General features: G+C 43.1%; 1 protein-coding gene across 1 annotated transcript; it reads left to right on the top strand.

Annotated features, from left to right (window-relative positions):
* The first annotated feature begins 12139 nt into the window (after positions 1-12139).
* On the top strand, positions 12140-45313 carry CREBL2 (cAMP responsive element binding protein like 2). Its single transcript, XM_065403082.1, has 4 exons — positions 12140-12243; positions 33937-34134; positions 35098-35245; positions 43751-45313. Exons 1-4 carry the CDS (start codon positions 12229-12231, stop codon positions 43753-43755), a joined length of 366 nt encoding a protein of 121 aa, XP_065259154.1. The 5' UTR covers positions 12140-12228; the 3' UTR covers positions 43756-45313.
* Positions 45314-72089: the final 26776 nt, after the last annotated feature.

Consider the following 72089-nt stretch of genomic DNA (forward strand, 5'->3'; position numbering starts at 1 on the left):
GTTGGTTGGACAGTTGCATGCTACTGACCCACCTCAACACAACACACCCTGCCAGGTGAGAAGCCTGCAGTGCAACTAAACTCTTTTGAGGACCCCTTTATGCCGTTCATAATAATTATTGATTTGCCTGTATTTTCCATATTGAGTTGGGTTGGCAGGGTATACTCCTCTGGGCACCAAACTAATATTTCTAGGCCTTGGGGTTTATTAATTATTAATATTGTTTATTATTTATTTTATTATAGTAGCACCTAGGAGCCTCAGTCATGAAGTAGGTGCTTTACAAACACATAAGATGGCCCTGGTCTCGAATTGCTTACTTTCTAAGTAGAAACCCTTATTGACAGTACCGACTTGGCACCCAATCACATCACACTCTTCCCCCCCACACTGCTCCCTTCAGTATGGACTATACATGTGTTTATTTAGACTGTTAGCTCATTGGGCCAGGGACCTTGTCTTCTTACTGTTGCTAAAGAGCCTGGTACCCTTTTAGCCTACTTGTATGAATAAAAAAAAGTGTGTGTGAATATTTTTGTGCCACTCCCGAGTGACTAGCAATATGAACTTTGAACCTTCTAAACCACAGAAATCACAGTAAATGCAAAGATTCCTCCATCTTCTCACTGTCAATAGATTCTGAAAAGTGAAAAAGGTAGAATTTTTTTATGTTCAAAAATGAAACCAGCATAGGGTATCAGATTTAAAGATATACAAAATTTCAACTTCTCTTCTCAGTCCCCTGAAAAACAATGGCCTTGATTTTCCATTGCCTTTCAAGGAAAAGAAAGAGAAAGGCCGCAAGGATTGCCTGTGTATAGTTTGTTACCACCTCTGTTCAAGGAATTAGGATCTGTGTACTTTTCGTAAAGGCCTCAAAATCTGTTTCTGCTCAACAATGGGGCATCATGAACAAGCGATTTCCATCAAGTTCAGGATGTTAACATGAATAGGTTAAAAGAATTATGCTTATTTCAGTTTCTGAGGTGAGGGACATGTGGCCTTCCATTTGCTCAAATAAAAAAAAAAAAGATTGATTGAATAGTAATAATAATAAAAAAAGATGAAAAATGTCTCTATAGTGTCAGGGCAATGCAAGCACACAGTGGCAAAGCTCCCAATGAGTTATATCTCATTTCAGTCATGCTGACACAGGTAATGATTTTAAACAGTTGTACCACTGCTGAACCCAACTCAATTATATACCTCAAAGTCTCTTTAGAGCTGCAGTCCTAAGTGAAAAGCAGAACTCTGAGCTCAGGAAATGTAATTTACTTGAACAGGGAGCTGCAGTAGCTTGACAATAATTATTGCTTATGACATTTGTGTCATTGGGATTAATGCAAAGCAATGTTTGTTTGGTATGAATCACTCCGGCTAGCTTATAACCACCACGTGCAATCCATATATAAGAGTAATAATTCATACATAAAAATCTTTGTTAACTTGGAGCTAACGTTGCTCAAAATAAATTCTTATCAGTGCAATTGTAACCTATTGATTAGTGGGTTTTATGTGTCCAATCCACACACTATGTGAGTCTGGCTGTTTAGCTCAAGCTGTAGAAACTTGTGCTTTTAGCTCTACAGTCCCTATTGAGTCCCTGGTGCACTGACCAAAATGGCATAAGTTAAGGCAAAATTACATCCCAACACACACCAACCTCAATTCACATTCCATAGTACCTAAACATCATAATATCCAAACCCACCTGCAAACTTCTCAGCTCCACGACAAACTCCTTTTCAATTTTAATATACATGCACATCCACAGCCATGCTACACACATCCAGGTCTGTAAAAATCACATTGAAAAAACATCCTTACCTTTTCAACGCTGAAAAGTTTACTCATTTGAAGTTTAGTCACTCAGGGCGTCTCTGCTTAGCCTGGCCTAAGGCTGGGGGCCGTGCTTCTGAGTTCTGAAGGGGGCGGTTCGTTGGCAGGGAGCAGTGTAAGGAGCATGGGGGAGCCTGTTGAAGGCAACTGAACCGAGGCTGCTTTAATTTAAACCTAGTGGCATTTATGCATCAGCACTCAATCTATGGTCCTTTCCCTGGCCGTGCTTCAACAGAGGCTGTGTCTACCCTGCACACCGAAAGAAGTGTGCAGTGCAGATGTAGGGTGGACTAGAGCTGGGTATGTTGGCTCTCTGCCACCCAGTAATTCCCCCTCCCCCATTAGGAGAATCCCCATCTGGCTTGTTACACCAGCCTTCATGGTACTTATAGAGTGGGGTAAAATGGCCAGAACAGGGCCAAGGATCTGGCTTACTATATGTACACACAATCACAAAGAATCAGCAAATGTATAGTCCAACTACTTTCTCCAAGTGTGGTCAAGTGCTTGACCTGGTGCCCCCTCAGCTGATACTCTTTTTGTTTGTCACATTGACCATCTGTTCCCTTTGAATTTCCTTAGAGTTGGGATGGCATAAGCAGAATTTCTGGAGAGGCAAACATTGAGCGTTGTACAAAGCACTTGGCCTCTCACATCAGAAAAAAAGTATATATGCCTCCCCTTCATGAAATAGGACTGCAATTCAGGGGAAAATCCCCTGTTCTTAAGCCCTAACGAAGTGACATGAAGAATTAAATTATGGGATGTTATTGTGAATAGAGTTGTGTGAAAAGTTCATAAATAAAAAGCCATCCAGCTAAATGCAACACGCCTACAGTCTGTTTCGTTGCCAACTTGAAACACAGGCTACGTTTGTGGAATGTGTCAGCCAAAACACGTGCACCTTTCAAGCAAGCAGAGGCCTAGTTTCTAGTGAGTCTGGGCCAATGTATGGTTTTGGATCAAAATCACACAAAATTCACCTTCTTGTGATGTTTGTACCTGAGAGGAGATGAAACTCAATATTTTCAAATTATTATTATTACTACCACCGCTACTTCAACTACAGTTCCCAAAGGCCCCACTCAGGATTTGAGTATCAGAGGGGTAGCCATGTTAGTCTGTATCCACAAAAACAACGAGAAGTCCGGTGGCGCCTTAAAGACAACAGATTAACAGATTAATCTGTTAGTCTTTAAAGTGCCACCTGACTCCTCATACTAAGGATTTGGGCTCCAGTGTGCTAAGTGTTTTACAAATACACCCAAGAAATGGCTTAGGTTCCTAACCTCCTGGACTCCAGAAGAGGGGTTCCCACCTGTGGATTTCAAGCAGAGACAGGTGCCTCCCTCCAGTGTGGATTTAGGCACCTAAAGCTAAGTCTTGGGGGGCAGGGGAGGGAAGACTTAGAATACACCCCTCTCGTCAGCATCTCCCATTGGCTAGCTCAGGATGCTCCCTGCCCAGTGTGCTGGTTTATATGGATCCCATTCTTAAGTACATATAGGGTATGTCTACACTGCAATGTAAGTCCAGGGTTCGAACTGAGGTTCATGCCTAACCCCCCTTCTATCCACACACATAACATACTAACCTAGGGCTCAGACCCAGGCTCTCAGGACCCAAGGGGGTGGAGGGGCTGAGCTTGAGGTCTGGTCTACACTACAGAGTTAGGCGATGCAAGGCAGCCTCCATCGATGTAACTGCCTCGCTACGCAGGCTTTATAACTCCACCTCCATGAGCAGTGTAGAGTCAAGGACAATGTAGTTAGTTTGATGGAGTATCAATGTAGACACTGCATTGCTTATGTCGACTGTTATTGGCTTTCAGGAGCCATCCCACAATGCCCCACACCGACAGTACAATTCATACAAGTGCTCCTGGTGAGGACATGCACAACCAATACAAGGAGCAAAGTGTAGACACGCACAAGAGATGTAATTACTGCGGTGGCTGTATGCCGACATACATTTGGTTGACTTAATTTTGTAGAGTAGATATGGCCTGAGTCAAGCTGGGATCCAGGATTCAAGCCCTATTGCTTGACAATGCAGACACAGCCCCACTGGACTTGTGCTCTGGGAATCTGCCAAAACTATTCCACAATCCCACAGTCTGACTTTCTTTGACGTCTGGACAGTCAAGTTTTCCCACACTGCACGACAAAGGGCTAGAGAGGCCACATTTTGGGAGGGCGTTAGGAAGTCTGAATCTAGGCACGTTTTCAGTTTATTATAACTTTGTATAACTTTAACCATTTGCGCTGAAATTTTCCATGGCAGGTATCTGCCTCCAGATGATTTTTTTTTAAAGATTTGGCTAAAAAGATTCAGTCATTTCCAAGAATGAGAGGAGAGAAAAATATGTTGTTTTGCCCATGTTAAAAATTTTTTATAGTCATTTTGTTGAGAAGCTCTAATGGCTCCATGTTTTGGAGCAAGGACTTGAAAGTTGGCAGGGGAAATTCACCCGAATTTGATCAAGTCTTTGAAAATCTCATTTCACACGTGCTTGGAGTCTGGCAGCTAAATTCTCCAAAGATTCTGTCTTCACTGGGCATGCTCCAACTCCTCACAGCTCCTACATGCTGACCAGATTGTGCATGTTCCAGCCATACATAGTGACTGAGCATGCTCCATCCTGGGAATGAGCAGGACTTCCTCTGTAATTGCTCCTCACACCTGCTGCAGGCTGCTGTGATGCCAGGCATCAGAACTGGGAGCAGGAAGAGTCTCTGCTGATGCATAGGCAGCCTGGAGGATAAGGAAGAAACTGAATATAATGCAGAGGGGTGAGGAGCAATGGGGGGACAAGGAAAGGAGCTCAGGGTGAGTATGGGCAGGGGTCAGGGCCAAGAACTGGGGAGGGGGATGGGAATGGATAGGACCAGAAGAAGGGAGCAGGGATAGGACTCAGGGAGGAGGAAGAATAGGAGCATAGGAGTGGGGAGGACAGATACAAGAGCTGGGGAAAACTGCAGCACTGGGGTCCCAATGTACCATGTTAATTTGTTAAAACCACGGAAAGATCGAAAGGCTTATTTTGTTCATCCCCTCACAAAAGAACTGGACTTAGGATCCCAAATGGTGGTCCCAGAGCCACACACCAATGTACCCCTTGGGGAAAATCTATCTCTGGCACAACAGTAGGAAGCCAGAGAGCTGGTTAGGGACTTTGCTGGTGTTTTTTCTACCAGGCCCGGGAGAACCCATTTGATTGAATATCATATTCATCTTAAACCTGGGAGCTCAGTCCAGAACAGCCACTTCCAGATGCCAGGGTGCTTAAGGGACACTGTAAAAAAGGGAACTGCAGAGTATGCTCCATCTGGGGGTAACTGAAGAATCCCGTTGTGAATGGTGTAGTCCAGTTGTGCTGGTCCTAAAACCAGATTACAGTATTCAGTTTTGTATTGACTTCAGTAAAATGAATGTAAATGTAAATCTAAATTTGACACATATCCTATGCCTCGGATTGATGTTGGATGGATTGAGGGAGCCCAATACTAAAGTATATTGTCAAATTCCATTAGCCCCAGAATCCAAGGAATCAATTGCAATTGCCACACCTTATGTCTTCTCCCAATTTCAAACCCTTCCGTTTAGTCTCCATGGGGTCCCAGCAACATAGAATCATAGAAATGTAGGACTGGAAGGGACCTCGATAGGTGGTCTAGCCCAGTCCCCTGTATTGAAGCAAGACTAAGTATTATCTCGACTGTCCCTGACGGGTATTAGTTTAACCTGTTCTTGAAAACCTCCAATGATGGAGATTCCACAACCTCCCTAGGTAATTTGTTCCAGGGCTTAACTACCCTGACAGTTAGGAAGTTTTTCCTAATGTCTAGCCTAAATCTCCCTTGCTGCAATTTAAGCCTATTACTTCTTGTCCGGTCCTTGGTGGTTAAGGAGAACAATTTATTACCCTCTTCTTTATAACAACTTTTTACGTATGTGAAGACTACAGCTATGTCCCCCTCAATCTTCTCTTCTCCAGACTAACCAAACCCATTTCCCCCCCCAATCTTTCCTCATAGGTCATGTTTTCTAGACCATTTATCGTTTTTGTTGCTCTCCTCTGGACTTTCTCCAATTTGTCCACATCTTTCCCAAAGTGTGATGCCCAGAACTGGTTCCAGTTGAGGCCTTATCAGTGCTGAGTTCACAGGCTAATGGATAAAGATACTGCTATCCTACCAAGCATATGCTGGAGCCTATCTGGGTAATATAGTGGTATACAAATACCTGGGCAGAGCATCTCCAACGAGTCAGAGCAGTACTCCAATCCCTCAGGGCAGCAGGCCTCACCACAAAGCCCACTAAATGGCCGATTGGCTGAGCATAAACAAAATACCTGGGATACACCCTGGGGAATGGGAGAATCAAACTGATGCTAGACAAGGTAAAGGCCATTGCAGAATCTCTAGTCCTCACCACTAAGTGACAAGTGAAATCCTTTTGGGGGCTGGCTGAATACTATTAGTAATTTATACCCCAGTTCTCAACAATCACAGCTCCTTATAATGGATCTTCTGCTCAACAAGATACCTCAGAAGGTATATTGGACTCCCATGTGTGGAGATGCATTTGGAGAAATAAAGTGAATCCTTTGCAGCACACAGTTTTTACATAGGACCAGACTTTTCTAGTGATTTCATCCTGTAGGTTGGATGCCTCTGAATGGGGGGTTGGGAGCTGTTGACTCTCAGGTGTCTGAGGATGGGGAGCACCCCATATTATATGTGAGCCGAAAATTTCTAACCCATGAACAAAACTATGTGGTGATTGAAAAGGAGTGCCTGGCAATAAAGTGGGCCAATGAGGCCCTGAAGTATTATTTACTTGGAGCACCCTTCATCCTCATCACCAACCATGCCCCACTGCAGTGACTGCATGCCATGTGGGAAACGAATTGCAGGCTGACACAATGGTACCTAGCCCTGCAGCTAAATATGTTTACAGTTCACCACCAGCCTGGAACCACCCATGGGAATGTGGACTTTTTTTCACAGGATGGGGCGGAGGGGAAGAGATTTGGTATACCTGATGCCATGCTTGGGGTGGAGGTGTGTAACATGGCAATCTGCCCCTTTAATAGTCCAGTGGGGGGAACAGGGAGCAGCCAACCCAGTGAAGCCCAGCAGACAGGTACTGGGAATCAGCTGACAGCGATAGCTGATCAGGACCTCACGGACTGGCTCAGAATCTCAGTTGGACAATATAACAAAGATCTCAGCTTCACAAAAAGGTGGAGGGAAGACTCAGCTTGATTCTCCATCCTGGTAACCAGGGCTGTCCCACCTGCACTTGGGTCAGAGACGCCCTTACCTGGTAACTAATGGAGGTCAGATGGCTCCAGTCTGAACTCCTAACCAGACTGTTGTTTGCGTTGCTTTTTGCACTCTTTTCTTTCTTTGGTTGTGAAGACAATAAACATAGCCCCGAAGAAAGGGACAGAAACCTAACCTAGGCATCACTGACTGACTATCTCCAGTTTTCCCCAATATCTAACCTAACCAAATAGAAAGGAGCACAAACACTGCCAACTTAAGTGCAAGAGTGTAATAAGAAAAGCCAAAGAGGAGTTTGAAGAACGGCTAGCCAAAAACTCCAAAGGTAATAACAAAATGTTTTTTAAGTACATCAGAAGCAGGAAGCCTGCTAAACAACCAGTGGGGCCCGTTGACGATGAAAATACAAAAGGAGCGCTTAAAGATGATAAAGTCATTGCGGAGAAACTAATTGGATTCTTTGCTTCAGTCTTCACGGCTGAGGATGTTAGGGAGATTCCCAAACCTGAGCTGGCTTTTGTAGGTGACAAATCTGAGGAACTGTCACAGATTGAAGTATCACTAGAGGAGGTTTTGGAATTAATTGATAAACTCAACATTAACAAGTCACCGGGACCAGATGGCATTCACCCAAGAGTTCTGAAAGAACTCAAATGTGAAGTTGCGGAACTATTAACTAAGGTTTGTAACCTGTCCTTTAAATCGGCTTCGGTACCCAATGACTGGAAGTTAGCTAATGTAACGCCAATATTTAAAAAGGGCTCTAGGGGTGATCCCGGCAATTACAGACCGGTAAGTCTAACGTCGGTACCGGGCAAATTAGTTGAAACAATAGTAAAGAACAAAATTGTCAGACACATAGAAAAACATAAACTCTTGAGCAATAGTCAACATGGTTTCTGTAAAGGGAAATCGTGTCTTACTAATCTATTAGAGTTCTTTGAAGGGGTCAACAAACATGTGGACAAGGGGGATCCGGTGGACATAGTGTACTTAGATTTCCAGAAAGCCTTTGACAAGGTCCCTCACCAAAGGCTCTTACGTAAATTAAGCTGTCATGGGATAAAAGGGAAGGTCCTTTCATGGATTGAGAACTGGTTAAAGGACAGGGAACAAAGGGTAGGAATTAATGGTAAATTCTCAGAATGGAGAGGGGTAACTAGTGGTGTTCCCCAAGGGTCAGTCCAAGGACCTATCCTATTCAATTTATTCATAAATGATCTGGAGAAAGGGGTAAACAGTGAGGTGGCAAAGTTTGCAGATGATACTAAACTACTCAAGATAGTTAAGACCAAAGCAGATTGTGAAGAACTTCAAAAAGATCTCACAAAACTAAGTGATTGGGCAACAAAATGGCAAATGAAATTTAATGTGGATAAATGTAAAGTAATGCACATTGGAAAAAATAACCCCAACTATACATACAACATGATGGGGGCTAATTTAGCTACAACGAGTCAGGAAAAAGATCTTGGCGTCATCGTGGATAGTTCTCTAAAGATGTCCACGCAGTGTGCAGAGGCGGTCAAAAAAGCAAACAGGATGTTAGGAATCATTAAAAAGGGGATAGAGAATAAGACTGAGAATATATTATTGCCCTTATATAAATCCATGGTTCGCCCACATCTCGAATACTGTGTACAGATGTGGTCTCCTCACCTCAAAAAAGATATTCTAGCACTAGAAAAGGTTCAGAAAAGAGCAACTAAAATGATTAAGGGTTTAGAGAGGGTCCCATATGAGGAAAGATTAAAGAGGCTAGGACTCTTCAGTTTGGAAAAGAGAAGACTAAGGGGGGACATGATAGAGGTATATAAAATCATGAGTGATGTTGAGAAAGTGGATAAGGAAAAGTTATTTACTTATTCCCATAATACAAGAACTAGGGGTCACCAAAAGAAATTAATAGGCAGCAGGTTTAAAACAAACAAAAGGAAGTTCTTCTTCACGCAGCGCACAGTCAACTTGTGGAACTCCTTACCTGAGGAGGTTGTGAAGGCTAGGACTATAACAATGTTTAAAAGGGGACTGGATAAATTCATGGTGGCTAAGTCCATAAATGGCTATTAGCCAGGATGGGTAAGAATGGTGTCCCTAGCCTCTGTTCGTCAGAGGATGGAGATGGATGGCAGGAGAGAGATCACTTGATCATTGCCTGTTAGGTTCACTCCCTCTGGGGCACCTGGCATTGGCCACTGTCGGTAGACAGATACTGGGCTAGATGGACCTTTGGTCTGACCCAGTACGGCCTTTCTTATGTTCTTATGTTCTTATCTCCGTTGCTGCAGATTAAGCCCATTATGACTGGTCACTATCCTCTTTATAACAGCCCTTAATATATTTGAAGACTGTTATCAGGTCCCCAGTCAAGGTATATCCACACTTAAAATGCGATAGCAGTGCAGCTGCACCACTGTAGTGCTTCAGTGTAGACTCTTGCTGTTCTTGCTGTAGTTAATCCACCTCCCCAAGAGGTGGTAGCTAGGTCATCAGAAAAGTTATTCCATTGATCTAGCACTGTCTACACTGGGAGTTAGGTCAGCATAGCTACGTTTCTCAGGGGGGTGGATTTTTCACACCCCTGTGAGACCTATGCTGATGTAAGTTTTCAGTGTATAAGAGCCCTCAGTGTTCTCTTCTCAAGACTAAACATGCCCAGTTTTTTTTAACCTTGCCGCTTAGCTCAGGTTTTCTAAACTTTTTGTCACTCTCCTCTGGACTCTCTCCAATTTATTCATGGTGGGAAGGGATAGCTCAGTGGTTTGAGCATTGGCCTGTTAAACCCAGGGTTGTAAATTTAATCCTTGAGGGGGCCATTTAAGGAACTGGGGTAAAAATCTCTCTACTGATTGGTCCTGGTTTGAGCTGGGGGATTGGACTAGATGACCTCCTGAGGTCCCTTCCAACCCTGATATTCTATGATTCATATCTCTAATGAAGTGTGGTGCATCAGCTGAGGCCTCACAATTGCCAAGTAGAGCAGGACAATTACCTCCTGTGTCTTACATATAACACACCACATGAATGATATTAGCTCCTTTTGCAACTGCATTACACTATTGGCTCATGTTCAATTTGTGATCCACTATAAATTCCAGATCCTTTTCAGATGTCATTTCCCATTTTGTAGTTCCCATTTTGTACTTGTTGTAGTACTTTGCACTTGGCTTTATTGAATTTCATCTGGTTGTTTTCAATTCTCTAATTTGTCAAGGTTATTTTGAATTCTAATCCTGTCTTCCAAAGTGCTTGCAACCCCTCCCAGTTTGGTGTCATCCGCCAATTTTATAAACCCTCCTGTAATCCTTTATCTCTTAGATTTTCTTCCCATAGGACCTTACCTATCAGTTTTCTGAATTTGTTAAGTCTGCTTTTTTGAAGTCCATTGTACTTATTCTTCTGCTCTCACTTCTTCCTTTCCCTAGAATCATGAAATTTCACCCAAATTGCTGTCCACCTTCAGAGTCACAGTCAATTCCTCCCAGCTGGTCAGAATAAAGTCTAAATGGCTATGCCTCTGGTTACTTCCTGCACCTTCTGAAACAAGATTGTCCCCAATACCTTTCAAGAACTTATTGGAAATTTTGTGATTTGCTATATTACTTTTCCAACGGATGTCTGGGGAATGAAAGTTCCCCGTTACTACCAGGTCTTGTTTTTGGGGTATTTTTGTTATTTGTTTTAGAAATGCCTCATCCACTTCCTCTTCCTGATTTGTTGGTCTATCATAGACCTCTACCATGACATCACTCCTAATTTTTCTCCTTTTATCTTTACCCGGAGACTTTCAACTGGTCTGCCTCTTACCTGCTTCTGGACCCCAGAACAAATATACATCAAGAATATATATAAGGAAACACTTCCTCCCTTCCCCCCCCCCCCGCCTGTCCTTGTTAATAAGTTATACTCCTCTAGACCAATACTCCAGTCATGAGATTTATCCAGGTGTCTAGGATACCAGTTATAGGTCATAATTTAGTTTACGTACTAATACATAATCCATACATTCAGTGAGAATAGAAAGAAATATTTCTCTAAACTTTATACTGATGTGAATTGTGATTAGTTTAAATTATTTAAATCACCCATTATTATTACTGTTTTATTACATTTACATTTCATTGCACCGCCACGAGCCAGTCTCCTAGCATAATAGTTCTGTGTATGGCACTATAGCAGTCTAGTTGACCATTGTTTTGTTCTTCCCAAGGAGTCAAAGCTCGGTGTGACTGCCAGTGTTGCTCTAGCATCGCAAGTGATTTTTGGTTTTCTGTGGGGATGTTTGTTCTGCCCTGGCCAGGAGGTTAGTGTCAGAGAGAGATAGAGAGAGAGAGAGTGTGTGTGAGAGAGAGAGATTGCTGGATAGGAAGGGATGTGGTTTGCAGTGTCATAGCTTCACTTGGATTTAATGTTTGATTCCCAGCTGCTTTGTGGTGCAGGTAGTGTTTGCTGCCTTGGCAGAGGTGGCGCCAGGAGATGCCACCCATTAGCTCATCCCGGGGTGCTCTGCAGCCATTCCTGCTGGAGGCCCCCCCGCTCTTCACCAGCCATGAGCCAGGATAGCTGCTGCAGACATACAGCTAACTGGTATCTGCCCGATTCAGACCCGAAAGCCCTATACGGGCCGGTCCCTTTCACTGCCTCCTGGGAAACGTAGTTTTCATTTGGGCGGTTCCTCCTCCTAACCTATCAGCTTCCCAATGCTACAAAACTACCACTACCAGGGTGCACCGCGCCACGCAGCGTCCCGCGCCGCGCCTGGCTCCATGGGAGCTGTAGTTCTCTGGCCTAGAGGCCTGCACAGACTGTGGAGGCTGCCGACGGAAAACAAAACTCCAATTCCCAGGATGCACCCGCCCAGCGCTCACCCCGCCCGCCGCTGAGGGGAGAAGGGGGGGCTGTAAACAAACCGCGCAGCGCGCTATGGAGCGGGCCGGGGCCTGTTCCTGGGCGGGGCGAGTAGCTGTGTCGGGTGCCCTGGCGCCGCTGTGACCCGCCAGCCCGGGGGGACTTTGCTGGCGCGGGCCTCGGCTGCTCGTGCGGCGTTTGCCTGGGCCGCGGGCGGGCGGCTGTTCCGGGGCCAGGCCTGGCGGCTCCCATGGATGACAGCAAGGTGGGCCGGGCGCGGCTGACGCGTGGCGGTGTGAGCCTGGGACCCCCCCGCCCTAAGCCCTCTGCCCGCCCCCTCCCGCCAGCCTGGGGCGGCCGCTGGGGCCCGGCAGCGGCCCTGCCTCGTGCGCGGTTCGCGTGACTGTTCAGTGGGTTTGGCCAAACGTAGGTGTCACAGTGATGTGCCCCCCCCCCCCACTGGGCCCTGAATCTGTGCCCCCCCTTCGGGCCCGAGGGGGAACAAGCTGTGGGGGTGTGACGCAGCATCACGCGGGAATTGCGGGTGGGATTAACCTGGTTTGCTGTTTTACAGTCGTTTCTAGCCATTTCCGGTGGGCATTTGTAGCTGTGAATATTGGGAAAAGGGGGCTGATCTCTCCTGCTTGGCGTGCTCACCCTCACTCTAGGTGTGAGGAAGGCCTCCCCCTTTCTCCACCCCACCCACCATGTGCTGCATTGCACAATTCTTGCTTTCTAATCTACCTGTAAAGCTTCGGATATGGGCCACTGGTTCCAGACCAATGGCCTGATGTGGTGTGGTTAATTCTGTGTTCCTGTGATGATCTGTCTTTTCAGTGTAAATAAATTATAATAAAGGCAAGGTACTGTAGTAGCAAATTAAAGAAGATAGAGGTGTCAAAAAGTAGGGAGAACTGTTATTCCCTTCCCTTTCTGTGTGGCACACTCATAAAAACATGATGATGACTCTGGAGGGTGAGATCCTTCAGTCACACACAGCAAATATCACAGAAACAGTGGCACAAATTTGTCCTTCACTTGCTAGTACCACTGTGCCTCAGACCTGAGCTAGAGAGCCATTGCTGGGATGAGAGACTAGTTTAGTCTCTGTTCCCATTCAATCCTTAGCTTTTCACCTGAGATGGCCAGCAGAATGTTGGTATTTTGATTCATTTATGTGCTGGCTGTAATAGTTTTGAGCCATGGACACTTGTTCTCTAGGAACTGGACTGAGATCAGCAACACAGTTGCTGTTAGGCTACCAAAATGCTGTCAGGCACTTGCTAAACTCTGACCTGGGTTGGGTTAAAACCAGCAATGGAGAAATGAAAGGCACATATCCCATTACGAATTCTGAGACCATCCAGTTCTCTTTCGTTTCTTTTATTACTACCTGTGCTAATCTGTCTTAATTGCATAAGAAAACACCATAGCATCACTTCTTTTAAAAACACATATTTATATTATAAGATACAACGGTGATGTTCTGATCAGGACAGCCAGAACTGTAAGCCACTGCGTTACCAGGTGAGAGCTTTGCTAGAGATTAGACTGTGTGTTCGCTGCCACACCATTCTGTCTGCTTCACCACCAAACTCCTGCCAGTCTAAACCTTGCCTTGCAGATAACATACAGTGAACCCAAATTCCCCCAGAGATGTATCTCTGGAGTGTCTAGTCCCTCTCATTGAACACACAAAAATTACTAAATTTGCTCCCCCCAGAGAGACAGAGCTAGCTGTGGAGTCACATGTCACTTTAATACCCAGCATGGAGGCGGTTTGTAACAAAACAAGAATAAATGTATTAACAAAGAGCAGAGACTTAAGTGATATTAAGCACAAGAAAAAGAGACAAGTATAGTTACAAACAAAACAAAACGCTGTCTCATGACTAAAATTTAATTGTAGCAAGTTACGATCTTTGCCTCAGCAATTTTCTTTCTTACATCAAGTCACCAGCATCTCTAGCCCTACGGGCAGGGGGGTCCAAGTTTCACAGGTTCAGAGGTTGCTGTACCCAATGTCCCCTGAGTGATGGATAACTAAAATGTCTTTTTGCTCCTCTTATAGTACCCAAAGACCATTGTCTCTGCCTCAAGTGCCAGGGACAATTCCTGGGTGCAAATTCTGGGCCCCCCTTGAACTTGCTAAGCTGCTGCTTGTCAACTTGAATGCTTTGTTTACTTTGTAGGTGAATGTACTTTCACTGTCCCCTGCCTGTAATGAAGCTGGTTACACAGATGAATCCACGTTCCTTTGTCTAGGACAGACTGGATTTATGTACTGCCTCCAGCCCGCATTTTAAGAACATATTCCCAGCAAATACACATCATTTTTTATTAGAGCTGTCGATTAATCGCAGTTAACTCATGCGATTAACTAAAAAAAGTAATCATGATTAATAAAATTATTTGTGATTTATCGCAGTTTTAATTGCACTGTTAAACAATAGAATCCCAGTTGAAATTTATTGAATGTTTTTGGATATTTTTCTACATTTTCAAATATATTGACTTCAATTACAACACAGAATAGAAAGTGTACAGTGCTCACTTTATATTATTATTTTTATTACAAATATTTGCACTGTAAAAATGATGAGATAATATTTTTCAATTATCCTCATACAAGTACTATAGTGTCTCTTTATTGTGAAAGTGCAACTTACAAATGTAGATTTTTGTTTGTTTTGTTTTTGAGTGCAGTTATGCAACAATGTAAAACGTTATAGCCTACAAGTCCACTCAGTCCTACTTCTTGTTCAGCCAATCGCTAAGACAAACAAGTTTTTTTACGTTTACGGGAGATAATGCTGCCCGCTTCTCGTTTACAATGTCACCTGAAAATGTACATGGCACGTTTGTAGCTGGCATTGCAAGGTATTTACGTGCCAGATATGCTAAACATTCGTATGCCCCTTCATGCTTCAGCCACTATTCCAGAAGACTTGCTTCCATGCAAATGATGCTCGTTAAAAAAATGATGCGTTAATTAAATTTGTGAATGAACTCCTTGGGGGAGAATCGTATGCCTCCTGCTCTGTTTTACCCGCATTCTTCTCCATATATTTCATGTTATAGCAATGTCGGGTGATGACCCAACACATGTTGTTCCATTTTAAGAACACTTTCACTGCAGATTTGACAAAACGCAAAGAAGGTACCATGTGAGATTTCTAAGGATAGATACAGCAGTCAACCCCAGGTTTAAGAATCTGAAGTGCCTTCCAAAATCTGAGAGGGACGAGGTGTGGAGCATGCTTTCAGATGTCTTAAAAGAGCAACACTCTGAAGCAGAAACTACAGAACTCGAACCACCAAAAAAGGAAATCCATCTTCTGCTGGTGGCATCTGACTCAGATGATGAAAATCAACATGCATTGGTCCGCACTGTTTTGAATCGTTATCGAGCAGAATCCGTCATCAGCATGGACGCATGTCCTCTGGAATGGTGATTGAAGCATGAAGGGACATATGAATCTTTAGTGTATCTGGCATGTAAATATCGTGCAACGCCAGCTACGACAGTGCCATGTGAATACCTGTTTTCACTTTCAGGTGACGTAAACAAGAAGCGGACAGCATTATTTCCTGCAAATATAAACAAACTTGTTTGTCTGAGTGATTGGCTGAATAAGAAATAGGACTGAGTGGACTTGTAGACTCTAACGTTTTACATTGTTTTATTTTTTAATGCAGTTTTTGGAAGTTCAACTTTCATGTTAAAGAGATTGCACTACAGTACTGGTAATGGGGGGATTGGAAAAATACTATTTCTTTTGGTTTTTTACAGTGCAAATATTTGTAATAAAAAATAAATATAAAGTGAGCACTGTACATTTTGTATTCTGTGTTGTAATTAAAATCAACATATTTGAAAATGTAGAAAACATCAAAAATATTTAAATGGTATTCTATTATTGTTTAAGCACGATTAAGCACGATTAATTTTTTTAATCGCTTGACAGCCCTATTTTTATACATAACCAGTACATATATCAAGCGATGGTTTTCGGAACCAGCGTGTCACCGGTTTACATATGAATTCCTTACAAGATGCCTTTTAGGTTCATATAACAACAGCGTGTTAGGGGAAATGAGTGTGTCAGGCCTTGAGAGTTACAGTATGGTAGGCCCTGTGCCAGTGGGCATTCAGGGACTCCTAGGGTCACAACTACAGCTAAGTTATTGTAGAAGTTGATAAATATGTTGTTTCAGTAAGGGTTTCATGTTAAGCTTTTAATATTAGTATATACTATTTTGCCCTGTTAGACCTTGATTTTGCAAGCTACTCCGCATGGGTGCACTGTCATTGAAATCAGCAGGGTTCTGTGTGGGTGCAAGGGTCTGCCTGTGTGAAGCTGCTTGTGGGATCAGGTCTGTAGTTATGAAGGGTCACAAGGGTCATGGGGGTTTTGGTCCTTGAGGCATTTAAGGCAAAATGGTGTTGCCTGAATTATTATTATTTTTTTTTTCCTGGAAAATCTTTTCTTCTGTCCTGCCACAGAATTAACTCTCAAAGGCTTGAAGATCTTTCAGATTTGTGGTATATTTAAAATTTTTAGCTTTAAGTGTATTTTGTGAGGTGTCAAGATTGTCACATGATAAACAACATACACAGTAATCTGTTTTCTTTGAAAGGGCTACTGCCCATATTCACTAAATAAACTGAGTTTTAGCACCCCATAAGTAAGAAGGTCTTAGCTGAAGTTAAATGTATCCAGAATTTTCCTGGAAGGAATTTCTACTTGTGGAGGAGGAAAGCAAATATATGGTGGCTTTCCTACCTTCAGATTAAAATACACTTTCCTGGTATTACTTTTCTATGTAAACATGTAAATACTTGCAGTGGGATGTTTAACAATTTTAAATGGAAGGGGAAGTGCTGTCCATAAGAGATTATCTCTAGGATCTAATCCTGGGAGGTGTCAAGCAACAACAACTTCATCTGAAAAGGCTAAGAATTGAATGGGAACAGACACTAAACTAGTATTTTCAGGCATTACTGGTATTACTGAATTTGTGCACCCTACTTAGAAAGGTTTTATTGTCTATAACGATCTTAAAGGGCTCTGACGCCCTTAGCAACAACTCTTCACGCTGCAGGTTAGCCAGAACCATTGGTGGCTAAATTCAGTGGATCCCATTTTGTGTTTGGGAGGGTTCTCACTGAATTGTACAACAGGAGACTGCTGTGTCAGTGTGGGACAAGCACTGTAATAGTACCTGATCATATTAGGTGTGCAGTTTGATGTGGTTCAAGGCCAGCATAGTTTGATCTCTGTAATCTGCTAAAAGTTCCACTGACTCATGTTTTCCTACTTGCAGGGGCTGAAGTAGGTGATCTTAGGTTCACTTCCAGCCTTATCTGTGGTTTGAACAACTATGCCTGGGGAAGGAATTTCCTTATAAAAGCTGAGATGATAAAGTTGCATTAGCATGGGAATAGTCATGTTATAGCTGCATCCACCAGAGTTCAGTCATTCTGTTTGATAAATTTTGTTTTCTGTGCCCCTACTCTGTGTGTATTAGGGATGTAAAAGGTTAAGTGGCCGTAACCGTTAACCCTGGAGGGACGCCGGCCAGAATAGCCCTCGCTGCGCTGTGCCGGCTGGCCAGAGGGATCCCAGCCCCAGCCACGCCGTGCTGGCTGGCCAGAGGGATCCCAGCTAGTCAGCCAGGGGGACCCCAGTCCCGGCCTTGCTGTGCCAGGTGGGTCGGCGGCACCCCAGCCCTGGCCACGCTGGCCGTCTAGAGGGACCTCAGTTAACGGTTAACCAGTTAAATGACTTTTAACCCATATTTACATCTCTAATGTGTGTGTGTATGTATGTGCATGTGTATATATATAATAGAATGTATGTATATAGGCTCAAATTCTGGAGTTAAGCAAAATACTCCCTTAGTTTACAGTTGTATTTATAAATTATAAAAGATTAAAAGCAATAATACCTTAAGATGTATTTTATGCTTCTATGTTTGACAGTGTATATGATTTAAAATAGGAAACTCTGGAAGTACTGAAAGGGAGAGGCATAGTGGTCTAAATATCAAGTCTGGAAAATGTATGCTCCATGGCATCTCCTGTTCAGAGGCTGTTCAGTGTATAACAATGGTATTCAATTACATTTTCTGGAGGGCGGATAAGGCAGTATCCAAATGTTGGTGGGCCAAAGGGCTCTTCGGGTGTTTGCTGTCTAGTGATCCTTCCTCCGAAGAGGTTGCAACCTTTCAAGAGTGGTGTGCCAGATTGTATTTAATAATTTCAAAATATTCCATTTAAATCCTGTAAACAAATAATTATACTAATACACTGTAATGCTTGTATAACAGCATGCTATTAGTATTAATTATATTAAAACTATTAAATTAAAATTAGAAGTTAAACTCATGAGAAATGGACATCTAATCTTCCTTTTTATTGCCTGAACTTTCGACATTAGATCTCTTCGTCTCACCCTTCACCCCCCAGAAAAGTACTGTGCAGCATGCAATCAAGATAACTAATGAAAGCATGTCAATTTCTGATTGGTTTATGTTGCATAAGAGTCTAATTAAATGTGTACCACTGTAAGTTGAAGTGTATCAACACATTCTAGCTCCAGCGTATTTAAATGCAAATGAAAAATTTCTAAATTAAATACATGGCATGTCAGTAAATAGAGGGAAACTAAACTGAAGTGTCTCTGTCAGGGTGGATTTGATTTAAATCATGATTTAAATCACTAGTCAGGAAGACTCGATTTAATCATGGTTTTCTACATAAAAGTGCATTCTTGTTCGTTGTTATAAACTTAATACATATTCTTCACAACTCAGAGATAGATGTAGGTTTCATTTTTAGAAGGCACACACTATACATTTTTAAACAGTGATTTATTTTGAAAACTTTTCAGATGAGTTTTACAGCTATATCAGAAAATGAATGATTGTTTGGTTATTTCATTTACCAAAGGTAATTGAAGCAGATATGTATGAAGTCATTGGGAGGTGAACTATCTCCAATTCAACAGGTTAATCGTTAATATTTGAAGGATTTTCTTGCCAGGCTGTATTAGGAGGAGATCATCACCAGACAGACATTTAAATTGTTTTATTTCACTAAAACAACAGTGTTAAGTATTCTGGATTTTTTTTCTTCAACAGCAAACATATAATATTTTAACAAAACAAGCCTATGTCCCTCCCTTCTCACATTTATCTCCAGACTTCTTCTCCTTGTCCAGATCTATTCCACCCCCAACAATCTTCTATTCATTGAACTTTCTGAAACTTTGCACTTTTAGAGAGAGGTAAGGGGTTGATTCTGTGTACACAAATTTGCAGAGGGACAGTAGAGCTGAGGTCTGTTATTTCTCTATATATTGTTCATTTATTTAAAAACATTTTTTCTGTTAACAAGCAAGTTACCTGTGGGGAGACAAATCCACAGTTTGAGAACTGCAAAACTAAGCATGTCTGATGGTATCTTCTAGACTGAGTCCCATTGGGTAGATAGAAAGATTAACCTAAATAATCTATACAGAAGCCTGTGGAACCCCATAAGATTGGGTCCCTAATCCATGAACTATTGGAACTCATTTACAAAACTTTTCTTAAACATTACATGACTATATTGTCTCATACTATAGCATTAGAATTTATAATCCCCATTCCATGATGAGATATCTTTCAGCTATAATGTATCTTAATTAATACTATCTTTAGATAGGTTTTCTCTTCAAAAAGCATTTTATCAAAAAAATCGATTTTTTTTATTTAAAAAAAAATCATTGATTTGTATCCAACCTGGTCTCTGTCCAGTCCCCATCAATTCGCCCCCCCATCCGCTGTGGCCCTCGGCCTCACTTCTGTGGCTGATGGATTTCTACACCCCCCTCTCCCAGGCTGGAGAGCGGGGGGGGAAGGGGCCTGCAATGAAGGCCCCCTTCCCCTTCCAGGCTGCGGGGGGCGGGAGGAGGGGTGCTCCAGGGGTTCTTCACCCTCCTTCCCCGGCTGGGTGTGACGGGGAGCAGAGGAGGTATCCCTGCGCACAGAAGGGAGGGGGGAAGGAATGGAGGAGCCCTGAGCTGCAGAGTTCTTTCTGCTCCCTCCTCCTCCTCCTCTCTCCCCTCCTGTGATCAGGGACTGCTCCTTCTCTCCCCTACCCCCTCTTCTTGTGAGAATAGGCTAGGCTCCTGAGTGGCAGGGCAGAGAACTTTCTGCTGCTTCCTGAGCAGCTCTGGTTGGCTGCTGATTCCCAGGAGGCATGAAGGAAGAGCTGATGCCTATTGCCTCCTGATGGCCAAAGAGAAGGCCCTCATGGCTGGAGCTGGCCTGCAAGCTGCCAATTGAAGAACAGTGATGCATAGTTTTTACCAGTGGAACCATAAAAACCAAAATCTTGTTTACTTTGCATAGACATTAGTTCCTGTGATGCTTCTATTAAATTAGGTTTTGTTCCAGTATTCAAGTGCAGTACTGCTTGATTGCTGCCCTATACCCCAGAGTTGGCTGTGTTTCTGTATGTAAATCCTGTAGGCCCCTATCCTGCAAAAGGGAACATAGGTGTGGACCTGTGCAGAATCCCATTAATTTTTGTGACCTTACTTGTTTTTTTTAATCTGCGTAGCACACTGTATAATATAATTGACGACAAAGCTGAGTTCAGTGGGAGTCTGTACAGGAAGAAGGATCTTAGTAGGTGCTTACTTATATAGTCCCCATCACTGTAGAATCTATGTGCCTTCTAAGTATTTACAAATAGGAATTACAATAACATTTTCCCCTCTCGGTGAAATAGCTTGATTAATTTATAGGATTTTTTTCTTTATGCTTGGGTATGAACAGATGTGAGGAATTTGAGGGAAAGCAAAATTGGTGAAATTAATTTTGTGCTTGTCTCTAAATAATGAGGCCTGCAGTCATCCATATCTCTAGTGGAAGTGGGTTACATAGTCTAGTTCAAGCTCCTATGAAAATTTGGTCTTGGTCACTCATGAGACTCCCTCTAACAATTTCTCTGTTGCTGTGGTACCTCGCTGTTGTGGGAGGCTGTGGTCACTGAGAGAGAGGTGATCTCCCAGGCAATTAAGGCCAGTCCTATGAAGTACTTAGAGGTAACTGTTGTGTGACATTCAAACTGGACTCTTGTTCATTGAGCAGTCAGTGTGGGGAATGAAGCATTGGGATATGTATTCATAGTGACCTGTGTTAAGGAGATGGGCTGCTGTGTTCCCTACCAGTTGGAGCTTTTTCATGGTATGTGGCTTAAGGTTTGGGGCCATAGTAAATTGTAAAGTCCCTTTTGCTGTTCGGGATGAAAGGAACCTATAGCAACATTAAAATATTCTTCTTGTTTACATTTAGGTTTTAATCTGAAAGCAAATATCAAGTAGCTTTGACTTGCGGTTTTAAAAAAATGCCTGGGCTTGTTTAGAATAGATATGCAATTAAATCGGTATGTACTCTCTGTAGTGTAACATATGTTGATGTCAGGCCACAGTTCCTTAGTGGTCAGAAGGCGGCTGCTGACTTTTGAACAATAGGAAGCACTCAGGGTAATGCTAGACAGTTTAGATAGTGGTACTGAAATTGAACCTACTTCATTTCCTGATGGGCAGTACAGAACACAAAGGCTTTGTGACTACACTACGCAGCTTTTAGCGACACGGCTGTGCCACTAGAAGGTGCGCAGTGTAGCTGTTGTTTGTCGGCAGGAGAGAGCTCTCCCACTAACAAAAAACTTCCACCCCCAACGAACAGCGGTAGCTTTGTCTGCAGGAGAGTGCTCCTGTCAACAAAGCACTGTTCACACCGGCACTTTTTCTCTAAAAAAAACCTTTTGTCTTTTGGGGGGGAGGGGGGGATGGTTTTTTTTTTTTTTTTTTTTTTTTAACACCTCTGAACGATGAAAGTTTTGTCGTTCACTTGTCAGTGTAGACAAAGCGTAACACTGTAGTGCTTGGCCCAAGTTTTTAACTTTTTAAATATCCTTTGTATTTATTTTAATATAAATCCTTTATTTTTTTTAAATAATAGGTGTCTCTGAAAGCATGCTGGGTAGAATTAGGGGTTCTGTGTAAATATATACTATAAAGGTTTTTACATTATAAAAATGCTTAAACTTTGTAGGGAATCATTGGTACTAGGCATTATGCTATTTAAGATTCAATAAAAGTATGTTCACTAATTGAACATTTATATTTTTGAATAGCTATTAATTTCAGTCTGGATAGCTTTCTTTTTGTGATTTGGGAAACTGGGCCTACTAGTGAATTCAAGCACTGATGGCTCAGGTCCAAGAATTAGATGGAAGTCAGTTAATCAATGTGAAACATGAAATGTACCATAATATCAGAATCTCCTGCATTGTGTGCAGTTGGGTTATATTGTATTAATGTAAGTGATATACTGCAATTTGGTAGGTATCATCATTTTTATTTTAGGGCTTGTGGCTTAATACATTTTTGATTACCATTGCAGAGAGAAAGCTTGCGAATATGGATAGAATTTTTTTCCTACCATTACAAGTGTGGTGTGTTTAGCGTTTATAGATATAAAATATACCGTATATACTCGATCATAAGCTGATTTGTTTATAAGCCGACCCCCCAAGATGCATAAGTAAAAATGGAAAATTTTTATAACCCGTTCATAAGCCGACCCTATAATTCAGGGGTCAGCAGACTTTGGCTCCCGGGCCATCAGGATAAGCCACTGGTGGGCCGAGATGGTTTGTTTACCTCCAGCGTCCGCAGGCACGGAGGTAAACCTAAGTAAACAAAGTGTCCCGGTGCGCCAGCTGCTTTACTCTGACGGGCTGGGACAGCAACTGGTGGGGAAATTTTTTTGGGGGGGAGAAGCTGGGAGTCAGGGGAGTAACCCCTGTGACCACCCCCCACATGACCCTACCCCTAGCCTGGGACCCCCACACTCTCCCCATCCCATCCCTTCCCACCTTATCTGGGGAGGGCCAGGGGAGGATGTCTCTGACCTGGCTGGAGCTGCTCCGGCAGGCTGGGCGGCGCGGCCACAGCCTGCTCTGGGGGGTGGGGCCGAGTGGCACGGCTGCTGCCTGCCAGCCCCGGAGCCGCAGCTGCTTCGGAGGCTGGGGGGAGAGCAGCGTGGCCAGAAGCGGAGAGACTCTGGCCCCGCCTCTTCCCTTCTGGCTCTGCTGGCTGTGCTGCTCTCCTTGCTCCCTCTGTTGGGGGGAGGGGCTGTGTCCCACCTCTCCCTCTCTATACCCGCTCATAAGCCGACCCCCGTCTCTGGTGCTTCCCTTTTTTACTAAAAAAAATTCGGCTTATGAACAAGTATATACGGTAATCTGTAGATGAATAATCAGTGCCTTACTATATGTTAGTGCTGTTAATGTGGTACAGTGTGGCAAGGATCATGAAACCAAAGTTATGTTCTCTCCAATACATTGCCTCACAGAGGGCCAAATTATACCTCTTTAGATAGATCTGCAAAAGGGAGGATAAGGAGGTACATCTCACTTTCACTCGCATACCTAATGGTAGTGCCCATTTAAAGCATGATGGGGCCCCCTGGTGAACCGATAGAAAAGGTGTAATACATGCTCCTATACTAAAATGATGATGATGATTTGGGGGTGGGGAGGTATAAGGTCATCGCCGTGCCCTCACCCCTTATGGTCCAGAGTCCTTAGACAAATTGTGGGAGTGATAGGGTGGAGGAGAAAGTGTACAGGGTCTTCTCATACTCTCATACATCTGTGCAAGGGCAGCCATAATTTAGCCCAGGTGTTTTAGGGACATTTGTCATTTGCAGATAGAACTGCACTGGGTCCATATAATTTTCACTAATATCCCTACCTAAGGTATTTAAATGAATTCTTTGTCTCATGACTGAAGTTTTGCTTGACATATATATGTCTATGGCGTCCATCTAAGCCCTAACTTTTAACATATAAGAGTGGGCCAATGTATATGACTGAGGTTAGGGAAAGACTAATTACCCAGGAAACTGCAGACCTATACCCAGAATTGCCAACTTCAAGAAATTAAAAATCATGAGTCGGACCCCTAAAATCATGAGATTGGCCCCCAAATCATGACATTTTAATAAAAGATTATATTGTGTTTTTTTAGGTCTCTTGATATTTGAACTCCCCCTGTCCATCCCCAGGGTGTGTACATGTGACAATTAGTGTTGCCCACATGTGGGAGTGTGCAGCAGGGGCCAAAATCAGCTTATCCAGCACATCTGCCCATCTCTTGCCCAGCAATTAATCCTGTCCCCCAGTCTCCCATCAGTTCTCTCCCCACCCAGCCTACCTCAGTTGAGCCCCCCTTCAGTTCAGTCTCACCCCATCAGTTCAACTCCCCTACTCCATCGATCCTCACCGCCCTCAGTTCACCCTCCCGGCACTCAACCGGTCTGCGTAGAACCCACCATCAATACAGTCCCCTACCCCAACAGCCTCCACCCTCCTCACTTCAGCTCCCCTGCTGCCGCCAGCCTCACCTCTGCTCCTTAGAGTTCTGCACCCTCCCAAGGCCTGGTGGGGCTGCAGTGGGGTCCCCTCTCCCACTTCCCAGGCTGGCAGGGGAGCAGCCCCTGGGGCTGACAGGATTTCTAAGTAAAATTAAGCCTCACATTTAGAACTCTCAAATGTCAGGAGTTTTTTTCCCCAGTTGATTCAATTGCTTATTTGAAGTTTCCCTGCTGGAGTGTAGCCACCTGTTAGCTGGATAGTTTTGTTTATCTGATATGTAAATGATTTCTCATTGTCTTTCAAAGTACTTTGGAATTAACTGCCAGGTGGAGAAGCTGCATTCCTTTTTTTAGGGTGGGGTAACTCTTGTTTGACTGGAAACACATTAGAATGTGCCTTGTTGGGGAAAAAAAATCCTGACATTGAGAGTTTTATTGCGAGATCATGAGTGAGGCTTAATTTTACTAAGAATTGATTGCGAGAGTTGACATGTCTGTATACCTTCAGCCATTATACTTTATAAGAGCAAGTACCTGAATCACCATATAAGCTACAACATTCTGCTTGTATGTATGCAATTTCTAATTTTCATGTAGTCTCTGGTATTTGTGTGACACACTGCCCCCATTCTAGAGAATATAATTTTTGTGTATGCAGAGATCTTGAACAGACAAGAAACCTTTCTGTTAGTTTAACCTCAAGTGCTGCTGGCTGAAATGGTGTTTGCACAGTTCAGTAACTAATAACTTCTTTTCAAGTGAATTGGGAGCTGCTGAGAGATATTGATAGCTATGCGGAGTGCAATCCTGTATTAATCCATAGAGCTGGTTGTGAGAGTCAGGGTCCAGACACCCTGTGGTGTGAATGGGGTGTGTGAATCCCATAGAATAAGCAGTTGAGTATACAGTTTTACTCCTGGGGGAATTCTGTGCCACTGCACATGTGCAGAATTCATGTCCCCTGCAGATTTCTTTGCGTCCCTGCAGAAATATGACTTTCTGACAGGGAAGCAAAGGGAAGCTGCAAGAGCAGTCATGCACCACTCCCCTAGCTGTGCAGGTACATTGTTTCAGGCACCCAGAGCAGCCGACGGAGAGGTAAATCACTGCAGGGCTGGGGACACCCCAGCTAGTGGCTCCTACCCTGAGCCGGGATCAGCTACTAGTCCTGGCTGGGCTGGAGGTAGAAGAGGACGTGACTTCCTCTTCCCCTGCAAGGAGTGGCTGGGGCTGTGTCAGACCCACCTCCCAGAAACCTTCCCCAGCTGCAGGAAGCTCGTCATCCTCCCCTGCTTCCTGCCCCCTTCTCTCCTCATCTGTGGGAGGAGGGGTCACTGTACGGGGAGCTGCTCCCCATGCATCCAGACCTCCCATACCCAGACATCCCTGCCAAGCCTCACCCCATACACCCATCACACCCCAGCCCTCGATACCAGAACATTACCCCCTGCACCCAGACCCCCCTGCCTCCAGACTCCCACCCCTGCACCCAGACCACCCCCCACTGAGCTCCCTGCACTCAAGCCCCCACCCTGATGAGCCCCCACATCCAGACCCCCATGTCACTGACCCCCAACTAGCTGCACCCAGACCTCCACCCCACCAAGCCCCACTCCCCCTGCACCCAGACCCCCCTGCTGAGACCCCCACACCCCTCTACTGAGCCCCAACCACCTTCACCTGGAAGCCCCTGCAGAGTCCCATTGCTCCAGAACCTGGGAACACTTCCCCCTCCCCCCAAATGAGCCTCTGTGCATCCAGATCCCCCCACACCTAGACCCCACACTGAGCTGCCTGCACAGATTGTCCCACACAGAATCCTCTCACCTCACACCTGGATCCCCCCACACTGAGCCCCTCCATACTTGGATTCTGTGTGGTTGAGCCTGCCTGCCCCACACCTGGTGCAGAGGGGCAGGGCCCTAGGGTGTTTTTGGGGCGGGCCCAGGCCTTGTGCTGCATCAGGGTCGGGTGCAGCCTCACTGCTGAATCTGTCCCAGGGGTGGAGGGTGAGAGGGCTGCAGGGTGATCTCCCACATTCATGCAGCCAGTGGCCTGTGCTCCCCACTGCCGTGCTTGGGCCTCTGCATTTATTTATTGACAAATAAAACTTGCAGATTTTTAAAATATTGTGTGCAGAATTTTTAATTGTTTGGTGCAGAATGCCCTCAGGAGTAATACGATGTTATTGTGCTATAAAAATGTAAAGTAAGGTCTTTTATGAACGTTGGTAATGATCATGATCATTATGAGATATGTGTACAGACTGTGGTTATGAATTTGTTTTTGTGTATGTATAAAATTGTGCTCATAATTTGTGGTGTAGCATTCAGCTCACCTCACAGTGGGATGGTGAGCAGCCAGGCAGGGAGGGGCCGCCTCCCCAATCAGAGGAGAGTAGCTTTGATCATCTAGGATTGTACAATCCAGGAAAAGACAAATGATGGACCATTAAAGTTAATGGGAAAACATTGAAACAATTTGAAACGGAAAAGAAAACCCCAGTCTTGGAAAACTAAGAATGGGGGGAGTTTTCCCCCACTTTGAATATCTATAGTGAACAAAACTGCAAACCTTTAAAAATGGAAGGGGTTTGAACTGAACAGCATCCAGAAATTGAGGGACAGTCACTTGACAGGTGCTGTCCATGATACACTGGGAAACTGTTCAGAGGCAATAGGCAACTTGTATTAGAAAAGGGAGTTGATCTCATTTGAAAGTGTAAAGCCTGAGGTTGCATCTTTGTTTATTTTCTGTGCAACTGGTATATCTTTGCTTTTCCTATTTTATCTTTGAATCTGTGACCTTTTTTCTATTAAATAAACCTTTTGTTTATTTTTAACCCAAGCAGGTCTGTGGTGTGCAAACTGTGGAATGTATGTGCCAAAGCAAAGCTAGTGTCGGGGCTGGTTTTACGTCTTCAGGGGTGATGAGCCAGAGGGGAAAAGTCCAAGTGCCTGGTAGTTAAGAACTCGAGGTGGACAGATTTGGGGAGACTCAGGACTGGAAAGGTTGTTGGTGTCAACCTGGAAGGAGTAACTAGGCTGGTGGAAGCTAGGGTGAGACTTTTATACTTGGGTGGCTACTGGTGTCGGGGCTCTGATTCATTGCAGCATAGCATTAAGGCATCCAAGGTTACAGAGCAGGTGGCAACAGAACCTCTTACTAGTTTGGGAGATCCCCAAAACATCACCCTGGGAAATACATGCTGATGCAGCAGCAGTGCCAACTTTCCCACATTATCCTATCAATGTGCTTCAGCCAGGGTGGATTTGATTTTAATCAAATTGATTTAAATCACTAGTCAGGAAGACTCGATTTAATCATGGTTTGCTACATAAAAGTGCATTTTTGTTCGTTGTTATAACCTTAATACATATTCTTCACAACTCAGAGATAGATGTAGGTTTCATTTTTAGAAGGCACACACTATATATTTTTAAACAGTGATTTATTTTGAAAACTTTTCAGATGAGTTTTACAGCTATATCAGAAAATGAATGATTGTTTGGTTATTTCATTTACCAAAGGTAATTGAAGCAGATATGTATGAAGTCATTGGGAGGTGAACTATCTCCAATTCAACAGGTTAATCGTTAATATTTGGAGGATTTTCTTGCCAGGCTGTATTAGGAGGAGATCATCACCAGCCAGACATTTAAATTGTTTTATTTCACTAAAACAACAGTGTTAAGTATTCTGGATTTTTTTCTTCAACAGCAAACATATAATATTTTAACAAAACAAGCCTATGTCCCTCCCTTCTCACATTTATCTCCAGACTTCTTCTCCTTGTCCAGATCTATTCCACCCCCAACAATCTTCTATTCATTGAACTTTCTGAAACTTTGCACTTTTAGAGAGAGGTTTTGCAGAGGGACAATAGAGTTGAGGTTTGTTATTCTTCACCTCTATTTATTTATTTATTTATTTTATTGTATTTATTTAAAACATTTTTGCTGTTAACAAGCATGTTACCTGTGGAGAGACAAATCCACAGTTTGAGAACTGCAAACTAAGCATCTCTGATGGTATCTTCTAGACTGAGCCCCACTGGGTAGGTAGAAAGATTAACCTAAATAGTCTATACAGAAGCCTGTGGAACCCCATAAAATTGGATCCCTAATCCATGAACTATTGGAACTCATTTACAAAACTTTTCTTAAACATTACATGACTATATTGTCTCATACTATTGAATTACAATTTATAATCCCTATTCCATGATGAGGTATCTTTGAGCTATAATGTATCTGATTAAAATTACCTTTAGATAGGTTTTTTCTTCAAAAAGCATTTTATCAAAAAATCCGATTTAAATAAAAAAAAATCTGATTATTTTGATTTTTTTTTTTTAAAATCATTGATTTTTATCCACCCTGCCTTCAGTCCTTAGTTTCCCCACCAGTGCTCATATTCTCCATGTCGTGTTGATCTGTCTTTCCAGTGAGGAATCTGATTCTGTACATGGTTCCCTCTGGAGTCTAGCATAGTTGCTCCGGGTTTCTGCCAGGTCTCTTCCCATTGCTCTTTTGCCCTTTTTCCTCCTGTCAGAAAGCTGATTGCTGTCTTCATATCCCTCCCAAGCCAAGTAGCTATCCCCTGAACTCAGATACCTTGCATGAGCAAGAGCGATATGAAGATCTCGGTATGGTATTAGAAAGGGGAGAAGACATTTTTCCTTGGTTTCTGAAATCTGCAAAAAAAATTAATTTAAATATAAACTCTTTTGGATTTCTGACAAACAGATAAGGTGGGTGAGGTAATATCTTTTATCGGGCCAACTTCTGTTGGTGAGAGAGTTGCACAGAGCTCTTCTCCAGCTCTGTGCAAGCTCGGAAGCTTGTCTATCACCAACAGAAGTTAATTTAATAAAAGATATTACCTCACCACCTTATGTCTCTCTATTATCCTGTGACCAACACGGCTACAACAACACTGCATATGACAAACAGATGTCATTATTATCATTACTAATGATGATCTTTCTCTTTTGGCTCTTGATCACATATGACTGTTTAAAAAGACAGTTGCTGAATGCTAATAATTCCAGTGCAAATAGAAAGGGAGTTTAGGAGTTATTTTTTTCTTTCATCCATGCCTAGATTCAGCTTGCCGTGCTGCCTTATGTCTTTCTCTGCTCTCATATCAACATAGCAACCAACTAAGCAAACATGACTGGAAGTCAAGGAAGAGACAGTAATACAAAGGATTTAACCAAGATTTTTTTTCTAGCCATGTTTCTCAAATGTACAGTAAAGTCCCATGTTCCCAAGAAAAATACCTGTTGTGGTAGCAGGATTGTATTAAATCACCTGGTTATGTGCAAAGTGGAGCAGAATCATGTGAGAACCTGTGGTTGAAACCTTGAGACTCTTCCTGGGCTGTGTGGAGATTAGAATATTGTGGAATTGTTGATATCAATCTCAAATCAGAGTGGAGGATGCTTCACATTTAAATTACCACAGTCGTGGCGGTTAACTCATAGGGGAGTAGTGACCTTAAAGACGTAGCCTGCTGCCCTCCCATCTGTGGATAGAGCCCTGTGTATAGGGCGGCTCAAGCGATCAGAGAACTTGGAAGGGAGGGCAAATAGTGTACCAAAATATAAAAAGTGTTGTGTAGCGCGAGTAGAGGTCCGTCAAGGTGAAAGGATAAGCTAACTGCTTCATAAACTGTAAATGTACAGCAGGGGTCGGCAACCTTTCAGAAGTGGTGTGCCGAGTCTTCATTTATTCACTCTAATTTAAGGTTTCGCGTGCCAGTAATACATTTTAACATTTTTAGAAGGTCTCTTTCTAGAAGTCTATAATATATAACTAAACTATTGTTGTATGTAAAGTAAATAAGGTTTTTAAAATGTTTAAGAAGCTTCATTTAAAATTAAATTAAAATGCAGAGCCTCCCCAGACCAGTGGCCAGGACCCGGGCAGTGTGAGTGCCACTGGTTGCCTACCCCTGATGTACAGTGTCACTGAAATTGAATGCAGCTACTCCTGGGAAAGATGGCAGCAGCCAAGTAGCACATTGCACAACAGTGTAAGAGGTGAGCTTTTGCTTAAGAACACAAAGGCAAATCTCTCTTCTTATGGAAAGAATCAGGGGATCCTTAATGTTCATTCAGAGCAGACAGGACCTTGGATTTAAGAGAGACAGACACACACTCTCTCTCTCTCTCTCTCTCTCTCAACTTTGCAGTGATCTAAATGCATGGTTCCATAGAGTCTTAAGTGTTTCAAACCTGATGCTTAGATCATTAAGATGTGATCTCTGGGATAATGTAATATCCAGAAACTGTGGAACCTCCTTTGGGAAGATTAATGTACCAGTCCCATGATCGTGTTTCGGATGATGGATAAAAAAGATAATGTACTCTGAGTGCCTGGGGCCCTTCTTATTTATTTATTTAATATAATATATAACTCCTGTAGCAGTTTAAACATATAAAGCATTATACAAGTAACCCATATTGGAATACGCAACCAAGCCTTAGTTATTGCAGTAGAGCAAAACATTTAGTTTGCATGGAAACCAGCCAATTATTATAAATGTGTCTGACAAGGTGCTTGCAGAACTTTATATGCCTTGGGCCAAATTGACCACAGGTATAGCCTAGTGAGATCGATGTTGGAATGTGAGAATGAATTTTGTTCCATTGGCATTTTTTATTTGAATTTAAAATAGGAAATCTTAAATAATGTGCTTTGGAGTCTTCTGTCATAGGAAGGGTGCAGGGAATTTACAATTAAAATAACATTCTGCAGCTCAAACTTGACAAAGGGTTTGAATTTTCTTCTGATCTTATGACTGCATTATATTTGTTTCAAAATCAATAGAAGTTCATGAAGTACGCTGTGTTCCCCTGTTTGCTCAGGGCAGGCAGCCACTTCTGAATAAATTAGAAAAGGCAGTATATGAGGGGATAGGATTAGGCTGCCAAGTGATCGCTGAATCATTTCACTACATAAAGAATGAGTTCTATTGTCTAATCCACTTTTCATTATAGAACATGAGTTCACTTAGTGATAAATTGTTTTTACTGCGTGATGCTGCAAAACAAACTTGCTTTGATAATCACAGATATCACTTGTTCTACAATGTTTGTGTTGTGCAATAAAAACGTGCTGTAACATTTGAACACTTGCCTATAAGAAAAATACAGTGCGTGCGTAAGTTGCTATGTCTGAATCGCAAGCTAAAGGTGCAGTACTAACTGGTGTATTCATCACAGGTTTTTGAAATCTGGGAAAATCAAACCAGTGATCCATGAAGGTATTGGGTGTAGAGGAAAGCCCCAGTGCTCTGCTCATCAAACTGAAGGATTCTAATCACCCTACAGTGAGCGTTTCTCTTTGGTTGGTAGCGTGGACTGTATGCCTAGCAAAACATTTGCAGGGCAACTCCATGTAATAGCACCAATACCGGGTTTGAAAGAAATCTAGGTGCTGCCTTTTGCATTAGAAGCAAAATATGTTGGGAGGGGAATTGAGGAGTAAATGGTAGAAAAATTATTCCTTTCTGCACACTGAGGTATTTGAAATGTACATTTTAAAGTAGATTCTCCTAATTCAGTAATGGTAGCTGGGTATTTTACATGGAGTACACATTCAGTTCCTGTGGAGGTGGCAGTGCTGGGACAGGAGAGGGGGTGGAATAGAAACGAAGGACATTGAGAATGGAAATGTAACCAAATTACCAGTTAACTAAAATCTGTCCTAGATTCCTTTGGAAATGACTCAGAACTAAGAGGATGCGGGTGGGATGGACTAGGGTTAGAATAGACTCCCTGGAACCAGGGTTTCGAATCCCATCAGGGTCAACTTGGCCCTTCATTCTTCTGTGGCACATAAGTAGAATGTCACATAATTTGCTGTGGGCGTGCATGTGTGTGTGCTTTCAGGTATGAAACTTTAACATCTGAGGTGTTTTGCCTGTTTTGCAAGGACATCAACGATTCTGTGGTACTCTTTGAAAGAATAGAGCTTTGTTCTGGTATCCATGGCCAACGTTTACTACTTCTCACTGTCGTGTAGCATAATCTGCATCACCGAGGTGGCTGCACTTTGGTGGTACTGCATGATTACTATTTTTTATTAATTTTTTTATTGCCGTAACATTTAGAAACCCCAACTCACCATAATAGATATTGTAGAAACACATAACAAAAAGACCGTGCCTGCTCCAAAGAGCATAAGTGTATATATTTTGAGATGGAAGATGCTACAGTATACAGTTGTAAACTAAGAATATGCTGTAGCTCTATACAATTATTTCAAGTTGCTATATGTAACGTTATAGTGAGGCAATGGTTAGAGGGCTTTTTAGTTTAGAATGTATTTTAGATTTTGAGGAGCAAGCCTTTTGTGTTGCCTTAGGTAACTCATAGTCATTACCACTATTGTCTTTTTAATGAAGATCTATAGAATAAAAAAACGAATATACAGTTAGATGGACTGGTAAAAGCCTAAGGAGAGAGAGAGGAGTCAAGATTATAGAGAAACTGTAACATGAAATATTTCTCAATTTATTAACTTTTACAATATTGCTGTTTTGTGTATCAATAAAGCATTTAAGATCAGCCTTGCAAAATCATGAAAACTTACCAACACAGACAAACAATCTACTGTACCTGCCTATCTCCATGAAGACAATACTTTTGTCATCTATCGAAAAAACAAAAATTTGTCATGGGTGAGTCAGACTTTGCAGAGCTGATCTTAAAGATGCACAAGTCTGTGTATATAGATTGAGATTCCTTTTGTAAAGTGTATTTTGCAAACAAGAAGTGCCGCTATCTCATATTGATGAATAGATTTTTATTTATTTATTTATTTAGACTTATGTCTACATGAGACCCTAGAAAGCTTGGCTGCAGCCATGATTTGTATATGATTTGTTTTTTTCTGGCTAGTACTTTTAATTTGTGAATTTTCTCTTTTGTGAATTTGGAAATCAGCCTTGTAATTTTATTAAACAAAATAATTTTAGCATTATTATATAATCATAAATGCCAATTTAAGATGCTAAACTCCATACTGACCTTGGGGTTCTATAACATCCCTAGTGGACAGGATTCCTCACTGCATGTAATGGTTCATAATGGCAGTTGATGCTCAAACAGGCTCTCAGACTTTGCTGATGAGTTGACTGATCTTTTTGTGCTTCTGCAAAATGGTTCTCCAGGTCATATTGGGGTAGCCTGAGCAGTGACTTCACATTAAGAAGTCCTTGTGCTGCTGCTGCTGTTTTATAACTTCTTTCATCAGCCCCCCAAAATAAAAAGTAAACTCTTCTTCCTCTGTTATCCAGTATCAACTAAAATAGCTAAATTCTACGCTTGAGGCATCAGATAATTTGATGGAATATTGCTGCTTTGATTTTATATACCACTTTTATTCCTTCACGATAAATTTCCCAGCAGTAGGCTCCCCTCCCCACAACAGGAGGAGGTTCGTGCTTATTCTCCCCCCCCCCCCCCCTCCGCTGAATGGAAGTTTAATTTACTGTCATCTTATAGGTGCTCGGAGGCAAAGTAAAGAAACCAGGCAAACGAGGTCGTAAACCAGCCAAAATAGATTTGAAGGCAAAACTTGAGAGAAGTCGTCAGAGTGCGAGAGAATGCAGAGCGAGAAAGAAGCTGAGATACCAGTATCTGGAAGAGCTGGTATCAAGCAGAGAGAGAGCAATCTGTGCACTTAGAGAAGAGCTGGAAATGGTAAGGAATTTTCTTCTAACCTAAACCTGGGTTTGGGCTAGATCCTGCTCTTATTGAAGTCATTGAGAGTTTTGCTATTGACTTAAATGAGAGCACGATTAGGTCATACGATGTCAAAATCACAAGAACAAATATGTTGAGTGCTTGCTTGGTTTGCATGTTGACTATGATCCTGGTATAAGAAGAGGTTTACAAGATTCGTCATATTTGTACTAGATATAGGTAAGCAAGGTGACTGCTGTGCATGAGTTTGTCATCTTAAAGTCTTATTTCTTATATCTGGGAAAGTGTCTGATTTCAAAGGCTGGGAAGGGGCATACTGAAATATTGATATGTAGAGTCATCTGTAGTTTGTAGTCAGTTGATAGTCAAACAACAATCCTTTACTTTCTCTTCTTTGATTGGTAGCTTTTATTTATAGTTTAACCAGTAGAGGTTAGGTTGGTAACCTCTATTTTCCCATCCCTCTGTCCCTCAAAATCAAAAAAGTTTGTATGTTTTGTAGCCCACTAATGAGGAAGTTTTAATCAGTTATGATGTGGCTGAAAGGAAGGGAAGCGTCCCATAATTCTGGCTTGCAGAGTACCAGAAAAGAACTCCTGAGTATCCACCAGCATTAGATTGATGTGAAATCATTGTTTTAAAAGGTGCTGAGCTGGAAGAGTATTCTCCCTATTGACATGCCAGTAAATGCACACAGTGTTCTTTACAGTTAAATAATTACTGTATTGTAGTATGTAGCACTGCCACCAGTAGTAGTTTTATTAACTGAAGCAAGATTTACTCAGGCCAGGTATGCAATCACGGACACATGCTTGACTCATCAGCAATCATGTAAAAGGCTCCAGCCTAGTAAATGTAGACCTTAAATGAAGATACCAGAAGGTAAAGATTACAGCTTTGTTTTGTCTGCTAATGTGATCTTGCCAGTTTGTTAGTGCTTAATGTGTTTGCATATTTCAGTACAAGCAGTGGTGCATGGCAATGGACCAAGGGAAAATCCCCTCTGAAATAAAAGCCTTGCTAACTGGGGAGGAGCAAAGCAAAGCACAGCAGAACTCAACCAAACTTGCCAAGGCTGGGAAGACAGAAACACACAGTAACAATCCCTGTGAGTATCATGCCTGTGATAACAAAATACGAACTGAGTCTTTCTTCGTGTAGGAATGCCATGGTGGTAGGCAGATGCATAAGGATGTGTTCTCGTACACAAGTGATCGATTGTAGCATTGAGACAAAGGGTTTAGTGGGATGTATAAAGACTTTATATGATATTTACATAAACAAGTACAACACATGCTGTTGTAGTAGCTGCAAAGCTGGGTGATAATTTTCAAGAGAAATTGACACGTTTCAGAGCAGAAGATGTTTTCCCTATGATGAAATATTAAACATTTGACCTGTTCTGTAGAATGCAAGCAAGAGAAGGGAAACTGCAACTTTTAACAAATTATATCTTAGCAAAAGTTAAATGGAATTTCATGGGCCAGAGAAAAGGCACTTTATAAGAGTGAAGGCTTTTCCCCTGCTGAATATCAAAGGCCTGCTGCAAACAATGGAGTTGTGAGAACTTCCCAAAGAAAAGGTAGTGAGAATTCTTTCTAATGAAGCATTTTAGGCTGTCTAAGTAAAAGGGCTGTTATCAGCATGCTTTTTGTGTACTGAGGTTATAAAGACATAAGAACATAAGAGTGGCTCTACTGGGTCAGACCAAAGGTCCATCTAGCCTAGTATCCTGTCTTCCGACAGTGGCCAATGCGAGGTGCCCCAGAGGGAATGAACAGAACAGATAATCATCAAGTGATCCATCCCCTGTCACTCATTCCCAGCTTCTGGTAAACAGAGGCTAGGGACACCATTCCTGCCCATCCTGGCTAATAGCCATTGATAAGACATATCCTCCATTAATTTATCTAGTTCTTTTTTGAACCCTGTTATAGTCTTGGCCTTCACAACATCCTCTGGCAAGGAGTTCCACAGGCTGACTGTGCGTTGTGTGAAGAAATACTTCCTTTTATTTGTTTTAAACCTGCTGCCTATTAATTTCATTTGGTGACCCCCTAGTTCTTGTGTTATGAGAAGTAGTAAACAACACTTCCTTATCTACTTTCTCTACACCAGTCATGATTTTATAGACCTCAATCATATCTCCCCTTAGCCGTCTCTTTTTCAAGCTGAAAAGTCCCAGTCTTATTCATCTCTCCTCATACGGAAGCCGTTCCATACCCCTAATCATTTTTGTTGCCCTTTTCTGAAACTTGTTCAATTCCAATATATCTTTTTTGAGATGGGGTGACCACATCTGCACCCAGTATTCAAGATGTGGGCGTACCATGGATTTATATAGAGTCAACATGATATTTTCTGTCCTATTATTTATCCCTTTCTTAATTATTTCCAGCATTCTGTTCGCTTTTTTGACTGCCGCTGCACATTGAGTGGATGTTTTCAGAGAACTATCCACAATGACTCCAAGATCTCTTTCTTGAGTGGTAACAGCTAATTTAGACCCCATCATTTTATGTGTATAGTTGGGATTATGCTTTCCAATGTGCATTACTTTGCATTTATCAACATCTGCCATTTTGTTGCCCAGTTTTGAGAGATCCTTTTATAGCTCTTCATAGTCTGCCTGGGTCTTAACTATCTTTAGTAATTTTGTATCATCTGCAAATTTTGCCACCTCACTGTTTACCCCTTTTTCCAGATCATTTATGAATATGTTGAATAGGACTGGTCCCAGAACAGACGCCTGGGGGACACCACTATTTACCTCTCTCCATTCTGAAAACTGACCATTTATTACCTACCCTTTGTTTCCTATCTTTTAACCAGTTACCAATCCATGAGAGCACCTTGCCTCTTATCCAGTGGCAGCTTACTTTGCGTTAATGCCTTTGGTGAGGGACCTTGTCAAAAGCTTTCTGAAAATCTAAGTGCACTATATCCACTGGATCCCCTGGGTTCACAGGCTTGTTGACCCCCTCAAAGAATTCTAGTAGATTGGTGAGGCATGATTTCCCTTTACTAAAACCATGTTGACTCTTCCTCAACAAATGGTGTTCATCTATATGTCTGACAATATTGTTCTTTATTATAGTTTCAACCAGTTTCAGGCACCCCTCTCACAAGACTATACTGAGACAAGAAGTGCACTATCGTCTTCATTTAGGAGCAATAAAGCCAGTCCATCTCCTCACATGGGGAAAGGGTTTTACTCCAAGTATTTCCTCGTGCCATAGAAGGACATAGGGTGGTGATGGATCTTGGATCTAAGACTACTGAACAAATTCGTGAAGTCTCAGAAGTTCAGGATACTGACTCTGGCAGCTATAATTCCTTATCTAGGGGCTGGAGATTGGTTTTTGGCCCTCGACCTACAGGTGACCTATTTCCGTATAGTGAGACACCACCCTCCCCACAGGAAATTATCTGCGTTTTACCGTGGGCCAGGATAATTTTCAATACTGAGTACATCCCTGTTCTCAAAGATTCTAGCTGCTTACCTTTGGTGGGAAACGATTTTAGTCTTCCTATATTTGAACAATTGGCTACTCAGGGCTGACCTTATGAAGCAGTACTGACTTGTATCCTGATGGCCCTTTCTCTCTTCCAGGAATTGGGTCTTCAGCTAAATATTTAAAAAAATCCATATTAGCACCTGTACAGAGAATACAATTCTTAGGGGCGTACTTGGATTAGTCAGCAGCCAGGGCTTACCTTCCCACAAACAGATTCATAACTGTGTCTGATCTGGTTGGTCGGGACAGTTCAAGGAAGCCCCTGTACAATAAGGAACTGTTTACAGCTCCTAGATCATATGGCTGATTGCACCTTTGTGACTGAGCATGCAAGCCTACGCCTCCGCTGCTTCCAGGGCTGGCTCAGAAGGACCTATTCATCAACCTGACACAGCCTGGACAAACAGGTCACGGTTCCCCTCCAGTTGAAGAACTCCTTAGATTGGTGCAAAAATCAACTCAGTGTCTGTGCAGACATCCCTTTCATTGCCATGGTCCAACAATAATTGTGAATGGATGCATCACTATTGGGTTGGGGAGCATACCTGAATGGCCTGAGAAACCAGTCTCCATATCAACCTGTTGGAATTCAGGGCAGTCAGGGATGCCTGCCTTCAGTTCCTACCCCTCATCGGGGCAAATCTATCAGGATCATGACAGACAGTGTGGCTTGCATGTTTTATATCAGCAAACAGGGAGGAGCAAGATCCCCCACCCTGTGCGCTGATGCTATAAATTTATGGAACTGGTATATAGTCCATCAGATTCAGATCTCAGCCGTTTACTCTCCTGGAGTCCAGAATGTCACAGCCCATGTGCTCAGAGGAGCTTCTCCTGAGACTATGAATGGGAGTTGGACTTCCATGCATTCGCTCCAATACTGCTAATATTAAGAGTGATGAACAAGATCAGACAGAACAAGACTAGGCTTATTTCTATAGTACTGACATGGCTGAGCCAAGCTTGGTATCCTTACCTGCTTCACCTGTGTGTCCATCTGGTGTTCAAGCTTCCAACCACTCCTCATCTCCTCTCCCAGGATGCAAGTCATGTGCTTCACCCCAACCTAGGAGTCCTCCGCCTCTGAGCATGGCTTTTATGTGGTTTATAGGATTGGAGTCCACCTGCTCAACAGAGATACCACAAGTATTACTAAACAGCAGAATGGAGTCAACTCGAATAACTTATCTTCAGAAATGGAAAAGATCCAACCAGTGGTGTCACCATCGCCGACTTGTGCCTACATCCACCTTGTTCACAGCCATACTGGATTACCTGCTGGACCTAAAGAAATCAGGGTTATCAATTAGCTCGATTAAGGTTCACCTGGCCGCAATATCAGCATTTCATTCTTCACTAGAAGGACTTTCCATATTTACCCACCTTGTGCCCTCAAGATTTTGAGGAGCTTCTACCTCCGGATTAAGGATCCCACTCCAACTTGGGTTCTCAACCTGGTACTCAAATATCTCATAAGACCTTCATTTGAACCTATGGCAACCTACTCCTTACTTCATTTATCTATGAAGAAGGTATTTTCTAGTAGTTATCATGTTGGCCTGTAGGGTTGGGGAAATTGAGGCCTTGATGGCAGCCCTCCACCCCCATTTACCTAAAGTGCTATTGGATTTTCATCTTACCCAGTCCATTCATCTACTGGTGTTTTTCCCAAAACCACATAAGTCTCAGCTGGAGACCTGCTTTCATACCTTAGAGGTTAGATGGGCATTAGCCTTCTATCTAGGTAGGAGCTAGCAATTTTGGAAATCACCTAGACTGTTTGTCTCCATTGCTGAGAGAACCAAGGGATTCTCAATCTCCACCCAGAGACTTTCAAGATGGATCTCTGGGTGTATTGTAACTTGCTATGACACAGCGGGTGCTCTGTCCACCCTGGGGATAATAGCACACTCTACGAGATCAGAAGCAACACCCACAGCTTTATTCAAAATCATTCCAATGTCTGAGATATGTAGAGCTGCTACATGGGCCTCAGTGCATGCTTTTTCGAAGTATTATGCCTTGATCCATGCTGCCAGATTGGATGTGGCGCTTGTAATGCGGTACTGTCTTCAGTCGTGGACTCCATTCTGAAGCTCGCTTCCTCCTCCCTCTGGGAATACTACTTGGGAGTCACCTGAAGTGAAGCATCCACACTACTTTAAGAAGAAGAAGAGGTGACTCACCCTGTACAGTAATTGTAGTTCTTCCACTACCTGCCCTCCTTCTCCTCTGATTTGGACAGTTCTTTGATGTTCGGATAGAGAGGGAACTGCTGAGGGTGGTTTGCCTTTTCAGCCCTATATATCCTTGTTGTCCAGTGTGAGGTTGTATGGATAGCTGAATAGACACTGCTCAGGGTGGATAAAAATCAATGATTCTTAAAAAAAAAAAAAAAAAAAAATCTATTTTATTTAAATTGGATTTTTTTATTTAAATCGGATTTTTTTGATAAAATACTTTTTGAGGAAAAAACCTATCTAAAGATAGTTTTAATTAAGATACATTATAGCTCAAAGATATCATGGAATAGGGATTATAAAATCTAATTCTATAGTAGCAGACAATATATTCATGTAATGGTTAAGAAAAGTTTTATAAATGAGTTCCAATAGTTCATGGATTAGGGACCTAATCTTATGGGGTTCCATGGGCTTCTGTATAGATTATTTAGATTAATCTTTCTATCTACCTAATGGGACTCAGTGCTCAGTCTAGAAGATACCAACAGAGATGCTTAGTTTTTCAGTTCTCAAACTGTGGATTTGTGTCTCCAGAGATAACATGGTTGTTAACAGCAAAAATGTTTTAAAATAAATAAATAATATATAAAGGTGAGAAATAACAGACCTCAACTCTCTTGTCCCTCTGCAAATTTGTGTACACAGAGTCAATCCCTTACCTCTCTCTAAAAGTGAAAAGTTTCAAAAAGTTCAATGAATAGAAGATTGTTGGGGACGGAATAGATCTGGACAAGGAGAAGAAGTCTGGAGATAAATGTGAGAAGGGAGGGACAGGCATTAGAAACAAAAATGAAACTGTTTGAGCAGCATATTCCAGAAGTCTTGAGGTCTTTCTGAGTGTAGCCTTCATTTATTTGAGATCTACCGTACCATTCTCTCACTAAAAGGGAAAACCTATAATGGCAGCAGGCCATAAAAGAGACCCAGTTTGGGAATAAGAACCATTCAAGAAATATATGTTTGCTGCTGATGTTTTAAAGAAAGTCACACCAGTGAACTGGTGGAAGTCACTTAAACACTTGGATTCAGAGACTGTTGAAGTGATAATCTCACCTTTAACAGCAGTAGCTTCTTCTGCCAGTGTAGAAAGAATATTTTCTTCCTTTGGACTAATTCATTCCAAATTGAGAAATCGTTTGGGACCTGAAAAAGCAGGAAAGCTTGTTTTTCTTTTCCAGATTATGAACAAACAGGAAAATGAAGGTGAAAGATGACTGAGTTATCTGCAGAAGCCAATATTTTAAGTTTCTCATGTTGACCTAGCTGACAGAGTCCATTTAATTTTTGGGTTTTTAAAAAAAATATTTCATTACACCTCCTTCTCTCCCTCCTACCATTTTTAATTATTTCATTATGATAGCTCATTTGAAGGTTTCTTGCACAATAAATTTGTTTTATTGGGGGGAAACAGGAGTTGGAATTTCCACCCTGTCCTAAATATAGAGGGAAGAGTAGCATAAAATCCCTTCTTGGCAGCTGTACTGAATCGCCTTACCTGTAAGGGGTTAAGCAGTTCAAATAACTTAGTTGGCACCTGACCAGAAGGACCAATGAGGAAAGAAGATACTTTCAAATCTGGGGGGAAAGGATTTGTTTGTCGTTCTCTTTTGTTATTCCCTCTCCGAACGGAGGGAGTAGCCACACAGGTACAATATCTCCTGAAAATATACCTGGAATAATCCATCTAAAACCACAGAAATTGTAAGTAGGGCAAGGAAATGCGTTAGGTTATCTTTTGTTTTGGGCTTGTGAATTTTCCTATGCTACAAAGGCAGTTTTATTCCTGTTTTTGTAACTGTGAAGCTGAGCCCAGAGGGGAATCCTCTGTGTTTTAAATCTTTTTATTACCCTGTAAAGTTACCTTCCATCCTGATGTTGCAGGTGTGATTCTTTTACTTTTTTCTTTATAATAAAGTTCTTCTTTTAAGAACCTGATTGATTTCAGTGTCCTGAAGACAAAGGGTCTGGTCTGTGTTCACATTTCTAAGGCAATTGGTTGGTATATTATTCTCAAGCCTCCCCAGGAAAGGGGGTGAAGGGGTTTGGGGGGATATTTTGGGGAAATAGGGATTCCAAGTGACCATTCCCTGAATTTTTGTGTAAATCACTTGGTGGTGGCAGCAATACCATCCAAGGACAAGGAAAGGAATTTGTGCCTTGGGGAAGTTTTAACCTAAGCTGGTAGAATATAAATTTAGGGGGTCTTTCATGCGGGTCCCCACATCTGCACCCCAGAGTTCAAAGTGTGTGTGTGTGGGGAAACCCTGACACACCCCCACCTTAAATTTCCCATCATGGTGAGCATCGGCTTCCGCATTTGCTGCCCTTCACCTCATTAATGGGTGTGGCTTTCTGGATTAGCCAGCCATTGGTCTTCTAGGAACCTGTTGTCTAAGATGCCGGTCCACAGTCATCTGGCACATATAGTGTATTTGTGTTCTCATACCGTTGTTTTGGGTGGGATAAAATGGTTATAGAATTAGGTAAAGGAAATATGTTATAGCCTATGTCATGACCATGATCTGTAATAGAGTTGTCTATGCTGCAAACCAAAAAACGTGTAGGCACACAGGTGCTGCTTTCTGTATCAGACAGCTGTATGCTGGCATAGCTAGACAGTTAGTAAAGATGGTCCAAACAGCAGTCTATTTGGTATCCTCCTGGCTTGCCTCAGACGCTGTAGTTCAATAACAAACCATTGAACTTGATTCAGGAATCACTGTATGAAATTCTATGGCCTGTGTTATACAGGAAGTCAAACTAGATTATAAATGTTTCTCTCTCCTTAAAATCTGTTAATCTTCATGAGCCCTTCATTTTGGGGCTCATTAAATTCATCAGCTCCACTTGGAAACTGGTGTTTTAAAACTAATCTTATTCTTGCACACACGGTACCCTGTGCCTGTGGATCTTGTCTGTACACAAAACAGCTCCCAGAACTGCTCCCCAATAAAGAACAAATCTGGTCCTTCAAGTCGGGATGCCATTCAGTACACTAGATAATAAAGTGACTCTCCTCCATAATTCTTGTCAGTGAAAGAGGTGTTTGACCCTCTCTCCCTGTCCCCCTTCCCTTTCTACCATTGTAGCTATAGCCATGCAGGCAGCTCGCTATCTCCTGGAGTGATTGAAGGAGAAGGGGAGAGCATCTCATATCCCCACCTATCACAAAAGAAATCTAAAAGTCAGTTAGGACTTTAGGCCCATTGCGGGGAGTGTGGATATGGGGATAGAAATTATCCAAAGACTTCCCAAAACCTTGTTAGGTGAACCCTAGCACTTCTTGGATTTGTAACAAAACCCAGCACTTAATTTCCATGCACTGCTGTTCTGCCGTGTTTTGTATGTGCATGAAGTAGACAGGAAGGACCTGATTCCCTGTTATATTCCACCAGTATTATGCTAATGAACTCAGGTGATTCTAATGGAATTATACGGGTGTTCTGTTGGAGTAAAGCGGTGTTGAATCAGGTCCAAGGAGTTCTGAGATAATTGTAAGAAAAAACCCCACTGTAAATCTTTCCCTTTTTCATCCCAGGTATTTATTTGATGTATGAAATCATGAAAAATGTGAGGGGATGGATTTAGTATATCTGCCACTTCACAGAGAACGTTTTGGCTAATTATATATTTTTTAAGACCCATCAGTCATGGTTTGCTTTCATAACTGGATAATAAGAAGTGTTCACCGAGGAATCTGGATTTCATGAAGTGCTTTTCAAAAGAATTTTATAACCTACACGTAGTTATTAAAATGTATTAGATTTCAAAAGGCTTTTCTTTTTCTTGACAGCTGAAACCATGACTATGTGTAGAAGAGTCCTTGTGATTATGATTGATTTTCTTTTTCAGGGTGAAAGTTGTTCAGCTGATATGGAAGTCATCGGTGAATCCAATCCTGCTTGGCATCCCGTGAAAGAATGGAGAAAATTTTGCTTCAGAGTTCTGTTTGCTGTCTGTTCTGTGTGATCTTTTCAATTGTTACACCACAAAAATCAGTGTTAATATCACCATAAAGAGGTTGACACTAGCCCACAAATGTATAGAAATTCAGAGGTAAGGCTGAAATTCGATTTTAACCAATGCATGCTTAAGTATTGTAGCATATGTGACATGTAAGATCACCTGATATCGATATCCCTTCTGTAGGGAGGGGGAAGAGAAAATTTCAGCCTTAACACTAAATTTCCGTCTTGTTAATACTATGTAATGTTCTCTTGGTTTTGGCTTTTTGTATAATTTAATTTGTTTATTACTTTTTATGGTGGTTACTTGGGGGGGGGGGGGGACTTTTAATCTGCAAGAAGATATGAGGCCTCATGCTCCTGATTTTGCATCAGCAGACCAAGATCAAGTTGAATTTGTGTTTGTGGTATGCATATGTGGCATACATTGTAACATCTCCCTTTAACCATTCTTGCAGAAGTTGTTAATATGTATTAGTGATACTGTCATTTGCATTGCTGTTCTCTGTCTTGTCTCCTTTAAATTGTGACTAGAAAATATTAAGAGCATTATTTCTTTACTAATGAATTGCAGCAACCTCGTTTTTTTAAAAAGAAACACTGGTTTTCAGTTACTTTTGAAGTCCCTGAACTTACAGTGGGCCTGATCCCTAGTCAATGGAAGCTTTTCCTGGGTAGAATGAAGGAGTAAACCCACTTGGTCTTATGTTCCCCCTTAACTCAAGACTAGCTTTAATTAATTACACTGACTATGTTAACTATGGCTTCAAGCCATAGTTCTTGCATACGTAGGCTTGGCAGAATTTGATTTTTTTTTTATATAATATTGATGTTTATTTGTAAGTGTTTTTTCCTACTTTAGTGATATTTTTTACAGGTGCGCAAAATTATGGGTTTTAAGCATTTTTTGATTTCTATAGATTTAAATATTGACAATTGCAGGAAATTATGGGGGTGGGTCAGAAAATGGGGGTGAGGGGAGACAATAATCAAGAGTAGACATAGAGAATCAAAAAGTTAAAGCTTCATAGCCATTAAAATAAATTGTCAACATCATATGTTGAAATATACAAAATAAATATCCTTAAATCAAACCCTGATAAGAAAAATGCTTCTTGAGAACTTACTTTGCTTATCTGTAAATTTCAGTTATCAATGGAAATATTTTTTTCATATGTTTGTGTATGGTAAAATTGACATTTACAGACATTGACCAATAAAAATCAAATCCTTCCAAGCTTATGTATATGCCATGTTGTCTTTGGGTGGGGGATATAACAAAGTGAGGGTGGAAAATGCTGACCAACCGTTAGCAACAGTGGAGCTAAGTGGCGCTCTGGTGATAAAGTAAGATTCCATTCTGGGACAAGAGGCTATAAGTGGATTGCAAAATGTATGTTTCAATGAACCAGCATGTTTGAAGTAAATACAAAGATCATCTTGGTATGGATGATGGTTTCTCCATTCAATCCTTCTTCCCTGGAAACTGGCAAATAGTTTGATTTATAATTACGTGGTGCTGGCCAAAGCAATGGTTTACCATTGGTGTCCTATAGCTTTGCCATCTAGATTGATGGGAAAAGCTATGGAATGTTCCTAATACCTGCTGTTGTGAGAACGCTTCTCTCTGACCCTTTTCTCCACATATAAATCCTCCTGTCTATGTCTAGGCTGCCGGATTGGTTTTCAGTTTTTGTTTGTTTGTTGGGCAGTACTTGGAATTTCCCCATGTGCCTTATCTCTGCCCCCAGGGCCGTCCCTAGCCATTTTGGTGCCCTACGCAGCCCCCTCCCCCCCCCCGCAGGGGTGTGTGTGTGTGTGGCCCCAGGCCTCCATGGGGGGAGGAGGGGCTGGCCCCAGGCCTCTGCAGGGGGGCAGGAGCAGGCTTGGGGGGCAGGGGGGAAACCACCCCCCAGCACGAGCCAGCGGAGTGGGTTGGGGCCGGGTCGCTTCACTTCCTGCCGCCTGTTAATTGCAGGCGGGCCCGACCCCGCACTCACGGGGCAGCAGGAAGTGGAGTGACCCGGCCCCAGCCCGCTCTGCTCTGCTCCCCTGGCTCCCAGCCTTGGAGCTTGGGGGGTTGGGGGGAACTGCCCCCCAGCACTCACTGGGAGCCGGCAGCGCAGAGCAGGTTGGGGCCCGGTCGCTCCACTTACCGCTGCCCGGTGAGTGCAGACCCGACCCCTACTGCAGTCCTCAGGGGAAGGGGTGGAGTGGGGGCGGGAGCCGTGGGGAAGAGGCGGAGCAGGGGCTGGAGCAGCACACAGCTGCGTACTTTGCGTATGGGTAAGGACAGCCCTGCCCCCCACGCAAAGCCCTTCTGTAACACTTCTTCCCCTGGCTATGACACTCCTTGCCCCTTTGACTGAGTAGGCCTGATCTTAGCTCCCATCAGAAGCTGTCATATCTCTCTGAATGTCAGTTCTCTGGCATTACTTGAAAACACTTGGCTTACTGATTACACTTTGAGGAAGGTAGAACACCACTAGCCTATAATAACTGTACAGAAGTTACAAAAACAACAAGGAGTCTGGTGGCACCTTAAAGACTAACAGATTTATTTGGGCATAAGCTTTCGTGGGTAAAAACCTCACTTCTTCGGATGCATAGAGTGAAAGTTACAGATGCAGGCATTATATACTGACACATGGAGAGCAGGGAGTTACTTCGCAAGTGGAGAACCAGTGTTGAGAGGGCCAATTCCATCAGGGTGGATGTAGTCCACTCCCAATAATAGATGAGGAGGTGTCAATTCCAGGAGAGGAAAAACAGCAGAACTAAAATTCATTTGCAAATTTAACACCATTAATCTGGGCTTGAATAGGGACTGGGAGTGGCTGGCTCATTACAGAAGCAGCTTTTCCTCTCCTGGAATTGACACCTCCTCATCTATTATTGGGAGTGGACTACATCCACCCTGATTGAATTGGCCTTGTCAACACTGGTTCTCCACTTGCGAAGTAACTCCCTGCTCTCCATGTGTCAGTATATAATGCCTGCATCTGTAACTTTCACTCTATGCATCCGAAGAAGTGAGGTTTTTACCCATGAAAGCTTATGCCCAAATAAATCTGTTAGTCTTTAAGGTGCCACCAGACTCCTTGTTGTTTTTGTAGATACAGACTAACACGGCTACCCCCTGATACTTGTACAGAAGTTAAAAGCATTATTAGGTGTTTGAAATCTTCTGGGCACACTTTAAACATTTCTGTCTCTTGCAAATTTGTGGGTCTTTTTTTAGCATTCTAGGATTTGGATTATGCTGATTTATGTGTTCCTTAAACTCCTGTGTTGCCCACTTCAAGCTTTGACAGTAGTGAAAAGTGGTACTAAGGCCTTGTCTACACTGGCACTTTACAGTGCTGCAACTTTCTCACTCATGGGGTGTGTAAAAACACCCCCCTGAGTGCAGCAAGTTTCAGTGCTGTAACGCGCCAGTGTAGACAGTGCCCCAGTGCTGGGAGCGCTGCCGCAGCAGTGCTTAGCATTGCTAGTGAAGACGTGCCCTAAGACAGAAGGCTAAATGGTCTGATCTATATCGGTAAAACTCCTGTTGAAGCCAAAGAAAAATGCACTTGTGTGAGAAGTATTTGGTCCAAAGGGCCTAATTCACCTGTCTTGTCAGCAATAATATAAGTAATACTTAGCTCTTACATAGTGCTTTACATCTATACAGCTCAAAACACTTTACAAAGGAGGGCAGTATCAACCCATTTTACAGAGAGAGGAAAGTGAGGCACAGTGAGGAAAGTAACTTGCCCAATGTCACCCAGCAGGCTGGTGGAAGAGCCAGGAATAGAACTCAGGTCTTCTGAGTGTGTCTGTGTAGATAAGCCTTAAGTGTAACATGTTTTATATACATATATACTCCAGTCCTGGAGCAGTGATGGTCACAAACAGCATGCAGAGCAATCCCGTTTTTCAGGAATTTCAGCCAAAACCATGGCCCAGTTTCCAGGAAGCAACTTTGCTTCAAATATTGACTTCAAGCAGAGCCCAAGGGAGAGAGAAAATGCTCAGGCTGCTCACACAGCTGCCTCTAGCCGGAACCTTGCATAACAAAACCAACATCACACACATCTTCCCAAGACTGAACATTTACTCGCACACTGGAAGATGATCTTGTAAGATTCTGTGTAACAGCACCATCTGGTGATAACTGCCACAATGTTATATTCCAGGAGGGTCTAGTGCTCTATCTGCTAGCCTACACTGTGCCTCAGTGTAAACAAGGGTAACTTCACCCAAGTAAACACAATTACAATATTAATTTGGTTTGAGATCAGAATCGTTTCCAGATACTTTAAAACAGAAAAGGGGTGGAAATGGGTGGTACACATCTGGGACAAGCTATACTCTTAAAACAAGTATTTTCCTCTCAAATTGTGAGGTTTTAGAGAGTCGCTTGTGCTTTCCAAAATACATCTCTGCACTGTAATATCTTTATCACTTCCTTCACACAGCTTGTTCTTTCGGTGTGATCTGTCATCTCTTGAAATAAAATAGTAATTAGCCTTTTAATAGTAGTGAATAAACTGAAGGTTTTTGGACTTCCATTGTTTTGTGTTTGTTTAAAGTATGCCAGTTAATGTTGTCATTGATTAAAACCAACACAATCATTCCCTTAGCCACTACAGGAGTGGTATTGTAATGGATCTGAAGTTTCCTACCCACCTGGACAAATAACAAAGAGCTGAGTGGCAGCGGGAGGAGGAGATAAGTGGTTTGTCTAATCCCTCTGACATTCACTCCTCTTACTGAATGAACACTAACAACAAGGAGTCTGGTGGCACCTTAAAGACTAACAGATTTATTTGGGCATAAGCTTTCGTGGGTAAAAACCTCACTTCTTGGGATGCATAGAGTGAAAGTTACAGATGCAGGCATTATATACATTATATACACATGGAGAGCAGGGAGCTACTTCGCAAGTGGAGAACCAGTGTTGACAGGGCCAATTCAATCAGGGTGGATGTAGTCCACTCCCAATAATAGATGAGGAGGTGTCAATTTCAGGAGAGGAAAAGCTGCTTCTGTAATGAGCCAGCCACTCCCAGTCCCTATTCAAGCCCAGATTAATGGTGTTAAATTTGCAAATGAATTTTAGTTCTGCTGTTTCTCTTTGTTTTTGTTCAATGATAGTGACTTTTAAATCTGTAATAGAATGACCAGGGAGATTGAAGTGTTCACTTACTGGCTTATGTATGTTACCATTCCTGATGTCCGATTTGTGTCCATTTATTCTTTTGCGGAGGGACTGTCCGGTTTGGCCAATGTACATGGCAGAGGGGCATTGCTGGCACATGATGGCATATATAACATTAGTGGATGTGCAGGTGAATGAGCCCTTGATGGTGTGGCTGATGTGGTTGGGTCCTCTGATGGTGTCGCCAGAGTAGATAATTGACACCTCCTCATCTATTGTTGGGAGTGGACTACATCCACCCTGATTGAATCAACACTGACAGGGCCAATTCAAGTAGTAACTCCCTGCTCTCCATGTGTCAGTATATAATGCCTGTATGTAACTTTCACTCTATGCATCCGAAGAAGTGAGGTTTTTACCCACGAAAGCTTATGCCCAAATAAATCTGTTAGTCTTTAAGGTGCCACCAGACTCCTTCTTGTTTTTGTAGATACAGACTAACACGGCTGCCCCCTGATACTTGAATGAACACTGACAGTTTTGTAAACATATTAATGAAAAAAGTTTGTACGCAGAGTGATGAATGGACTCTAGTGAGTGGTGAATTCATCCCAGTTTTTCTCTGCATCATGCTGGTTGCATGAAATAAGTCGTACAAACCAAAATGTAAAGAACTAATTATTAACACCTTTGCCGTTGTCAGAGAAGCAGAACCTTGCTGTCACAAACTGCAACCTGAAACAACACCACTAACCAGTATATAGAAAATATACATTGTAAGACCGGATTTTTCTCTCCCCCTCCCTCATATTATGTGGCATATACTTTACTTCAAACATCTTTGTCTCTTATTATAAAGGGGTTCTGCCAGGCTGCAAATTATACACAGGATTATTCCCTCTGGAATTTCTGTAGCCAATGAAAGCATGGAGGGTGCTCCTGCCCTATGCCTTTTCTTCCACACAGGCTATCTTTCCCTGGGACTCCGTGGATGACCCTTTCTGAGGCTCCCCACTGAAATGCTGGGGACAGAGCTGGGGATCAGGCCTGTTGTGCTCGGTCAGTTATGGAGATCCAGTAGGCACGGGCGGCGCGTGAACTCCCCCGTTTGGGGAGGCTAGCCCTTAGCCCCACCCCTTCTGCCTGAGGCCCCTCCCATTCCATACCCCTTTCCTGCCAGAGCCCCAAGCCCCCCACCATGGCCAGAGAAGCCCTGGCCCAGTGGCTGGTCCACGCACCAGCCGCCCTGAGTCCTGGCCCTCCAGCCCCAGCCACCTCAGCCTACCCGCTCTAGGCGCCGCCAGCTTTGGGGGAGAGGCTGAGGGAGGGTGGGAAGAGGAGCAGTGTGGGCGGGGCCACAGGGGAAGAAGGGAAGTGGGGAGGGAAGGGGGGCTCAGGGTGGACCCGTGACCTGGCTCTTTGGGGAGGCTTCGCCTCACCTGGCCTACTAGACCTGCCACCCATGCCAGTAGGTAGTTAATACAGTCCCAAGATCCATCAATTCCTTTTATGGTTGCTACCTTTCAACCACAGGAGGACCCAGCCAAGAACAGCATGGCTTGGGCAGAAATCAGGCTGGCAGAGAAGGTGACAGGCTAGAGTACAGGCTAGGGACCATAGTTCTGTCAGAAAGAGCATGGAGTTTAGAAGTCTTATTCCCTGCAAACTCTGCATCTCCCCACCTCCACTCTTCCTCTTCTCCCCTCCCACATCCTCCCCAAAAAGCTTGAGATGTTACCGCAACGTTAACCTCTGAGTTTTCAGTCTCTCTGCCTGCCTGCTCCTCCCCCACTATCACCCTGCCTACCCAGAGAGATTCTTTTTGGGAGAGAGTGATCTAGCCTCCTATTTTAAAAAATAATCATAAAAATATCCTTACCTGTGTTAATCAACACTATAGACTAAAACTATCACTCTGGTAGTTTTATTCATCTAATTTATGTGCAGAAAAAAATTAAAATTCTAATTTACTATTCACTTTTGTTAGTTTCCTTTTTTATTTTTTTTCTCTTAGCTTGAACAATGAAAAAATCCTTTTTAGTTTCATGCTTTTTCTATTCAATTTCATTTCATGTTCTTGTTCGCTGACACAATGCTGCGTAGTTTGCATTGTTGGCATTGAATTTTAAGGAATTTGAACTATCATCTGAATTTTAAAAAATAAAAAAATTCCATTAAACTCTTTTTTTGGCCTCAGACTTTGTAAAAGATTTCTTACAAAATCTACATTTTGGATCCAGTTTGACCTTGCAGTGTCCTCTTAAAATCAAATCAAAGATTTATAGATAATGGAAGACAACCATACTCATGATTGAGTATGAATATTCATCTTCTGTTAATGTGAAATTAACAGGTGAGTTGCATTAGAGTTTCTGCTATTTTAAAATAGGAAACCACAGTGGATTTTTCTTTCATTTACAGAAATATAATGCTGGTGTATGGGGTGATTCCCCCCTCCCATAAAGCATTGTATATTTATTATAAAATAAAATGCTGAGCAAAAGGAAAGATCTTTTTATTTCTTAAAATTGCACTTTAAAGAAATACCTTAAATATCTTTACAGAAGAAGCTGTTTCTTAAAATAGTAATAGTTAATGCCCAGTGTTTGAGTTGGGTCAGTGTTTGGATTCTCATGTACAGTTCTAACCAATTCACCTTAGAACCCTTACATTCATGCTGTGGCTAGTTGCATTTTTTGGTTGAACTGGGATATAAATAAAGAAGGTTTTGGCTTAATTGTTGCAATCTCTGCCATTCATATCATACACAGTTCTTTTCCCCAGATAGTTTGAACCATTCTCAGCTGGTGTATATTGGCATGCTGATTTACACCAGGTGAGGATCTGGTCCTGCATGGTGTCTAAGCTAAAATCGCAAGTGTGACTCGTGTTCATAAAATCTCCTCACACGGGCTCCGATGCTGCAAAATGTGAAGGCTTGTATATGCATATGTGTTTGCAGAATTGGGACCCTGCATATGTTTGGAGGGCTATCCTGCAAGATACTGAGGGTCCTCTGTGACTGCCTGCGACTGGTTGATAGGATTTCCCGAGGTAAATGGTGTCATAGTTCTTTTGATGATTACATGTTACTTCAAACTGACTTTCAATTTTTTTTCTTGTTTCTTTCTTTATTGCCCCTTTCCATATGACATGTTATACCCCCTGTGTTTAATTTAAGATATCCATGAAAAATATAGAGGGCTTTCTATTTGTCATGGGGAACTTGGAGAAAATCCAGTGAATGTGCCATGGTAACAAAGTTACCCGTTCTGGAAATTATATAAAATCAGACCTGGGGGATGAGATAGATTGGAGGCTTCATAATAGGATATAGAAGCTTTCGCCTCTAAGGCTACGTCTACACTACGGGGGGGGATCGATTTCAGATACGCAAATTCAGCTACGGGAATAGCGTAGCTGAATTCGATGTATCTGATCCAACTTACCCTGCTGTGAGGACGGCGGCAAATCGTCCGCCGCGGCTCCCCCGTCGACGGCGCTTACTCCTACCTGCGCTGGTGGAGTACACGCGTCGATTTGGGGATCGATTATCGCGTCCCGACGAGACGCAATATATCGATCCCTGAGAGATCGATTTCTACCCGCCGATCCGGGCGGGTAGTGAAGACAAGCCCTAAGTCAGTGCTTTAGGTAGATGAACTGTTGTGTCCTAATAGGTGTGTTTGATCTTATGTGACCTTGCTTTGTTTACATCACTGTTGCTGTGTTTGCCAGCTAGGAGATCACTCAGCTTTCTTACCCAGCCATTTGAAGCCAAATGGAACAGTGGGGGATCATTACTACAGTAGAACCTAGTAGGGACAGGGAGGTGTTGCTTCCGTTATACAAGGCGCTGGTGAGACCTCATTTGGAGTACTGTGTGCAGTTCTGGTCTCCTATGTTTAAAAAGGATGAACTTAAACTGGAATGGGTACAGAGAAGGGCCACTAGGATGATCCGAGGAATGGAAAACCTTTCCTATGAAAGGAGACTCGAGGAGCTCGGTTTGTTTAGCCTAACCAAAAGAAGGCTGAGGGGGGATATGATTGCTCTCTTTAAATATATCAAAGGGATTAATACCAAGGAGGGAGAGGAATTATTTCAGCTCAGTAGTAATGTGGACACGAGAACGAATGGATATAAACTGGCCGTGGGGAAGTTTAGGCTTGAAATTAGAAGAAGGTTTCTAACCGTTAGAGGGGTGAAATTTTGGAACAGCCTTCCGAGGGAAACGGTGGGGGCGAAAGACCTTTCTGGATTCAAGATTAGGCTTGATAAGTTTATGGAGGGAATGGTTTGAAGGGATAACGTGATTTTAGTCAATTAGGCATTAACGTGCCATCGCGGGTAAAATGAGGGTCCGGCTGTAGAATCTTGCCTGTATGCTCGGGGTTCTGCTGATCGCCATATTTGGGGTCGGGAAGGAATTTTCCTCCAGGGTAGATTGGCAGAGGCCCTGGAGGTTTTTCGCCTTCCTCCGCAGCATAGGGCAGGGGTCGCAGGCTGGAAGATTCTGTTGTGGGTGGGTCAGCTTATGTGGCCTGCATTATGCGGGAGGTCAGACTAGATGACCATATTGGTCCCTTCTGACCTCAAAGTCTATGAGTCTATGAGTCTATGAGTTACAAACACCTCAGGAATGGGGGCTGTTAGGAACTCTGAAATGTTTGTAGCTTTGAAAAAACGTTCTGGTTGTTCGTTCAAAAGTTTACAACTGAACATTGACTGAATATAGCTTTAAAACTCTACTGCAGAAGAAAACTGCTGCTTTTAATATCTTAATTTAAATGAGACAAGCAGAGAAAGTTTCCTTATCTTGTTAATTTTTTTTAAACTTTATTTTTTTCATAGTTTACTTTTATCACAGTACTGTGCTGTACAGTATTTACCTTTTTTTAATTTATTTTTATTTTTTATTTTTTTCTCGTCTGCAGCCTGATTGTATACTTCTGGTTCCAAATAAGGTGTGTGGTTGACCAGTCAGTTTGTAACTGTGGTGTTCATAACTCTGAGTTTCTACCGTATGTCATACCACAAAAGCCAGTGCACAAAGTACATCTTTTAAGCCCTTGCAACTCAGCCAAATCAAAATGGATTTCACTGGATCAGTAAAAGGGATATCTGTGATCAAGAAACTATATTCCTTGCTGTCTTTCAAGGGTCTCACAAAAGAAAACCTTCTAATTCTCCCAACATATTTTAATTAAATACTAAATATTGCTAGATTAATTGAATACATTTTTAACATCGGAAAGATAAAACTCGTGCGTCTTCCTCAGAGTAAAAAACATCCATTATCTTGAAAAGGAAAAGCCTCATTTATAAAAAATGTTCAGGTCATAAACAGGAAATGAACCACTAGATAATCATTTACTACCAACTGATGTCATTCATTTATCTTGTTGGAGCAGGATTTAACAGCATTAAATGAAATGCGGCTGAAGGTCTGTCCTGTGCTGTATGTGCTGCATTCAGCAACTTCAGCTGAAACCATTGCTAACCACCATTGAGTGACTGTTTTATTTTACACTGTAGACAAAACCTTACCTCTCAACCTACCAACAGAGGTGGATTAAGGTTTCCTGGGGCCCTGGGCCAGAGCAAGTGGGGGCCCCTCTCCACCCCTTCTGCCTGCGGTCCTGCTTCTGTTCCTCCCCTTCCGCCTGCAGCCCTGTCCACAGCCCCACCTCATTCTGACCCTTCCCCCGTGGCCCCGCCCATGTTCCATCCATGGTCCTGCCCCATTCCATCCCCCCAACTGCGGCCCACAGCCCATTTGTTCTTTTCTGCCCCCTCCTGTGACCCCGAGACTGGAGAAGCTCTGTCCCCCTGCCACAGTCCCAGGGCCATAGCGGGAAGTGAGAGCCCCTCCAGCCCTGAGGCCGCGGCAGGGAATAAGAGCTCTTCCAGTCCTAGGGCCGCAGCGGAGTCCGGGTGCTGGGGATTCCCCTGCTGCCCTACGCTTCTGTGGGGGACCAGGGTCGGGGTGCTGGGGCTTCTCCCGCCCGGTGCTTCTGCTGGGGACTGGGGTTGGGGCGCGGGGGCTTTGCCCACCTGCCCTATTTCGCTCGGCACTTCTGCTGGGGTCGGGCACTGGGGCTTCTCCCATCCCACCCTGCCCAGCACTTCTACCAGGGTCCCGGGTCAGAGCGTTGGGGCTGCCCCTGTCCGCCCCATTGGTTCTGCCAGGGCTCTGGGCTTCTGCTGCTCTGCGGTGGATTTCTGCTGGGGCCCCCCAATTGGCCAGGGCCCCTGGGCACGGGCCCCGTTGGCCCATTGGATAATCAGCCACTGCCTACCAAGGCCCAAGTGTGGGGCAGAACATGTGACAAAGACCAAATAGGAGGGCCACAAAGAAATGAATCATGCAGGACACTTTCAAATGCTGTGGGAACTATTCCTTTGGTGTAAATGAGTGTAAGTGAGGAGACATCAAATTTGTGTAGAATTGGAGGTAACTTTAGGACTTGACAAGTGATAATAAATCCCTTGCAGTGTGCTCACTATACTCGAGAGTTATGGATAAGCTGTGATAGTCTGCTTTATTTCAAAAATGTACATCCTCTCAGGTACTTAAATTTATCATAGAACCATAGAAAGGGAAGGGACCTCGAAAGGTCATCTAGTCCAGCCCCCTGCGCTGAAGTAGAACCAAGTATACCTAGAGCAGTGGTTCTCTATCTTTTTGAGCTCAGGACCCATTTGTAAATGGTTATGGCCTGTCGTGACCCAGTAAATAATCTGGGGGTGGAGGCCCTGGGGCAGAGCTGTAACTTGGCATTTTAGCACCTGGGACGAGTAAGCATATGTGCACCCCCTTCCAGAGGTGACACATGAGGGGGAGAAGCACGTGGGGTCACATGCCCCCCTAGATATTTTGGTTGCCCTCCCCCCCCAACCCAGACAGGCTGGGTGGCCCATTGAAGTGAGTCAGGGGGTGGGGATGGTGTTCCCTCCCTGAGCCCTGCCATGTGGGGCTGGCCCGAGCTGCCCCTGCGGCTTTGTGCCCTGGGCGGCTGCCCTGCTTGCCCTACCCCGGTTACAGTCCTGCCCTGAGGTGGTTTCAGTTGGATCCTGCCCCTTTGGCACTCACCCACAGTGGTGGCTCCTGCAGCTCTTATGCTGTGGAGCTGGCTGGGCTTGGCTCTCTGCTCGGGGCATTGCAACCTCTGGGGTCGCAGCACTGCTCAGATTTGGCCCCTCCCCCCTGACTGGACCAAATTTGCGTGAGTGGAGTTGTGACCTAGCTCATGGGGTTCCAGTGCCACTCACTCAAATTTGGCTTATTTGGACTCCTGTCATCATGAAGATTGGGTCAAACCTGTGTGGTGTTGGGACCCCAGAGGTTGCAGTGCTTGGAGCAGAGAGGTGAACCCAGCCAGCCCCATGGGACAGGAGCCATAGGAGCTGCCACGCGACCCTTTGAAACATTCTGGTGATGAATCATGGGTTGAGAAACCCTGAGCTAGACCATCCCTAACAGATGTTTGTCCAACCTGTTCTTAGAAACCTCCAATGATGGGAACTCCACAACCTCCCTTGGTAACCTGTTCCAGTGCTTAACTAGCCTTATAGTTAGAAAGGTTTTCCTAATATCTAACCTAAGTCTCCCTTGCTGTGGATTAAGCTGATTGTCCTACCTTCAGTAGGCATGGAGAACAATTCATCACAGTCCTCTTTAATAACAGCCCTTAACATATTTGAAGACTGTTTTCAGGTCCCTCCCCCCCTCAATCTTTTCTCAAGATTAAACATGCCACGATTTTTTAATCTTTCCTCAGAAGTCATGTTTTCTAAATCCTTTTTTTAAATTTTTGTTGTTTGCCTTTGCACTCTTTCCAATTTGTCCATGTTTGTTAGTGTGGTGTCTGAAACTGGACACAGTACTCCAGCTGAGGCCTCATCAGTGCTGAGTAGAGCAGAACATTACCTCTTGTATCTTATATACGTTTCTGTTAATACACCTCAGAATGACATTATCCTTTTTTGGAACTGCATCACATTGTTGGCTCATATTCAATTTGTAATCCACTATAACCCTCAGATCTTTTTCTGCTGTACTATTGCCCAGCCAGTTATTCCCCATTTTCTGGTTGTGCATTTGATTTTTCCTTCCGAATTGTAGTACTTTGCACTGGTCTTTATGGAATTTTATCTTGTTGATTTCAGACCAATTCAACCAGCTGTGCACCTACTTTATTGTAATTTCATCTAGTCTGCATTTCCCTAGTTTGCATATGAGAATTTCATGTGGGACAGTAAAGGCCTTACTAAAATCAAAATATATCACATCCACTACTTTCCACCTTGGCCAATAACCCCATCAAAGAAAGAAATTAGACTGGTTCATGACTTATGGTGTAAGAATCTTATTGTGGTATAACGGGCATTTTGCTGTTTGAGGGCATTGATTAATGCCTAAGGAAAATAGCCCAGAATTTTAAAGATATTTAGGTATTTCTGTGCTTAGCATTGCAATGCCTAACTGATTTAGGAGCCTAAATCTCATTTTCAAAAGGGATAGGCACGTAGGACCTTACATCCCAATGGGATTTTGGCTCCTATATGCAGTGGTGGTTTAGCCACTGGGCCAACGGGCCCTGTGCCCAGGGGCCCTGGCCAATTGGGGGGCCCTGGAAAAATGGGTGCCCCTGCGCCCCCGACCTGCTCCGCCCACCTAGCACTTCTGCCAGGGAGTGGGGTTTGGGTGCAGGGACTTGCCCTGCTCCCTGGCAGGAGCGCTGGGCGTGGGACAACTGCAGGCAGAAGGGGGGGAGGGGTCCACACTTACTCTGGCCCAGGGCCCCACAAAACAATAATCCACCTCTACCTATATGCCTAACTTTCTTTTGAAAATGAAACTGAGTGGAGCAATGCCTAAATACCTTTAAAAATATGGGCCTAAGCTCATAAACCTTTCGTTCTAATTGTTACTCTACATGAATCTTTGTAGTTATATAAGCCTCTCAGCTAAATGGAAATATTTCTTATTTAAGAAGAGATGATTACCCTGTGTTGTGAACAATCCTGGTATTACAGTGCTGATCAATTCCTATTATATAGTGCTGCGAAGAAAGAAAATCCATTACAATGAACTATGGGAAACAATACTCAATGTTTGGCTGTGCCAGTGGAGGCTGATGCAGCAGGGATTTTTGTTAAATGCTGCTGCTGGCCAGGTTTTCCCATTTCTCTGGAGTTTTGTGGATCAGAGGACTCCAAGGGCCTGCTCCTCCTGCCCCTTCCCAAAGACACCAGAATCCACAAAGGGACTAAAGCACTACAATGTCTAACTGCAATGGAAAATCACTGCAAAAACTCTGGGATCCACAAATCCTGAGTTAGGCCCCTAAGCTCCCTAGACAATGAAAGGGGAGCGATAGGGTGCCTTACAGTGTGATCCACGAACCCAGCATGCTGGTTGGCTCCTTGCCTAAGTTAGCCAATGAGAGGTGCCTATCTCTGCTTGTGACCAGAGCCAGGCACACTTCTCCTGGAGTCAGGTGGCTTAGGCGCCTAAGCCCTTTCTTGTGAAGCTGAGTTAGGTGCCTGCCTCACGCCACACAAAATGGCCTCAGGCGGCAGCAGTGCCCGCCTTGTAACTTTTAACCCAGTGGTTAGAACACCTGCTCAGGATGTAGAATACCCCAGTTCAATCCCCCCCTTTGCCTTAGGGGGAAAGAAAGGATTGTGAACAGGGGTTGCCAGCTCCCAGCAGAGTGCTCTAACTACTGAGCTATGGGAAATTCTGATGTGTGGCTCCCTCAGTCTTTCCTGTTGAAGCTGTTCCACTGCAGATAAATAATTATTAAGGTTAAGATTTTGTCATGGTTATTTTTAGTAAAAGTCACGGACAGGTCATGAACAACAAACAAAAATTTACTGGAGCCTATGACCTATTTGCAACTCTTACTAAAAATAACGGGGGCAGGGACTGACAGCCCGAGCCCCACTGCGGGGGGACTGACAGCCTGAGCCCCACCACAATGGGCAAGGGCACAGCCCTTTTCTCCTGCCCCAGCTGTAGCCACTGACAGCAAAAGCTGAAAAGGTCACAGAGGTCCGGTAAAGTCACGGAATCCATGACCTCTGTGACTAAATCGAATCCTTAATAATTATAGAATAACTGGGCCAAAGAAAGAATGACTCTATAGCCTGGTGGTTAGAGCACCCACTAGAGAGGTGGGAGATCCAGAGTCCAGTCCCCCTGCTCCAATGACTTATTAATTAATGTGGGAGATCCTTATTCAAATCCCTTCTCCCTCTATTACCTTGAAAGTTAAGGTGTCTAGTAAGTTTGGGCACCACAGTTAGGTGGCAGCTGAGTAGGAGTTTTGTGAATCTCTGTGGATCCTAAAACTAGGACCTGGGCCTAAAACTGGGATTTAGGTGGCTAAGTTCCTCTGTGGATCTGGGCTAGGGTTACCACCTAGCTGGTATTTGACCAGCCTGGGTGGGTTTTTTTATGGATATGCCAGTTGCCAGAAAAATAATTTAATCTGCCATTTTTTTAACATGGGTCTAAAGATTTGCATTATTATAACAATATACATTGTTGTTCTAATGTTAAAAGTTTCTGTGCCCAGCTAAAGATGCTGCAGTGTTCCCACTTCCGCAGCTTAAGTAAGAAAATGATGTCATCAATCTTATATGTGTTATCTCTCTAGACACTATAAGTGGCTGTTGAACAGGGGCAGCTCTAGCTTTTTTGCTGCCCCAAGCACGGCAGGCAGGCTGCCTTCGGCGGCATGCCTACGGGAGGTCCGCTGGTCCCGTGGCTTTGGCGTACCCGCCGCCGAATCCGTGGGACCGGCAGACCTCCCTCAGGCATGCCGCCGAAGGCAGCCTGACTGCCGCCCTCGCAGGGACTGGCAGGCCGCCCCCCCCCCCCCCCCCTTGGCTTGCTGCCCCAGGCACGTGCTTGGAGTGCTGGTGCCTGGAGCCGCCGCTGCTGTTGGTGGGAGGTTGAGGTTGTGGCAGGCTTGGGGGGGAGGGAGGAGGTGCCATTTTTTTTTGCATTTTAACAGTGATAACCCTAATCTGGGCCCAAGTTCATAGTGTTAGGAACCTGATGTCTCATTACTTGGTTACCCTTCCCAGACTGAGCTGGATTGGGCCATAGTCCATTCTGGGAGGGAAAGGGAGCCATTTCAGAATCTGGCCTGTAGAGGGCTCCATGATGCCTGTTGAACTAGAAAATGAAGTGACTGTCAGGCAGGAGGGCTTGGGTGTATATGTCTGACTGTGAGCAACAGGCAGGGAGCTGTCTGTGAAGGGAAGGCTGGGAAGCTGGCCCTGGAAAGCAGGCTCTTGCTGTCAGGGACCAGATATAATAGTAGCAACAGCAAGAAGGGGGCATGAGGCAACTGCCTCATGTGGGTGACATGACACCAGATGGCAGGATGGACGTACATGCCAGTTTTTAATGCCCTCTGAGATAAGGATGGACTAGAAAGGTTACCTCAAGTACTGGGCCTGAAAAACCCAGGGGGCACGGTTAGCTTGGTACACACTCTGCTCGACAGCCCCTCTGGTTGATTTTGGAACTACTCTTAATCTGTTTGTCTTGTATCTTTGGTGTTTATGTGATGGCTGCTATCTTGTCTGACACACTGGGGTTTGAACTAGGGCCCTCGGGAGCCTAAAACATGAGCTGCTAAAGCACCATAGTAGGGGCTGTAACAAATCCTATATACTGCAGCTCAGGCACAGAGTGGGCCATGTAACACACCCGTGGGCTACAATTACACACTTTAAAAAAAATCTACCAGCCTTGTTTAAACAAAAAAGTCATGTTGCTTATTCAAAGCATGTGAGTGTTTCACAGGAACCCAAGAGCCTGGTGCTTGGAGTGCTGGGACTAGTTTCCTACAACACTCACAGCTGTACCGTTGTGATGTTGATTACAATAGCAGGGTGGAGGTTCTCTCCATAGATCCACCACTAGCCCTTCTTGTGGTTATCAACTTCCCATTGGGCTAAAACTGCACCAAGCTGTGCTCTTTTTTCTTATACCAGAGTTAGAAGTCAGTTATCACACAGATATAGAAAAGACCTCACCTCCCCACTCGTCATCTCTTACTGGTACTGAGATAATGTAGAGGTAACCCTGTAATGTACTGGCTTATGTGTCTGTTACGACTATCTTCTGCCCTCCTCCTATACAGCCCTGATATCCTAGGTGATAGAGCAAAGAAAGATGAGTTTTAAGCTTCGATTTAAACTTGACTAAAGATTCATCCCAGGTTAACGAGGATGTAAGTAAGTTTTATAGGTAAGAGATAAAGTAAGCACAAGATAGGTGAAATTGTAGAACTTAGAGATGGAAAAACTTGTCTAGATCCATCCACCTGCCAATCATAGAATATCAAGGGTAGAAGGGACCTCAGGAGATCATCTAGTCCAACCCGCTGCTGAAAGCAGAACAAATCCCCAGACAGTTGTTTTTTTTTACCCCAGTTCCCTAAATGGCCCCCTCAGGGATTGAACACACAACCCTGGGTTTAGCAGGCCAATGCGCAAACCACTGAGCTATCCCTCTCCCGTCATTGACGATGACATGAAGCAGTCTTAAATTGATGGAGAGGCTAGTCACTAGTCCTGTAAGTCCAAAACAGAAGAGGATGTGGCTTAGGCAATGTGGACTGAGAAGGTCTTATAGAAGAGCAAAATTGTCCAGTTGCAGGACAGGTGGCAGCTGAGGAAGTGTTTTGTGGATCACCATGATGCCTAAAAACAGGACTTAGGTGCCCAAGTACCTTTGTGGATCCAGGCCTGAAAGCAGGGCCGGTGCAAGGAAGTTTCGCGCCCTAGGCGAAACTTCCACCTTGTGCCCCCCCCGAGCTAACTCCGCCCCTCCGTGGCAGCTAACCCCGCCTGGAGAGACACCCCCCCCCCCACGGAAGCTAACCCCGCCCGGGGAGACCCCCCCCCCCCAAGGCAGCTAACCCCGCCCGGGGAGACCCCCCCCAAGGCAGCTAACCCCGCCCGGGGAGCCCCCCCCCTGCAGCAGCTAACCCTGCCTGGGGAGACTCCCTCCCACCCCCTCCGCGGAAGCTAACCCCGCCCGGGGAGCCTCCCCGTCTGCGGCAGCTAACCCCGCCTGGGGAGCCCGCCCCAGCTCACCTTGGCTCCGCCTCCTCCGCTGAGCATGCCAGCGCCGCTCTAAGTCTCCTCCCCTCGCAGGCTTGCGGCGCCGATTGGAGGAGACTTAGAGCGGGGACTATGTGCTCAGCGGAGGAGGCAGAGTGGAGGTGATCTGGGGTGGGGAGCGGTTCCCCTGTGCGGCCCCCCCCCCGTTACTGTGGGCGACCCTCCCTGCGCCCCCCCAACCCCAGCTCACCTCCACTCCACCTCCTCGCTTGAGTGGGCTTTTAGGCACCCCCAACCACTAGGCGCCCTAGGCGGCCGCCTAGTTTGCCTAAATGGTTGCACCGGCCCTGCCTGAAAGACACACACCAGGAGTATCCCATCAATAACAGCTCATCTCTTTTTTTGGTTAGTGTTTAATTTAAGAAATCCTCATAAATGGATAATGAAAAGCCAGTTCTGTAATGTGGCAGCAGCTGTTGCAGATGGGCAGAGGACAGATTAAGGCAGAATCCCTATGTCGAAGGGGTGCCTGATACTATGGTGAGTCAGTAAGAAATCCTGTCTCATTCACACTTTGTATCAAGGGTGCGTTTATGAATAGTTTATAAAAGATTAATAATTAATGAATATCATAGCATATTAAAGGCATGAAAAGTTATGTATTATAGATAGCTACAAACATTTGTTGATCTGTTGGCCTCTGTAACAATTGACTAACCATTTGTTAAAACATCAATTAATCATTTATTAACCCTTTATAAACTATTTATAAATGGACCCTTAATATAAGGTGTTGGGGAATTGGAATAAAAGTAATACTTAGGGCTAAGTATTATACAACACTTTTTATGCATGGATCTTAAAACACCTGACTAAGGAGAGTAAATAGCATCATTCCCATGCTACAGATGGGGAAACGGAGGCACAGAGAGGTGACATGGGAGGAAGTGTCATGGCAGAAGATGAGAAGTTGAAATCTTGCTGAATCCAGGTACCATTTAATCTTTATCCTCCCATGCTAGTCAGACTGATTGGGTGGGGTGGGGTGGGGGACTCATCGATGTACATGTAGCACTGCAGACAGCAAATATATCGAGCATAATTAAAACCTGATATAAGGAAGTGCAGCTCCTTTGAAATTAGTGTAGTTGCACCTGCATATGCCAGATCTGAATTTGGCCTATGCTGTATATTGCTGCCCATAGATACATAGAACTAAAAAAGAGAAATCCCTGACGAGACCCTTCTCCCCGTTGAAGCAATGGGCGTGCCTCACAAACTAATGAAGCAAGTGTCCAACCATGTCCAAGACGAAGGAAAATTAAATTAATTGGTGTTGTAATTTCTTTTGCTGCAAATACAGGACCAAATTCAGAGATGGTGTAAACAGTTGCCACATCATTGAAACTAATGGAGTTACAACAGCTTACATCATCTTTGAATTTGTCCGACAGAGCGAGGTTACTTGAAAACAAAACAAAACTTGATATGCAATAGCTATAAGCTAATGAAAACTCTGTCCTTGACTCTTAGTTAGACAGCTCACTAGAAGGTGACGAGTTATGTTTACTGCAAGGCAATTCAAATAACAATGATGTAATTTATTATGGTCTATTCCACAGCCTTTAGTAGGTTGAAAAAAGCTAATTCATAAAGACGTTAACTCACAGAATGACTTGACAGGATAATAGTCCTCCCATTAAACATATAGACCTGGATTTTATATACCACAAATATAGTTTTTATTGTTTAAGAGATAAAGGGCAAGATATTCAGAAGAGTCAATCATTCACAACTTCAGCTGGGAGTCAATGGCAGGAGCTCAATGCCTCTAAAAATCAGCTCCTGAATTAAGGCCAACTTATTCTAAAATTAAGTTGGCCAAATAGAGGAGACTGAAAGGCTCAGGATAGTGCTAATAGAAGACATGGAACCCTTTAGCTCCAGTTACTGGTTACAATCCACCTTGGATTTATAGTAACTACAGCTGGTTGAAAAATATTTCCCCCTCCCCCAGCAGAAATTTGCAAAATGAAAAAAATTTGACCAAAACCAAAATATTTCTATTTGGAAATGCTGTTGCAGTACCCATTGGAGTTTGCTTAACTCTGGCTCCCACTCCGTATTGGCCAGGCTCTCCCTGGTTTTGGGTGTTCGTTTTTTCTATGAAAAATCTAAATTTTCTGTTGCAGGCAGACACTTTCCCCAAAACAATGTTGTTTAATTGAAAACCCAATTTTCTGTCCAAAAACAGTTTTGATGGAATATTTTCGACTTCCCCTAATAGTGACAAAAAGTTGTTCCAATATGTTGGCTGCCTAATGACATATATGAAACTCATTGGTAATGGAGGAGTTCCTAGTGAACAGGTGTCTGCAACTTAAAGAAAAACACCTTTGTGATTGGCACTACCTAATTTGCCCTTTCATTTAAGACCAAAGAATGAATGGACCACAGAGACTGAACTGTTCTTTCACCCCCATAGGTGCTCCCTCACAACAGACCTGAGAGATGTTTGTGAGGCAGTGTTTACTGCTGCTACCTGAGTAGTACCCAATTTATGCTCTAAATCACACCTCTCAAAGTTACCTGTTTTGAGGGAGGTTGCTCATTTTAGTCCCAAAGTTCCTTCCACCCCAAGTGAATTTAATGCCCCCTCATTTATTGCTGAAAATTATTTACATCAAAATAAAGAATCATAAAAATGGAGGTTGCAGAAAGAGCTATTTACATTAATGGAGTGAATCCAGCAGCATTTTACACTTCCTGCTGAATGATTTGTTTGTCTCTCTCTTCTCGGGTCTTTGTCACACTTTGTAGCCCATGTTTGAGCCGTGGCAGGGTGAGAGTTGCAGTTGAAATAGTCTCCAGTGCTGTCAAGCCATCATCTTTCAGGAATGTTAAACTGATAGAAAAAGTAAAACAAACACAAATACTGAAAAAATTGTACTTGCCGGTAATGTGAAGTCACCTTTGTCAGTCTCTAGTTATGAGTTTATCCTTTTCACTAGAAGCTTTTCAGGTAAACTCTAAATACACGGTTTCAGAGTAGCAGCTGTGTTAGTCTGTATCCGCAAAAAGAACAGGAGTACTTGTAGCACCTTAGAGACTAACAAATTTATTTGAGCATAAGCTTTCGTGGGCTACAGCCCATTTCATCAGATGCATTGAATGGAACACATAGTAAGAAATATATATACATACAGAGAACATGAAAAGGTGGAAGTAGCCATACCAACTGTAAGAGGCTAATTAATTAAGATGAGGTATTATCAGCAGGAGAAAAAAAACTTTTGTAGTGATAATCAAGATGGCCCGTTTTAGACAGTTGAGAAGAAGGTGTGAGGATACTTAACATGGGGAAATAGATTCAATATGTGTAATGACCCAGCCACTCCCAGTCTGTATTCGAACCCAAGTTAATGTGATATATGCCATCATGTGCCAGCAATGCCTCTCTGCCATGTACATTGGCCAAACCGGACAGTCTCTACGCAAAAGAATAAATGGACACAAATCTGACATCAGGAATCATAACATTCAAAAACCAGTAGTAGAACACTTCAACCTCTCTGGTCACTCAGTAACAGACTTAAAGGTGGCAATTTTGCAACAGAAAAGCTTCAAAAACAGACCCCAACGAGAAACTGCTGAGCTTGAATTAATATGCAAACTAGATACCATTAACTTGGGTTTGAATAGAGACTGGGAGTGGCTGGGTCATTACATATATTGAATCTATTTCCCCATGTTAAGTATCCTCACACCTTCTTGTCAACTGTCTAAAACGGGCCATCTTGATTATAACTACAAAAGTTTTTTTTCTCCTGCTGATAATACCTCATCTTAATTAATTAGCCTCTTACAGTTGGTATGACTACTTCCACCTTTTCATGTTCTCTGTATGTATATATATTTCTTACTATATGTTCCATTCTATGCATCTGATGAAGTGGGCTGTAGCCCACGAAAGCTTATGCTCAAATAAATTTGTTAGTCTCTAAGGTACCACAAGTACTCCTGTTCTTCTTTCTAAATACACGGTGACTGTCACAGAAAACATGACCCTTAAAGGTTTAGTAATATTGCTGTAGCATATCACAGAAGAATATTATGGGCTATATTTTGGCTTTTACACTGCTAGCACCAAACCAGGGGTGGCTGGAGGCATTCTGCCTGCAGAGTGCTGAGGCAGACAGAATGCCCCCCGGGACTGTAGGAGAAGCCTGCTCAGAATGGCCCTTGCATCTCCTATGCACAAACACAGTATACTTTAGTTCTAAGGCTAGCTTCTTACAGCTAGCCTGTAAGTTGGAGCAGTAAAGTAAAGCTCACAGTGGGAGTGTGGAGTTTTTTACTGTACTTTCTATTAAAGTTGATGATACAAATAAATCATGTTACACATGAATTCACACCACCTTGATAGAAGAACTGTTAACAGTTCCATTGAAGTCAGGCACGATGTAAGGAGCTTGCAATCTAGGATTTTAAAAAAGCTATTGAATAGAAAGCTAACGGTACAAGAAAACGCAGGGCACAATAAAAGGCACACAACTGTTCTTTTCATTTATGGGGGAGGTGGCTTTGGGAGGAGTCTGGCCTTGGGTGATTGAAGAATTTACTTGATATCTATGAACTCAAGGACTGTTGGGTTACTTATATTTTTTTTAATGGAACCCAAATTTGGGCTGTAAAGTAGCTGAAGCTATTCCTTTAAGGCCTTTAAGAAAAGGTTTGCCAATATAGCAGTAGACACATAGCTATACAGACAAACCTTCCTAGTGTCACCAGCAAAAAAGTACTTTTTGCAACTATAGCTTATACCGATTTCTTGAGTGAAGTCATCTATACCAGCCAAAGCACTTTTATGCTGGTATAAACTGAGTCTATGCTAGGGGTTTTAGTGGCATGGTACGGTAAATAAATAAATAAATAAATAAATCCCTAACCACCATTGTTATAGCAGCAGAAGTTTTAAGTTTAGATCTGCCCTCAGTTTCAAAATGGTGATGTGGTATTCCAAACTGTGAAATAATAGTGGTAATAGATATTTTCCTTGCCCTTTCAGTTTAGTTTTACAATTATTTTGGGGGGGGAGGGGAGTGGGGAATACATCCAACTGTATTTTAGTTTATAACAGAAACAATTAAAAATGAAGAATGTTATGGTTTCAGACCCATTAGTGAGCTTCTGTAGCTTGAAAAGCATTTTGATTTATAAAATTATATCTAGGAGACCGTTAGTTCATCCTGTGGTTTTAGTGCTTGGAGGTGGATTCCCCCCATCATTCAAAGCAATAGAGCAAGTTAGGAAAAAACCAGTCCCTGCCTGTGGTTAGTGCAGTTACTATTGTCCTTCAAGATTTGTAATGCCTTGAGAATTATTCTCCATACACAGATCCACAACTCCCTGTGCATTAGCACAATACACTGGAATGTCTCAGCATTGAGGATCCACAGATTAAGGATTTGTTTGGTATGCGTTAACAGATAGAGCCGCTGTTATAGTCTGTCTCATCAATGTGCCACAGATAATGGGGCTGTCTCATGTACTTCCATTCATTTGACCTCAATGGAAGAACTGTTAACAGTTTCATTGCAGCGAGACCCAATGAGAGTTGAGTAACACTGCCTCATGGCCTTCCATTGATGGAGATGGTATGATCTCAAAGGAAGAGTCATAATGATTCCATTCAGACCGATGCCTTTAATCAAACTACTGTTTGAAAGAACAAACCAAGGGATTTTAAGCCAGCAAATCAATGTTATAACAACACTGTGGAATTGACCAGACCTGAGTAGCCACCATGGAAACCCTTAAGTCTGAATTTCCAGGTTTTGGGGTAACTAAGTCTGACACACAAAAACAAACAAATGTTGATGTCTCATGGAGAAACAACCTACTTAGAACAACTTCTCTTTATGAGCCAATATGTATATTTTATTTATCTTCCCTCATTTTGAAGGCCTGCTGCAATTAAAGTCAATGGGAGTTTTGCCATTGATGTCAATGGAAATAGGATCAGATCCTCAATTCCTAGGAATATTCCTTGTGTAACTCTGACAGACCCCAGTTGTCAGCGGGCAAGATTGAATCAGGGACCTCTTAGTGCGTAGCTTAGTACATGAGCCTCTACAGTATGAGCTAAAAGCCAACTGGCTGGTAGCTAAGGCTGTAGCGCAAACTCATTAATCTCTCTCTCTAGATGGTCTCAGTGCCACTAGATGGGACAGAACACCACACCCAGAAGGTGTGAGGGTTACATACGTCCCCTAGCTGAGGAAGAGCATCCAGAGCTTCAGAGTCTTCCCCGTTGAAATCCCGGACGAGCCCCCACTTGTCACGCCGACAGACCCCGGTCATCAGCAAACCAGGTCGTCTGGAGCTTAGTGCATGAGTCTCTATTGCATGAGCTAAAAGCCAACTGGCTGGTAGCTAAGGCTGTAGAGCAGACTCATTTAACTCTCTCTTTAAGTGGTCTCGGTTCCACTAGAGGGGACAGAACACCACACCCAGAAGGTGTGTGGGTTACACTTGCACATACAAATGTTTAACACTGAAGTCAATGGGATTTCTAGGGGTGCATAAAACATGTAAAATGTTCCTAAGGAAAACAATTCTGTTTTCATAGAATTAAAAAGCAATAAAAAGAGGAAGAGAAATATAGGAAGTATGTGACGCATGCAGAAATACTTGCAAAGAGAGGCGTTCCCCCATGCTATGGTAGGATCCCTTTAAATATTGTAATCTGTGGCTAGTATGAATGTTTACCACCACTCCCTGCTGGATGGAAGCAGAGCTTCTCAAATGTGTGTCATCGGTCTTATCTTGCTAAGAGCTATTATTATTTCTTTGTATTGCAATATTGCCTAGAATCCCGTCATGGATCAGGACCCCATTGTACTAGATGCATTACAAACACACAACAAAAAGACAGTCCTTGACCCAAAGAGCTTGCATCCAAGAGAGATTGTCCTTTTAAAATCTTATGGTAGAGGCCTGAGATTTTGGAATAGGAGGATCTGAGTTCTATCCTCTTGCTACTATTAAGATCTGAGTGACCCTGCAATGCAGCATAGTGAGAAACCTGAAGTCCTGGGTGGCACGGTTTTGTTGAATTATTATTTGAACAGAATTTTTGATGGTTAATGTATAACACTGAAAAAAACCCAATTCACCAAAATCCAGCTAACCAAAATTCCTAGCTAACTGAAGCCGTGGGGGGTGTGTTGGAGCAGTATTGTTCTCTACATTGCACTTTGAACTCCCCATACCAGTGCACAGAGGAATTGCTGGACAGCTACCGTGATGCTGGCTGGTGGCGGGAAGTCTGAACTCTGATTCCCAAAGCCTGGAATGCAGCGAAGATCGATGCCGGCGGTTTTGTAGATAATCTCGCTGTAAAAGGGCCATATTAGTCTGAATGCTGCTCTTCCAAAGTTGCCCAGTCTGCCAAACCAGATGACAGCCTCTAAAACAGAAGTATTGGGAGCATAAGCTTTCGTGGGTAAGAACCTCACTTTGAAGAAGTGAGGTTCTTACCCACGAAAGCTTATGCTCCCAATACTTCTGTTAGTCTTAAAGGTGCCACAGGACCCTCTGTTGCTTTTTACAGATTCAGAATAACACGGCTACCCCTCTGATACCTCTAAAACAGACTCTTAAGATATTTCACAAACCCCAGTTTTTCAAAAGGTCTGTAGTGCTTTTCTCTGTCATCACTGGCATTGCATATTGAGATTGGATGCCCATTTTGTTGCCTGAAACCTCTGAAAAGTTAAATAGGGCCCAAGAAGCAGTGTAGGCTAGGCCTTCCAACAAGCACACAAATAAGGTCTCCGATAGCCTGGTGCAGTAAGATGAGTCAATAAGCTAGAGTTGTAAAGCAGCCCCTGAGACAGTTGCAATCCAGAATTTCAATTCGCGATCATTATGTGAGTCCCCAGTCCAAAATCCTTTGTCCACTTTTACTTTAGGCTTTTGAAAGAGCATATAGTTCATAAGGATTCGAACCCTGTCTGAGAGTCTTTGTGGAGCACCGCTAGCCTTTGCTTCAAACAGTTTTACCAATGATTGCTACAGGATAACATATCTATGTTGATAGCATATGAATTATTATTATTAATGGGGTGTGTAGTGTACGAAACAAAAATGCCATCGTCCCTGCTGTGAGGAGTTTACATTTAGGTTGCAGTACCTGCAATAACGCACTGCATCATTCTTCTCTTTTTCCTCCTCTCCCCTTTTTCTGCAGGAAAACAAATGTCTACCTACATTCTCTTTGAAAGAAACCTGCCAGTTAACTTGGTTTAACTCAGGCGCCATCTTCCACACCTTGGAGTTAAAAATTAATTGGAAGGAAGTTTCACTTGTTTGACCCCTATATCTGTGGTATGGAAGCATAAAGGGACTGATTCTCTACACCATTATCCTAGTTTTACACTGCTACAGATGCACTGATTTCTCTGGAGACACACTGGCATAAATCTGGTGTGACACACGGCCAGAAACTCCAGAGGAGTTGGTGTGACTAACATCTGCCCTTAGTCTAGAATTTGGAAGCCTGGGCATGATCATTTCCGTGGAATCCAAGTAATGGGTCCCCTGTGGTTTAGTATATCTGCTGCCAAAGGTAATTATTTATTAAATTATACATTCCCTAATGTGTTTTGGTTTTTTGTTCTGTTTTGTTCTCTTCATCTAGGGTGGAATGCTGTTCCCATTGAGGTCAATGGGAATTTTGCCACTGAATTCAGCGTGGCCACAATTTAATCTCAAGTATCTGCCTAAAATCTTAGGGCCTGATTATGATTTCATGTACTCTGGTTTTACATCACTAAAAGTCCATTGACTTCAGTGGAGTTACTGCTGATGAACGTATATAATAGAAAAACACTGCCCCTTTCAAAATCCTTAGCAAGTAAGGGTGACCTCCTGCAGGTCGTACACAGTTCATAGGTAAAACCTCCGGTGAGGTCTGATGGAGCTTTACCTGAGTAACCTCCAAGAAGGGACTTCAGGACCTGACTCTCTTACCAGTTCAATTGCGGACCAAATCAATAATGACTGAAAGTCACTGCTGTCTAGTAGCTGATCAGTGGGGTGTGTGAAAAGAGTTGGTGATCTCTCTTCAGCACCTAGCATACAAACATCTACATTGCAACGAGCAGCATCACAAAGGGCACTGGCTGAAACTTCTGCTGGTTGATTGAGTCTGGGGACAGAATTACCCTTTTACGAATCCAGACAATTCCCTTAAGTCACGGTTGAGGCATGCTGATGGGAGAGGGGGAGGAGAGTTTGCATTGCTGCTGTCTACGTGTTCTGTGAGTGACTGTATAGTTCTCTTCCTTCTCCAAAGGTGTCAATACAGTATCTTGAAGCAACATTATAAGTTTTCTAAAAATTATTATTCAACACATATACACTGTCAAGTTCTCAATAATGCTGCTGCTACCTACATCAGGAAAAAACAAATACTCTCATACTCTACTCAACCTTTAATCTACAATAAGAATCTTCATTATCCGCCACATTTTTGTAACCAGGTCTTGTCATCTGGTTCATATGAGATGTCATTTCCCAGCCCTTGTAGTATATGCAAGAAATGTACTTGTAGTCCAGACATAATGGGACAAATTTATCCCAGGGGTAAGCCATGTAAAGTGAAAAGAACAGGAATACTTGTGGCACCTTAGAGACTAACAAATTTATTTGAGCATAAGCTTTCGTGGGCTACAGCCCACTTCATTGCATCTGATGAAGTGTGCTGTAGCCCACGAAAGCTTATGCTCAAATAAATTTGTTAATCTCTAAGGTGCCACAAGTACTCCTGTTCTTTTTGCGGATACAGACTAACACAGCTGCTACTCTGAAACCTGCCATATAAAGTGACTGGATCTGAGATGCATTTGCCCAATACTTTTGTTAAGGTCAATTTAAAGTTTGATTGGGCCGAGCTGTCAACTAAGGAACTTGCATGCTG

This window comes from Emys orbicularis, chromosome 1 (assembly GCF_028017835.1).
Source record: "Emys orbicularis isolate rEmyOrb1 chromosome 1, rEmyOrb1.hap1, whole genome shotgun sequence".
Lineage (NCBI taxonomy): Eukaryota > Metazoa > Chordata > Testudines > Emydidae > Emys > Emys orbicularis.

Bases quoted from the DNA above. Each gene is read 5' to 3' on its own strand.
- CREBL2 (XM_065403082.1), top strand. The intron at 34,135-35,097 runs GTAAGGAATTTT...TGCATATTTCAG, and splicing joins TTAGAGAAGAGCTGGAAATG to TACAAGCAGTGGTGCATGGC.